We start from the raw sequence: 72089 nt of genomic DNA, 5'->3' as shown, positions 1-72089 counted from the left end.
TTACCCGAAATGTATGGGAATATCAATTCGGTTGTAATTTATTGTGATCTCGTATCACCGTTTTGTAATTTAATAGATTCATTTTTATTTTAATTACAAATGTATAATAGGAAATTATGTAATTTGTTATGTAATTTATTTATTCCGAAGATCCTTGAAGACGATGCCACTTAAGAAGGCGAACCTTTAAAGACGGTGTTACCTCGAGATGCGTGCCAAAACCGAAGTTCAAGGGACCAATGGAGTTGGTTTCCGAATATGTAATAGTTAATTAGATTTTCTTTTTTAGGAAGGCCATACTAGGATTTAATTTATGCTTTGCATTTTATTTATATGTCGCATGCATCGCTAAATCGCCATAACTAAAACATGCATTATCATTAAATTGAGTTTATCGACCGTGTCAATTACAATTATCGTAGTTCACCACTTTAGTTCTCTTAAAACGTGATAGATGATAAATTGACATGACCTCTCGCTAAAATAAACAATTGACACTTAGCCTTACCAAAAAGTAGAAACCATGAAAACCTATTTCGTGAGGGAGTGCACTCGGTCACACCGGAGTACAAACCTTGTTATGTAGGGGAAGTGGGTGATAAATGTCTATCCACCGAATTCATGTTGATAAGGGATGAATCGGCTACACCGTGCCTAAGTTAATGTGGATTTGGATCATGGACACATTTATTCGAAATTTGGGTTGAACTCAACAAAAGTATTGATAAAGGATGAATCGGCTACACCGTGCCCTTGTCGGATGTGTTTTGGGCTAAAGATAAATGTTAATTTTATCGACCAAGAGTTCTAAAAGTAGAATTTGTAATACTACGGTTTTATGAGTCTCTGGGTACTCTATCGAGTATGCCTTACTCTGTCGAGTAAGGGTGAGTTGCAGTTTAAAATAGTTTCTGACCTGTTGGGTACTCGATCGAGTAACGTAGATACTCGATCGAGTAAAGGGGCACTCGATCGAGTACCTTAGCTACTCGATCGAGTAGCCGGTTTACGGGGGATGATTTCTCGGGTTTTGTTAATAATGCGATTAAGTATATAATAACTTCCGTCACTTTTCTTTACACACTTTTAAAACCTAATTACTGTCAAAAAGAGAAATCAAACTACGTTCTTCGCTTCAATCGCATTGTTGGCAAATCCCGGAGTTTGGAAGGTGGATTTCACCTTTCTTTATACCGTTGTGATCCTTGCGTCGAGGGTAAGATCTACGTACCATTTTTATAGTATTTCCTTAAAGTTGGTTAAACCCTAGTATTGGGATTTGGGGGTTTTGTTGTATTTTGTGATTGGTAGTGATTATATGTTTGTATTGTAGGAGGAGGATTTGTAGAAGAAGCATTTTGATATCGGCTGTGAGACCGTCTTATTGTGTTGCTTTCCAGGTAGGGTTTCCCTACTCAGTATTAGTCTCATAATGTGTTGTTGATGTGTTGTGGTTGTTGAATATTATCGTAATTGTATTGTGTAGGTTGTTGATTGTGATTGTTTGTCTCTGGTTCTCGAGATTCGTTCTTGGCTGAGTGGAGTCACTTGCGGGAGTGGCTTCACGCCCTAGTTTCGCCCTTCATGGAACCCGCCATGGAAGGGGATGTGCACATTAATGGGACAGGGTTATCGCTCGGTATGATGAGCGGGGCTTAGGTGGGAACGGCTGCGGTCCCCCACTGGCAGGGCTGGTCCATTGGACAGTCGGTGACGGAGATTGATGGGAGTGGTGTGATTGTGTGTGTGTGTGATTGTATGAGCTGCATGTTTACCGTATTGTTGGTTTATATATATATTGTGAGATTAGTACTGACCCCGTTTAATGTTCTAAAAACTGTGGTGATCCATTCGGGGATGGTGAGCAGTTATTGAGCAGGTATGAGTCGAGTTACTGGGATAGCTGGGAGGTGCCACCGTCTGATGATAGAAGTCTTCCGCTGTAGCTTAGTAGTTTAATAAACTTTTCAGTTAGCTCAGTAGACAGTTGGTTTGAGAACATGTATTCGTATTTTGGTTTTGGTTTGGAGACTGTAACCTTTCGCTAAAGTATTTCTATTTAAATGTTGTTTCATTATTGTCTATTTGATTATCATTGCCTCGGGTAACCGAGATGGTAGCATCCTTATACCTGAGTGGTCCTGGTAAGGCACTTGGAGTATGGGGGTGTTACAAATGGTATCAGAGCGACGATCCTGAAACCTGTAACCAATGAATCTAATGAATATAGGGAGTCAATTAAAATGAACCCGGGGTAAAGGTTGTAGGAGCTAATGCAAAGGCTTAGGATACGTCCTAAAGTTGCGAACTCGCCCTACAATTTTGAACCGGTCACATGGGGGGTGTATGTCAAGGTCGTATGTGTTGTTTGTTAGCTTGTGTGTGGATGTGATGAAGTATGTTGTAATTGTTGGATGTTTGGGAGTAGAAGGTTGAGATTGTGAATGAAAGGATGGTGAAGTATATAGCACTGTTGTTTGAACAAGAAGCATGTTGGATGTTTAGTATGTGGCGTTTGATAACATGATATAATTGTTTTGTTGATCGTATGAAAAGCTTGGTAGAATTGCATGCTTAACTATAGTATAATGTCGGGTTTATAAAGTTGTACAGTATGTTGGGATATGATATAGCATGCGGGTAGCATATTCGAGTTAGCATGACTCGATCGAGTGGGTCTGACGCGATCGAGTGGGTATTTGATGATTTTGCAACCAGAATCGTGTTTTTGGGCACTCGATCGAGTACCTCGGGCACTCGATCGAGTAGGGGGTCACTCGATCGAGTAGCCTGGCTACTCGGTCGAGTATGTTAGAGATCAGAAGGTCTGTTTGGGGTCTGATGTCGAGGCACTCGATCGAGTATGGGGGGCACTCGATCGAGTAGCCTCTTACTCGATCGAGTAGGTTTAGGCACTCGATCGAGTGTGTTCTGGGCAGTCCGCTTTCGTGTTTCCAGGTTTTAGTGCGTATGTTTATGTCTACCCTTTCTTATATAGTTTCAAGATGCCGCCCAAGAGAAACGCTTTTTATGCGAGAGCTGAGACCATGAACATAGATGATATCGTTAAGATGTTGGGCATCAGGATGCTCTTACGGAGGCCTTAAAGAAAGTGGGAAAAGATAAGGATAAGGAGGTTGATCACTCTAAGATCAGCCTATATATAGCGAAGTTTAACCCAAAAGAGTACAAGGGGACCGGGGAACCAAACCTTCTTGACAACTGGCATCGTGAGATGGAGAACATACTAGACCTGGTTCACTGTCCTGATGAGATGAGAGTAGAATAAGCTGCGTTCTACCTGAGGGAAGCAGCTGGCCAGTGGTGGGATAAGGTGAAGGTGAGTGCTAGGGAGATGTATGCGAACCAGGGCTTACCTGCCATACCTTGGGAAGAGTTTCAGAGGGCTATGAGGAAAGAGTTTGTACCGGAACATGTGAGGAGTAAGCTGAGAGAGGAGTTTGATGGGTTTAAGATAACATCCGATATATCGATTCTTTGAGTACTACAAGCGATTTAATGAGAAGTCTAGGTATCTTTGAGGATATGGGTTTGAGTGAGGAGAACCTGGCGTTGAGGTTTGAGAGGGGTTGACCCCTAAGATCATGGATAAGCTACTGTGGGAGTCCTTACGATGTTAAGGAAGCTTATGAGAGAGGCCGGGAGAGCCGAGAGGTTGGTGGAGATGGCTCAGGAGAGAGTGGGTGTTGAGAAAAGAAAGGTTGAGAGTGAGGGTGGTGGCCAATCTAGTCACAAGAAAGGCAACCACAATCAAGCTAGAGGGTTTTCTGTGGGTCGTGGTTCGATCTTTGGGGCTTCCTTTGGGCGTGGCCGTGTGAGTAGCAAAGGTAGTTGGGGGATGACTTGCTTTGGCTGTGTAGGCCACAAGAGACATGAGTGCACGAGTGCACCGGAGCTTTCCGGGGATCGGCTCGGGAGCTATTCTCGGGGACCTCGCACGAGTTATGCGAGCAATAGACCGTCCGGGTCGTGGTCTAACCGGGAAGTCGAGCTATCGGGGTGGAGGTAACCGCAATGGCGGTAATTCTTATCAGAAACCAGCCACGAACAACAACAACAATCAGGGGTCGGGTGCTAAGCCAACCACATCAGCCAGTACTATCCAGGGAGGTGGACAGAAGACCAGTGGAAAGTTGTTCATGATGGACAAGAAAGCAGCTGAGGATGATGCACATATTATCACTGGTACTTTTCTTGTTAACGGTATTCATACCTTTGTTTTGATTGATTCGGGGGCGTCTCAGTCGTTTGTATCTTCGAGTCATGTTAAACGGTTGGGTTTGAGGGTATATGAGTCTGTACGTGAGAAAGTTTTTATACCTTCGGGTGAGTCTGTATCATGTGGGAGGTTGTTTAGAGATATGTCTATGATAGTTGGGCAAGTTGATCTACCTGTAGACTTGCTAGAGTTTCCTTTTGACGGTTTTGAGATGATAGTGGGGATGGATTAGTTGGGAAAGTATAAAGCTAAGATAGTCTGTCATCAAAAGAAAGTGTCTTTGAGAGGGCCTAAGGGTGTTAGTGTGTCTTATCGTGAGTTTCTAGTCAAACCCAAAGTTAAGTTGATTGCAGCTGTCACCTTGAAGTCTTATCTGAGGAAGGGATGCCCTTTGATCTTGTGCCATGTGAGAGATGACCGGATAGAGAGTCCGACAGTTGATCAGATACCAGTGGTGGGAGAGTTTGCAGATGTTTTTCCAGAGGAGATTCCGGGGTTGCCACCGAAGAGGGAGATAGATTTCACAGTTGAGTTGAAACCGGGGACGGGGCCAATCTCTAAGGCACCGTACCGGATGGGTCCTAAAGAGATGGAGGAGCTCAGGAAACAGTTAGATGATCTGATAGAGAAGGGATACATTAGACCTAGTGTATCGCCGTGGGGAGCACCAGTTCTTTTTGTGAAGAAGAAAGATGGGAGTTTGAGGTTGTGCATAGACTACAGGGAGCTGAACCGAGCGACGGTGAAGAACAAGTATCTTTTGCCAAGGATAGATGACCTGTTTGATCAGTTGAGTGGTGCATCAGTCTTTTCTAAGATTGATTTGAGGTCGGGGTACCATCAGGTAAAGATTAGAGAGGTGGACATACCAAAGACAGCTTTCACATCGAGGTATGGCCACTATGAGTATGTGGTGATGTTTGGGTTATCTAATGCACCGACTGTGTTTATGGATTTGATGAACAGAATCTTCAGACAGTTTTTGGATAAGTTTGTGGTGGTGTTTATCGATGACATCCTAGTCTACTCTAAGACTAAGGAGGAGCATGAGGAGCATCTGAGGATTGTGTTGCAGACTTTAAGGGAGCATGAGTTGTATGCTAAGCTGTCCAAGTGTGAGTTCTGGTTAGAGAAAGTTGCTTTTCTGGGGCATGTGATCTCTAAGGAGGGAGTAGCTGTGGATCCGGCAAAGATTGAGGCAGTGACAAAGTGGGAAGCACCAAAGAATGTTGCTGAGATCAGGAGTTTCTTGGGTTTAGCTGGATACTACAGACGATTCGTGAAAGATTTCTCCAAGATAGCTAGACCTATGACAGCTTTGATGAGGAAAGAGAACAGGTTTCGCTGGGATGAGAGTTGTGAGAAAGCGTTCCAAACATTAAAGGAGCGTTTAACCACAGCTCCTATCTTAGCATTGCCTGAAGGGATCGAGAACTTTGAGGTTTATACAGATGCCTCAAAGAATGGGTTGGGATGCGTGTTGATGCAGAACGGTAAGGTGATTGCCTATGCTTCTAGGCAATTGAAGCCATATGAGGAGAACTACCCTACACATGATCTGGAGTTGGGTGCAGTGGTGTTTGCTCTCAAGATATGGAGACATTACCTTTATGGAGCAATCTTTAAGGTATTTTCGAATCACAAGAGTCTCAAGTACATCTTCACTCAAAAGGAGTTGAACATGAGACAAAGGAGGTGGATGGAGCTGATTGGCGATTATGACATGGAAATTATCTACCATGAAGGAAAAGCCAATGTTGTTGCAGATCCTTTGAGTAGAAAGAGTGTACATTCTTTGTGTACAGCTCTATCTTTGATGAGGTTGAGGGATGAGGTAGCAAAGTTTAGGATTCATATGATGCAGAGAGGGGATGCCATGGGAGATTTGACAGTACAGCCTGATCTCTATGATGATATTCGAGGTAAACAGGCGTTGGATCCTAAGATAGTTGAGTGGAGAGCTGGAGTGGAGAAAGGGACAGTGTCTCGATTCTCTATTCATACAGATGGTAGTTTGGGGTTTGACGGTAGGTGGTGTGTCCCTAATGATGAGGAGCTGAAAAAGACTATCATGACAGAGGCACATAGTACACCATATTCAGTACATCCAGGTGGTGACAAGCTGTACAAGGATTTAAAGAACACGTTTTGGTGGCCTGGGATGAAGAAAGAAACAGCTGAGTTTGTGGCCCGTTGTTTGACATGCCAGAGAGTTAAAGGGGAATAGCGACGACCAGAAGGTAAGATTCAGTCTTTAGAGGTACCTGAGTGGAAGTGGGAATCCATTTCTATGGATTTTATCGTGGGTTTGCCAAAGAGTCAACAGGGTAACAACATGATATGGGTTATAGTGGATCGACTGACAAAGTCAACTCACTTTGTGCCAATGAAAGATACATGGACTAAAGCACAATTAGCTATGGCTTATCGAAAGAATGTGCTCAAGTTACATGGAGTCCCTAAGGACATAGTGTCTGACAGAGATGCGAGATTTATATCAAGGTTTTGGAAAAAGTTGCAGGAATCTTTGGGAACAACTTTCAAGATGAGTACAACATTTCATCCTGCGACAGACGGTCAGACTGAGAGGACGATCAAGACTCTTGAGGATATGTTACGAGCTTGTGTGATGGACTTTGGTGGTAGCTGGGAACAGAGGTTGGATTTGATAAAGTTTTCTTACAACAACAGCTATCACATTAGTATTGGCATGGCACCGTTTGAGGCTTTATATGGGATGAGATGTAGGAGTCCGATTTGTTGGGAGGACAGTGCTGAGGCAGTGGTTCTAGGACCGGAGATGGTACATGAGATGGTTGAACAGATTAAGATGATCAGGGAACGGATGAGAGCAGCTCAGGATAGGCAAAAGAGTTACGCAGATCTACATCGCCGGGATATAGAGTTTCAGGTTGGGGATAAGGTTCTTCTGAAAGTGTCTCCTATGCGTGGGGTTATGAGATTTGGGAAGAAAGGCAAGCTAAGTCAGAAGTTCATAGGACCTTATGAGATCTTAGAGCGGGTTGGAGACGTTTCATATCGTCTGGCTTTACCAGCTGCGTTAGAGAGAGTGCATAGTGTGTTTCATGTATCTCAGCTGCGGAAGTATGTGAGTGACCCATCACATGTGTTAGAGGCAGAGAGCTTAGAGCTAGATGAGTCTTTATCATACCTTGAGGTACCTAAGCAGATTCTTGACCGGAAGGTTAGGAAGACTAGGAGTGGTGAGACAGTTTTGCTTAAGATCCTTTGGTCTAACCACGAGACTGAGGAAGCTACATGGGAGGCAGAGGAGGCCATGAGAGAGCGTTACCCTTTCCTTTTTGATCAGGTATGTATGGTTACGGGGACGTAACCTTGTTTCTTTTAGGGGGGTAGGAGATGAGCGCGAAGAGTTTTTAAGAGTTTTTATACCCTTTTGTATGTTGTGTCGGTATGTTTGTCGGGTTGAGTTTGGGTTAGTAACATGTTTTATGTTGAGTTTTGTTTTGGTTGTTGAGTCGGGAGTGTTGTAGTGTGTGTCTTTGTTTTGTTGTGGTTTGAACTTCGGGGACGAAGTTCTTTTCAAGGAGGGAAGACTGTAATACTACGGTTTTATGAGTCTCTGGGTACTCTATCGAGTAGGCCTTACTCTGTCGAGTAAGAGTGAGTTGCAGTTTAAAATAGTTTCTGACCTGTTGGGTACTCGATCGAGTAACGTAGATACTCGATCGAGTAAGGGGGCACTCGATCGAGTACCTTAGCTACTCGATCGAGTAGGCGGTTTACGGGGGATGATTTCTCGGGTTTTGTTAATAATGCGATTAAGTATATAATAACTTCCGTCACTTTTCTTTAAACACTTTTAAAACCTAATTACTGTCAAAAAGAGAAATCAAACTACGTTCTTCGCTTCAATCGCATTGTTGGCAAATCCCGGAGTTTGGAAGGTCGGATTTCACCTTTCTTTATACCGTTGTGATCCTTGCGTCGAGGGTAAGATCTACGTACCGTTTTTATAGTATTTCCTTAAAGTTGGTTAAACCCTAGTATTGGGATTTGGGGGTTTTGTTGTATTTTGTGATTGGTAGTGATTATATGTTTGTATGTTAGGAGGAGGATTTGTAGAAGAAGCATTTTGATATCAGCTGTGAGACCGTCTGATTGTGTTGCTTTCCAGGTAGGGTTTCCCTACTCAGTATTAGTCTCAAAATGTGTTGTTGATGTGTTGTGGTTGTTGAATATTATCGTAATTGTATTGTGACGGTTGTTGATTGTGATTGTTTGTCTCTAGTTCTCGAGATGCGTTCTCGGCTGAGTGGAGTCACTTGCGGGAGTGGCTTCACGCCCTAGTTTCGCCCTTCGTGGAACCTGCCACGGAAGGGGATGTGCACATTAATGGGACAGGGTTATCGCTCGGTATGATGAGCGGGGCTTAGGTGGGAACGGCTGCGGTCCTCCACTGGCAGGGCTGGTCCAGTGGACAGTCGGTGACGGAGATTGATGAGAGTGGTGTGATTGTGTGTGTGTGTGATTGTATGAGCTGCATGTTTACCGTATTGGTGGTTTATATATATATTGTGAGATTAGTACTGACCCCGTTTAATGTTTTAAAAACTGTGGTGATCCATTCGGGGATGGTGAGCAGTTATTGAGCAGGTATGAGTCGAGTTACTGGGATAGCTGGGAGGTGCCACCGTCTGAAGATAGAAGTCTTCCGCTGTAGCTTAGTGGTTTAATAAACTTTTCAGTTAGCTCAGTAGACAGTTGGTTTGAGAACATGTATTCGTATTTTGGTTTTGGTTTGGAGACTGTAACCTTTCGCTAAAGTATTTCTATTTAAATGTTGTTTCATTATTGTCTATTTGATTATCATTGCCTCGGGTAACCGAGATGGTAGCATCCTTATACCTGAGTGGTCCTGGTAAGGCACTTGGAGTATGGGGGTGTTACAGAATCAATTAAAGCGTTAATCCACCGAGTTATATTGATAAGGGATGAATCGGCCACACCGTGCCCAAGTTAATACGAATTTAGATCTTGGAATCATTTATCAAGTTGGGTAGAGGTCACTAGATAAATGCAATAAAACTTGTTTAAATTAATATTTACGAGTATTATTATTTTGATAACGACATATGTTTTATTCCTTCTTTTTCGTTTTGTAGACCACTTTTATTTCTCATAACAATGGCCGCTCCAAACACCAACGCCACACCTCTCACTAATACTTCATGGCTCCGATCCTTCATGGATCGTTGTAAACTTGAAAAGAATGGGTCAAATTTCTCCGATTGGGATGCCCAACTCAAATTAGCCGCCCAAGGTGACGACAAGCTTCGTTACCTCACCGAGGCCTCTCCACCCGAACCTAATGCTAGGTCGAGTGCCGCTACTAGGGAAGCATATGAGGCTTACCACAAGGAGTCCGCCGCAATGAAAAATGTGTTGATCTTTGCGATGGAGGCGGATCTCCAAAGGAGAGCCTTTAAAATGGGCACCGCTAATGAATCTATTCCAAGCTTGTGACAATGTTTTCACAAACTCCGAGGATCGTCCAATATGAGGCGGCCGCGACATTATTTGATCTCGACTTTAAAGAGGGCCAAAAGGTTAGTCCTCACGTGCTCAAATTAATGGAGCTAGTCGAGACTTTGAAGATTCAAAAGGTTGAAATCCCTAAAGAGCTCATTGTAGATAGGATTCTACACTCCTTATCCAAAGTCAAGGCATATGTTCAATTCCGGGTGAATTTTAACATGCAAGACAAGGACGTGTCTCTTGAAGAGTTGCACAAGTTACTTGTGCAAGCCTAAAGAGACATGGGGTTAAATGTTAACCCACCTAAGGATGTGCGTAACATAAGCACCAAGAGAAAGGGGAAATTCAAGAAGAATGGGAAGAAGGGTAAGAAGCAAGCTCCCACTTTCACCAAGGCTAAGATTTTTGAAGCTAGCACTTCCAAGATCAAGAAGGGTCCTCTTGATAAATGCCATTATTGTAATGGTGTTGGACATTGGAAAAGACATTGTTCCAAGTATCTTGGTGACATCAAAGCTGGAAAGATCACTCCAGTAGGTAAATGACTATCCCTTCTTTTATGTTTCTAATTCAACTATGGTATTGTGATACAAAGTTGTGATAATGTATCCCCTTTTTATTGTAAATAGGGCCTCCACCAAGCAAGGACAAGGGAAAGGAAAAGCAAGCTTGATAAATCATCAAGAAGCTAGGAGTAGCTTCCATGAAGCTTGGCTTTTTATTGTTTTATTTTAATTTATGTTTCGGATTTTTAGAACCTTTTGATTTCCGTGTTCGACATGGAAATGTTTGATCCTTTCTAAACAATTGTTGTATTTTGGATTATGGTGGCTTGGTTTGCAACCCAAGTCACCCGTTTTATCGTATTTTTCCGTGTTCTAAAAATTCGTCTTAATATACTTGCTCATAGAAACATATGATCATCCACTTAAAGTGATCTAATAGACAACTATAATGATGGGATTCATTATATTTCCACAAGCTTAAGGCTTGTGTATGATCAATTAAAAAGTGATGATTGAGTTGATGAACTCTCTTAAAGGAATGTCAATCACCAAGTACACTTATCAAATCTAAAACTATTAGTCAACCTATGAGATAGTCCTCCTTATACTTCAAAATCATCATTTGTGTCTCATAAGCTATCTTTGAATCTCTAGTGTATTTATTCTAAAGAAAGAGTGGGAGAAAAATAAAGACACAAAGAACACAAAGCAAATTTTTATACTTGTGTAAATGAGATATACGCAAGAAAGAATGATTTGTATACCTATACAGATAGTATACACGAATAGATGAGATCTATGGTCTCGAATAGATGAAATATACATGACAAAAGAGACCAAGTGAAGTAATCAAAAGAATATGTTCTCAAGATAACTACACGAGGAGACCAAAAGAAAGTTTTGGAAGAAGAATGACTAATGTAAAGTCTTAACAAGAGATTTGGCTAGATTATGAGCGACTTTTGACCAATAGTTTCAATATTGATATTTAATTAAGAGCCTAAATGAAACAAAGTTGCATCCTCAAAAATAAATGTGATTTATGACTAAAAGTTGCAAAGAAAGATATGCCGATATCTACAAAAGCTAAATTAATTGTTAACCACGCTAGTGTCATTACTTAACCTCATTATGAAAATGAAATGGTTAAACCTCCTTCCAGAAAAGGGTATTTTGAGAAGGACGTATATTAAATGAAATTCACATTTAAATAATGACATTGCTACGCATCATTATAAAATGAATGAGTTAGAGATTAAAATCTCTTTCCATAAATTTAAGATTGAAACCTTTTCTAAATAGGTATTTTGAAAGGATATGCTGGGAACATATATGGTTTTATCTTAATAACTTGGCAAAGCAAAATATATTTCAATTCTTGAAATGTTTCGATTGAGTAGTCAATTGCGAAACATGTGGAATTAAGTGGGAGTTGGAAATTATCATGTGAAGACATGGAATTTAGTGGGAGCAATCATCTTGTAAAAATTTATAACTCATTACTCATTGAGAATGACGAGCTAATACTATCTTTCACAAAGAAGTATCTGAGTTTTCAATTTTGGATGAAAATGGACTATGATGAATCCAATCACATCATGAGATGTTGGATAGGTATTGAGATATACACATCGAATCAACGAGAAATGTAGGTTATTCATGTCAATGAAAATGGAATTGCCGTTAGCAGTCATGGTCGTTCATTGAACCTAAGAATGGTTGAACACATGATTATTAGTTACTAATGTTTCCGCCATTAGAATAATCATGCACATGTCCAGTAATGAATCATATGCATAAGAGCATGATGAATCATTGGCAAGCCATAGAAGAATCGGCATGAATTTTCGAGGTGAACTAATGAGCGATTCCAGTGATGGACAGGACACTCTGTTATGTGCCAAGAGGTTGCACATATTGAAGTTCGATCACACGTAAGGATTTATGAAAATCCTAAGCTATTCAAGCTAAAAGGAGAAATAAGAAGCTTTGAAAAATACTTAGTTGAAGTAAGAAGTTACTCAAAACTGATATTTTCTAATATGCTAGGACTTATGAGAAGTGCTAGGCTAATCATCTTGACAATTGTTGCAAGACCCTGCAAAACGTATACCTAGTGCATTGCGAAATGGTAGAACACTTGATCAGTGCAAGTTATATCATCCACCACAAATTCGTTGGTTATGTGATAAACAACAAGAAAGTTCTTTCAAAATAAAGAACCCAAACCAAGGTTGGGAACCTATATGTGTACTTGGTAAGGTTCATGCTATGAGAGATAACATGAATATAAAGGATAATGCAGTATAAGAAGTTTGAACACATGGACACATGGTATGTTAAACTTCTATTGCAATCGACTAGTGTTTACACACTTACGATATACATCACAAGGTTGTAATATGGTATTGACTACCCAGATGTGATGTCGACATTTGTTGTTTGAGTTATTATTAACTCATCTTATACTTTGTTACATCCAAACGGGTTGTAGAGACAATTGAACCCCGTTAAAGTGAACACGGATTAGCATTGTATTCGCCCATAGTTACTTACATGAGGTGACGTCTCGAAGTAACTAGAATGTGATGCGATTGATGGCAAGTTCAAGTGCCATGGAGTCATGTGTGATGACTAGTCGATCACATAGGCAGACTGTTAGGAACACCTTGTCGGGCCTTATGACCGCTTATAGAGTTCTGGCAAATTTATATAGCCTGGTCGTGGCGAGAGCTACTATAGTATTCTAATGAGTCGATTCTTTTACCTAAAGACTGTTCGCCTAAGATGGCACAGTTTCATATTAACTTTGATTTGTGTTACTACGACCTTCGTAAATGGGGTCAAATGGGCATATTTTGGGTTATGATGGTTGTGGCTAGTCGAAGGGAATAAGTACGATAGGAATTGTCCACCCCTAGTCAGGGTTATAAAAATATCTCAGGGCCACTCGAGGAGTAATGAACTGGAAATGCGTGGCCACGCTCGGAAGATATCCATGGTGGATAATTCCGGTCAATCAGTTATTGTCCAGATCGAGGAAACCACTCTCGATATGATCACTTGCAAGTACGACCTGAAAGACACCTTGCATTGAGTAGGAGATAGTAATGGGACAAGAGAATTGGTGACGCACACTTGTCGAGGACAAGTGGGAGATTGTTGGAATATGTGTCCTCCGACAATAATGCGATCACAACTGTCGATCATGATGATCACATGTTTAAATCTCATTTTAAAGAATACATGTGGGAAGTAATATTTTACTGTCAACTGGTCCACACATATCGGTAATGATTGGCTGTCAAGAGTTTGACATTACTGTCGTGCGACGGTGGTGATCAGTTGATCTCCTTAGGTCATACCTAAAGGGTAACACTCTTAATTGATTATTTAATTGATCGTATGACGATACGGGTTAATTAAATTACTTAAAATTGACGGACGATTTTGGAAGTAATATTTACGTATCTCGTTATAATTTGATTAAATAAGATACGGTCTAAGTAATCGAATTGTTTTATTACTTAGATGAAATTATTGTTTACGAAAACAATTAAAACAGAATAAATTGATTATTATAAATACAGAATGTTGTAATTTATGACTCGGGAACTCATTTCGGTACAAGTAATTATGAATTACTAGGTTAACTTTATAAGTGACATATTTTATTAATATGTTGATTTTTAATTGTTAAAAATACATTTTATATACCAAATGTCATGAAACATGTTATATGTGACAAATTGACAAAATAATGTGTAAAATGGATTTTCCATTTTACACCATATGTGCCGAAATGAGGAGGGAGTATTAGGCTTATTTTTGTGTTCATTATGTTTAGTGGAAGGCATAATTATAAGACCTAATGCATAGCCTTACATGCCTATAATTCTTGGGAAGATTTGAAGCTCATGCATTGGCCATTACCCACCCCTCCTACCCGGTTTTCCTTGTAGAAAAGACCAAAGGGTTTTCTCTATAATTTACCTAATATACTACTTCATAAGTTAGTGTATTATTCATTCTAACATCATCTAAAAATATAGAGTTTTAGAGAGATAAAATTACTTCTTCTTCTCCCTTCTCTTAACCGAAAATAAGAGACAAAATTCCATATTTTGGGTCAATTTTATTTTAGATTAATATTGTTCTAGTATTAATAATATTAATCTTATTAAGACGTTATCTTGGGTATTATTCCTTGGGAGAGATTCTACTCTTGAATCTTTGTTCATCCATTTTAGGAGAGCTCAAGAACAAGTGAGTAGGAGAACTCATTTGTGCCCAATAATCCGAATTTTCCAATGTAAGAATGATGATTTCTTCTCTATATTTACTTATGTTTGCATGCATAAGATCTAATTAATTTTATGACAAAATTAAATTGAAACATATATGAATATATTGAGTATAATGAGATATAGATTTCTAACAGCTCCACCATCTCAGGTACCATCTCTGGTCCTAAAACCACTGCCTCAGCACTATCGTCCCAACAAATCGGACTCCTACATCTCCTCCCATATAAAGCCTCAAATGGCGCCATGCCAATACTGGTGTGATAGCTGTTATTGTAAGAAAACTCAATCAGATCTAACCTCTGTTCCCAGCTACCACCAAAATCCATAACACAAGTTCGTAACATATCCTCTAGAGTCTTGATGGTCCTCTCCGTCTGGCCATCTGTTGCAGGATGAAATGTCGTACTCATCTTTAAGGTAGTTCCCAAAGACTCCTGCAACTCTTTCCAAAACCATGAGATAAATCTCGAATCTCTGTCAGACACTATATCTTTAGGCACCTCATGCAATCTAACCACGTTCTTCCGATAAGCCATAGCTAACTGTGCCTTAGTCCATGTATCTTTCATTTGCACAAAATGAGCTGACTTGGTCAGTCGATCCACTATAACCCATATCATGTTGTTACCCAGTTGACTCTTCGGTAAACCCACGATAAAATCCATAGAAATGGACTCCCACTTCCACTCAGGTACCTCAAGAAACTGAATCTTACCTTGTGGTCGTCGCTGCTCCCCTTTCACTCTCTGACATGTCAAACAACGAGCCACGAACTCAACTATTTCTTTCTTCATCCCAGGCCACCAGAAAGTCTTCTTCAAATCTTTGTATAGCTTGTCACCGCCTGGATGTACCGAGTATGGTGTGCAATGAGCCTCTGTCATGATCATCTTTTTCAGCTCCCCATCATTAGGAACACACCACCTCCCATCAAATCTCACACTACCATCTGTATGAATAGAGAATCTAGACACTGTCCATTTCTCTACTCCAGCTCTCCACTCCCCTATCTTGGGATCCAACGCCTGTTTACTGTGAATATCATCATAAAGGTTAGGTTGCACTGTCAAATCTCCCATAGCATCCCCTCTCTGGATCATATTTATCCCGAACTTCCCCACCTCATCTCTGAATCTCATCAAAGATATAGCTGTGCATAAGGAATGCACACTCTTCCTGCTCAAGGCATCTACAACCACATTGGCTTTCCCTTCATGGTAGATGATGTTCATGTCATAATCGCCAATCAACTCCATTCACCTCATCTGTCTCATGTTCAACTCCTTTTGAGTGAAGATGTACTTGAGACTCTTGTGATCTGAAAACACCTTAAAGGTCGCCCCATATAGATAATGCCTCCAAATCTTAAGAGCAAACACAACTGCACCCAACTCCAGATCATGTGTAGGGTAATTCTCCTCATAGGGCTTCAATTGCCTAGAAGCATAAGCAATCACCTTCCCATTCTGCATCAACACACAACCCAATCCTTCTTTGAAGCATCCGTATACATCTCAAAGTTCTCACTCCCGTCACGCAATGTTAAGATTGGAGCTGTGGTCAAACGCTCCTTTAATGTTTGGAACGCCGTCTCACAACTTTCATCCCAACGAAACCTGTTCTCTTTCCTCATCAAAGCTGTCATAGGTCTAGCAATCTTGGAGAAATCTTTCACGAACCGTCGATAATACCCTGCTAAACCCAAGAAACTCCTGATCTCAGCCACATTCTTTGGTGCTTCCCACTTGGTAACTGCTTCAATCTTCGCAGGATCCACAACTACCCATTTCTTTGAAATCACATGCCCCAGAAAAGCTACCTCCTCTACCAGAACTCACACTTGGACAACTTGGCATACAACTGATGATCTCGCAAGGTCTGAAACACAATCCTCAAATGCTCCTCATGCTCCTCTTTAGTCTTAGAAAAGACTAAGATATCATCTATAAAAACCACCACAAACTTATCCAAGAACTGACTGAAGATCCGGTTCATCAAATCCATAAACACAGCAGGTGCATTAGTTAACCCAAACGGCATGACCACATACTCACAATGACCATACCTCGGCGTGAAAGCTGTCTTTGGTATATCCTCTTCCCTAATCTTTACCTGATGGTATCCCGACCTCAAATCAATCTTAGAAAAGACTGCTGCACCACTCAACTGATCAAAAAAATCATCTATCCTTGGCAAAGGATACTTGTTCTTCACCGTTACTCTGGTCAGCTCCCTGTAGTCTATGCATAACCTCAAGCTCCCATCTTTCTTCTTCACAAACAGAACTGGTGCTCCCCACGGTGACATAATAGGTCTAATGTATCCCCTCTCAATCAGATCATCCAGCTGCTTCCTAAGCTCCTCCAACTCCTTAGGACCCATACGGTACGGTGCCTTAGAGATTGGCCCCGTCTCCGGTTTCAGCTCAACGGTGAAATCTATCTCCCTCTTTGGTGGCAACCCCGGAATCTCCTCTGGAAAGACATCTGGAAACTCTCCCACAACTGGTATCTGCTCAACTTCAGACTCTCCACTCTGTGATCCCTCACATGGCACAAGATCAACGGGCACCCCTTCCTCAGATAGGACTTCAAGGTCACTGCTGCAATCAACTTAACTTTGGGTTTGACAACAAACCCACGATAAGACACACTAATCCCCTTAGGACCTCTCAGAGAAACTTTCTTTTGATGGCAATCTATCTTAGCCTTGTACTTTCCCAACCAATCCATCCCGACGATCATCTCAAAACCATCTAAAGGAAACTATAACAAGTCTCTAGGTAGATCAACTTGCCCAACTATCATGGATACACCTCTATACAACCTCCCACAAGATACAGACTCACCCGAAGGAATAAAAACTTCCTCTCTTATAGACTCAAACTCACTCAAACCCAACCGTTTAACATGACTCGATGATACAAACGACTGTGACGCTCCCAAATCAAACAAAACAAAGGTATAAACACCATTAACAAGAAATGTACTAGGGATAATGTGAGCATCGTCCTCAGCTGCTTTCTTCTCCATCATAAACAGCTTGCCACTGGTCTTCTGCCCACCTCCATGAACAGTACTAGATGAGGTAGTCGGTTTAGCACCCGACCCCTGGTTGTTGTTGGTGTTCATAGCTGTTCTCTTATAAGAATTACCGCCATTGCGCTTACCCCCACCGTTGTGGTTCTGACCTCCCCTGTTGTTCCATGACCCAGCCGGCCTGTTACTAGCATAACTCTGTGTAGGACCCTCTGAAAAGCTCCCATGTGATGGTCCACGACCCGCTTAATCCAACCCTAATCCCTTTCCCGTCCTAAATTTTAAGACACTATTCCCGCATTGTTTGTCCCAATAATAATGGTTAGGGTTTGGCGCGCAATAGACTTATCAATGCACGAAGTAGCCTTGTAGATGCATGAAAAAAGTAATATATGTGCATTAAACAACCGCGTACATGCATGAAATAAGATTATATGTGCATTAAATAAGGTTATATGTGCACGAAATAAGTGTTAAATGGGCATGAAATAAGGTTCTATATGCATGAAATAAGGTTCATGAAATAAGGTTCTATGTGCATGAAATAAGGTTCTATGTGCATTAAAAAGTTCTTCAGTTGCATCAGTTGGTTATCTTATGATATTAGTTATTGTTGGTTAAGGACGTTAATTTTATGTGGGCATGAAATAAAATTATATGTGCATGAAATAAGGTTCTATGTGCATGAAATACGATTCTATGTACATGAAATAAGTTCCTATGTGCATTAAACAACCCATAATCAAGATATTAGGATAAAGTATTTTTTTCACAAGGATTATGAAGCTCCTTGCTGTCAAACTCTAATGTACACATACTGTAGCTTGTATCTTTTATTACTTAGCCACTACACTGCCTGAGAATCAAGAAGACTATACATGGATTTGCAGCTTGAAGTTGGGACTTGGGAGACTACAGTTATTCTCATTCTATAATATAATTTGATTTATCTCTTTGGAGCAATTGTGTTGTGTATAACTCTCATTTCATCTTTGTTTGTCCTATTTTAAAGGCTATAAGCTCAATGGTAGAGCGATGTGTAATTTTGCACAATGGTATGGGTTCGAATCCCATATAGCCTATTAAATAACAACTCTCATGATTGCAACTTCTCGAGATGCAAGTGGTACATTGCGAAAAGATTAAATGACCCGTAATCATACTTGGGCAATGACGAGCGGTCGCACGTGCAAAGAAGAGCGTCAAGGAGGCAGTGTAATAGCTTTGTAGTGATCATAAGTTCAAAGACTAGCTTATGCATAGAAACTATGACCATACATTCTGGTCTTTGGTGATCTCAATGTAAAAGAAACACTGGTACTTCCTAGCCAATGTGGGAGTTGAATCCACATCTTGTGCATTGCACAATGCTCTTCCATTTGAGCTAATTGGCTTGAAAGTATATGAATTGAATAATAATCAACATACACCACAACACATTTCTAGCAAAAACAGGATCAAACATAAAAATTAAGATAGGTGGTTAATTAGGAAGACGAAGTGCGACTAGGCTAGCGTATGAAAGCAGAATATCGAATGCTCTATGTCATTTGTACTTATGACCAGACCCCCTATGTTGTAGGCTGCCTTCACTAACCATAAAAACCTATTAATTCACCGTCTAAAATATAACGCCAAAAATTAGTTTTGATACTCACAATGATTAAGCAATTACGCCAGAAATCAGACTCGATTACTCAGTATGTAGTTCCTAACTTCATAAAAGTGCAGTATCTTATGAAATAGAGATACTATTTTAAGCGAGCTATGCTGAATTCCATAGGCTAAATACGCTTTTAGTATACAAGAAACCAACAAGTTCAGAGTTCACGTAAACAAATTTAAGGACAGTCACATTGATAGAAATACGATCCTTACATGCATTATCAGAGAACTATACACATTAATCCAGAATGTAATTTGCGCTTTGGCCTCCATTTGACTCACCTAGTTGCTCGATGAGGGCTCTATTTACACATCAGATTACTTTCAAGGAAACCTTGTGCAGCTCATTATTTACATATCTACTGCCAAAACGGGAAACAATAAAACGCACATGTAGTTGTTGATTGCATAAGCTTGAGAGTATTGGTTTTTGTCTATTGGCATCGACGATATTTATACCATAGACTTGGAAGTATGATTTAGACTGCGACTATGAGGAGATAAATTACCACATTACTGTAAAGGCGGCTTAACTTATGGCTTTGTCGATACTATGCCACAAAGCCAACAGTAGCCTGCAGCCATAGACCTAACCATTTCCTCGGATAATTTGCTGAGGCATTGATGTAGATGATCTTTTAATGTCCCCGCGCCAGTAGGTTTGTCTCTGGAAGGCGATTTTCCATAAACATGTAAAATCTCGTTTCCTAATAGACAGTCTGTATGGTCTGTGTGAGGTTAATAGACAGTCTCCATTGCACAAACTTACTGATCTGGGAGCGCTACCAACTTCTTAACAATAATAACAAAGACTGACAGTTTACATCTTCATCCATTAAATAAAAAAAATAGCAATACTTAAAAGAATGAAGAGAATTGTACCTTGGAATAAGTTCGGAAGTCACAAGTTCAGATTGCAAGTGCAAATATTTCTAGACTGAGATGCATTGACTTCAACAATCACTCCTTGATTTGTAGAGTTGTCATTGCTGATTTGTTGCAACAATAATGAACAATAATGAAGAATAAAAACCAACCTTAATTTGATGATTATACCGACTCTTTTTTCATGAAATTAAGTCCCCAATTTCATTATTTCTCCCAATTTGGGTAATTTCTGAATTCTCCATACCCTAATTTCTCAGTTACCCCAACTTCAATTCACGAAACCCTAATTTGATGCATCTAAACAGAAATTAGATGCAAATAACTAATGCTCTGGCGATAATAAAGACTATGTAATTCACGAAATTCAGTCGCTGATTTTACTATTTCAACCAATTTAGGTAATGTATCAAATTCCGCATCCCTAAATTTCCAGTTTCCACAATCTAATTCATGAAGCCCTAATTTAACAAACATAACTTATTTTTACGACTTTAAACAAATAATCAAATTCTAAATTCAATTAATTTAATCGACGAATCAACAATATCGAAATTTTACCTCGTCGGAGCATCAAGATCCATTGATCGTCAGATATAAGGCTGAGTTAGTGATGTCGAAGGCTGAGTTAGTCGAAGAGAGAGAAAGAAAGGTGTGAGATATAGGAAAAATGGAAAAAGAATGAAATCAGAGTGTTTGGGGGTGCGTCGAAGTATTTGGAGTTTGGTTCAGCCTTCTGTAATATTATTAGATCTAAGGGATGTGAGTGGTTCTCATGGTTCTCATTATATGGGTGGTTCTCACCGGATCTCGACCCTATATATATATATATATAGGCCGGATCCGGTGAGGCCGCTAATTATGGCGAGGCGGCCGGCCTCACCATATTCCTTCATGGACTGATTTTCAATGTTTATTGGGAAAAATCGAGGGTCATTCCTAACTTTTCTTTTGGCCCAAATATTTTCTCACACACAAAAGCCCAAATACTTTACTCTATGTCTCTAAAATATAACAAACAAAATTCTTAAGCTACAGCTTGTGAGACTACTTGATTTATCTAAGCTTGGACCTGATTTTGTGAACCCTATGCATGTTTTTGTGAATCTTGGACCTTATTTTGTGAATCTAAGACTTGAATAGGTGATTTTAGACATACATTGGAAATGGTAATTATTATATAATAATCGTATATTTATATTTGTTCATCTATGTGGGTCTCGAACCCACACCTTGCGCAATAGCACAATGCTCTACCTTTATGGCTAATAGATGATATTGTACCAAAATTAAATTATGCATCAACAAGTAACAAAGACATGAAAACATTAGTAACTTTATGTACATGTGAAACATGACACATTGGCTTATACAAGTATTTCTTACTATGAAATTAACCAATTTAAGTCCTACCTTCACAAAATCAGGTCCAGGTTTCACAAAAACAAGTTCACATAATCATGTCTAGGTTTCACAAAATCAGATCTAGGTTTCACAAAATAAAATCCAGGTTTCACAAAATAAAGTTTCACAAAATCAAGTCGAGATTTCACATAATAAGGTACAAAGTTCACAAATCAGGTCCAGGTTTCACATAAACAAGTTTCACAAAATTAGGTCTAGAGTTCACATACTCATGTCTAGGTTTCACAAAATCAAATCTAGGTTTCACAAAATGAAATCCAGGTTTCACAAAATCATTCTTCACAAATCAAGTCGAGATTTCACATTATCAGGTACTAAGTTCACAAAACTAGCTTCAAGGTTCACAATATTAGCTCCAATATTCACAAACACTGAAAATACAAGGTCTATGATTCACAAAATAAGAAAAAGAGAAAAATAGGTGATTTCGACCATTTTATGACCAAATTTCACAATATTACCTTCTAGTTTCACAAAACAAGCTCTAAGATTCACAAAATAAGGTATAAGATTCACAAAATAAGAAAAAGAGAAAAATAGGGGATTTTGACCATTTATTACCAAGTTTCACAATATAAGGCCTAGGATTCACGAAACAAGGTCTATGATTCACAAAATAATAAAAAGAGCAAAATAGGTGATTTCGACCATTTTGTGACCAAATTTCACAATATTACCTTCTATTTTCACAAAACAAGCTCTAAGATTCACAAAATAAGGTATAGGATTCACAAAATAAGAAAAGGAGCAAAATAGGTGATTTTGACCATTTATGACCAAGTTTCACAATACAAGGCCTAGGATTCACGAAACAAGGTCTATGATTCACAAAATAAGAAAAGGAGCAAAATAGGTGATTTTAACCATTTATGACCAAGTTTCACAATACAAGGCCTAGGATTCACGAAACAAGGTCTATGATTCACAAAATAAGAAAAAGAGCAAAATAGGTGATTTCGACAATTTTATGACCAAATTTCACAATATTACCTTCTAGTTTCACAAAACAAGCTCTAAGATTCACAAAATAAGGTATTTGATTCACAAAATAAGAAAAAGTGGAAAATAGACGATTTTGACCATTTATGACCAAGTTTCACAATATAAGGCCTAGGATTCACGAAACAACGTCTATGATTCACAAAATAAGAAAAAGAGCAAAATAGGTGATTTCGACCATTTTATGACCAAATTTCACAATATTACCTTCTAGTTTCACAAAACAAGCTCTAAGATTCACAAAATAAGGTATATGATTCACAAAATAAGAAAAAGAGGAAAATAGGCGATTTTGACCATTTATGACCAAGTTTCACAATATAATGCCTAGGATTCACGAAACAAGGTCTATGATTGACAAAATAATAAAAAGAGCAAAATAGGTGATTTCGACCATTTTGTGACCAAATTTCACAATATTACCTTCTATTTTCACAAAACAAGCTCTAAGATTCACAAAATAAGGTATAGGATTCACACAATAATAAACCCATTTATGACAAAGTTTCACAATATAAGGCCTAGGATTCACGAAACAAGGTCTATGATTCACAAAATAAGAAAAGGAGCAAAATAGGTGATTTTGACCATTTATGACCAAGTTTCACAATATAAGGCCTAGGATTCACGAAACAAGGTCTATGATTGTTAAAATAAGAAAAAGAGCAAAATAGGTGATTTCGACCATTTTATGACCAAATTTCACAATATTACCTTTTAGTTTCACAAAACAAGCTCTAAGATTCACGAAACAAGGTCTATGATTCACAAAAAAGAAAAAGAGCAAAATAGGTGATTTCGACCATTTTATGACCAAATTTCACAATATTACCTTCTAGTTTCACAAAACAAGCTCTAAGATTCACAAAATAAGGTATATGATTCACAAAATAGAAGAAAGAGGAAAATAGGCGATTTTGACCATTTATGACCAAGTTTCACAATATAAGGCCTAGGATTCACGAAACAAGGTCTATGATTCACAAAATAATAAAAAGAGCAAAATAGGTGATTTCGACCATTTTGTGACCAAATTTCACAATATTACCTTCTATTTTAACAAAAACAAGCTCTAAGATTCACAAAATAAGGTATAGGATTCACAAAATAATAAACCCATTTATGACCAAGTTTCACAATATAAGGCCTAGGATTCACGAAACAAGGTCTATGATTCACAAAATAAGAAAAAGAGCAAAATAGGTGATTTCGAACATTTTATGACCAAATTTCACAATATTACCTTCTAGTTTCACAAAACAAGTTCTAAGAGTCACAAAATAAGGTATATGATTCACAAAATAAAAAAAAAGAGGAAAATAGACGATTTTGACCATTTATGACCAAGTTTCACAATATAAGGCCTAGGATTCACGAAACAAGGTCTATGATTCACAAAATAAGAAAAAGAGCAAAATAGGTGATTTCGACCATTTTGTGACCAAATTTCACAATAATACCTTCTATTTTCACAAAACAAGCTCTATGATTCACAAAATAAGGTATAGGATTCACAAAATAATAAAAGGAGCAAAATAGGTGATTTTGACCATTTATGACCAAGTTTCACAATATAAGGCATAGGATTCACGAAACAAGGTCTATGATTCACAAAATAAGAAAAAGAGTAAAATAGGTGATTTCGACCATTTTATGACCAAATTTCACAATATTACCTTCTAGTTTCACAAAACAAGCTCTAAGATTCACAAAATAAGGTATATGATTCACAAAATAAGAAAAAGAGGAAAATAGGCGATTTTGACCATTTATGACCAAGTTTCACAATATAATGCCTAGGATTCACGAAACAAGGTCTATGATTGACAAAATAATAAAAAGAGCAAAATAGGTGATTTCGACCATTTTGTGACCAAATTTCACAATATTACCTTCTATTTTCACAAAACAAGCTCTAAGATTCACAAAATAAGGTATAGGATTCACAAAATAATAAACCCATTTATGACCAAGTTTCACAATATAAGGCCTAGGATTCACGAAACAAGGTCTATGAGTCACAAAATAAGAAAAGGAGCAAAATAGGTGATTTTGACCATTTATGACCAAGTTTCACAATATAAGGCCTAGGATTCACGAAACAAGGTCTATGATTGTTAAAATAAGAAAAAGAGCAAAATAGGTGATTTCGACCATTTTATGACCAAATTTCACAATATTACCTTCTAGTTTCACAAAACAAGCTCTAAGATTCACGAAACAAGGTCTATGATTCACAAAATAAGAAAAAGAGCAAAATAGGTGATTTCGACCATTTTATGACCAAATTTTACAATATTACCTTCTAGTTTCACAAAACAAGCTCTAAGATTCACAAAATAAGGTATATGATTCACAAAATGAGAGAAAGAGGAAAATAGGCGATTTTGACCATTTATGACCAAGTTTCACAATATAAGGCCTAGGATTCACGAAACAAGGTCTATGATTCACAAAATAATAAAAAGAGCAAAATAGGTGATTTCGACCATTTTGTGACCAAATTTCACAATATTACCTTCTATTTTAACAAAACAAGCTCTAAGATTCACAAAATAAGGTATAGGATTCACAAAATAATAAAAGGAGCAAAATAGGTGATTTTGACCATTTATGACCAAGTTTCACAATATAAGGCATAGGATTCACGAAACAAGGTCTATGATTCACAAAATAAGAAAAAGAGCAAAATAGGTGATTTCGACCATTTTATGACCAAATTTCACAATATTACCTTCTAGTTTCACAAAACAAGCTCTAAGATTCACAAAATAAGGTATATGATTCACAAAATAAGAAAAAGAGGAAAATAGACGATTTTGACCATTTATGACCAAGTTTCACAATATAAGGCCTAGGATTCACGAAACAAGGTTTATGATTCACAAAATAAGAAAAAGAGCAAAATAGGAGATTTCGACCATTTTGTGACCAAATTTCACAATAATACCTTCTATTTTCACAAAACAAGTTCTAAGATTCATAAAATAAGGTATAGGATTCACAAAATAATAAACCCATTTATGACCAAGTTTCACAATATAAGGCCTAGGATTCACGAAACAAGGTCTATGATTCACAAAATAAGAAAAAGAGCAAAATAGGTGATTTCGAACATTTTATGACCAAATTTCACAATATTACCTTCTAGTTTCACAAAACAAGTTCTAAGAGTCACAAAATAAGGTATATGATTCACAAAATAAAAAAAAGAGGAAAATAGACGATTTTGACCATTTATGACCAAGTTTCACAATATAAGGCCTAGGATTCACGAAACAAGGTCTATGATTCACAAAATAAGAAAAAGAGCAAAATAGGTGATTTCGACCATTTTATGACCAAATTTTACAATATTACCTTCTAGTTTCACAATACAAGCTCTAAGATTCACAAAATAAGGTATATGATTCACAAAATAAGAAAAAGAGGAAAATAGGCGATTTTGACCATTTATGACCAAGTTTCACAATATAATGCCTAGGATTCACGAAACAAGGTCTATGATTGACAAAATAATAAAAAGAGCAAAATAGGTGATTTCGACCATTTTGTGACCAAATTTCACAATATTACCTTCTATTTTCACAAAACAAGCTCTAATATTCACAAAATAAGGTATAGGATTCACAAAATAATAAACCCATTTATGACCAAGTTTCACAATATAAGGCCTAGGATTCACGAAACAAGGTCTATGATTCACAAAATAAGAAAAGGAGCAAAATAGGTGATTTTGACCATTTATGACCAAGTTTCACAATATAAGGCCTAGGATTCACGAAACAAGGTCTATGATTGTTAAAATAAGAAAAAGAGCGAAATAGGTGATTTCGACCATTTTATGACCAAATTTCACAATATTACCTTCTAGTTTTACAAAACAAGCTCTAAGATTCACGAAACAAGGTCTATGATTCACAAAATAAGAAAAAGAGCAAAATAGGTGATTTCGACCATTTTATGACCAAATTTCACAATATTACCTTCTAGTTTCACAAAACAAGTTCTAAGATTCACAAAATAAGGTATATGATTCACAAAATAAGAGAAAGAGGAAAATAGGCGATTTTGACCATTTATGACCAAGTTTCACAATATAAGGCCTAGGATTCACGAAACAAAGTCTATGATTCACAAAATAATAAAAAGAGCAAAATAGGTGATTTCGACCATTTTGTGACCAAATTTCACAATATTACCTTCTATTTTAACAAAAACAAGCTCTAAGATTCACAAAATAAGGTATAGGATTCACAAAATAATAAACCCATTTATGACCAAGTTTCACAATATAAGGCCTAGGATTCACGAAACAAGGTCTATGATTCACAAAATAAGAAAAAGAGCAAAATAGGTGATTTCGAACATTTTATGACCAAATTTCACAATATTACCTTCTAGTTTCACAAAACAAGTTCTAAGAGTCACAAAATAAGGTATATGATTCACAAAATAAAAAAAAAGAGGAAAATAGACGATTTTGACCATTTATGACCAAGTTTCACAATATAAGGCCTAGGATTCACGAAACAAGGTCTATGATTTACAAAATAAGAAAAAGAGCAAAATAGGTGATTTCGACCATTTTATGACCAAATTTTACAATATTACCTTCTAGTTTCACAAAACAAGCTCTAAGATTCACAAAATAAGGTATATGATTCACAAAATAAGAAAAAGAGGAAAATAGGCGATTTTGACCATTTATGACCAAGTTTCACAATATAATGCCTAGGATTCACGAAACAAGGTCTATGATTGACAAAATAATAAAAAGAGCAAAATAGGTGATTTCGACCATTTTGTGACCAAATTTCACAATATTACCTTCTATTTTCACAAAACAAGCTCTAAGATTCACAAAATAAGGTATAGGATTCACAAAATAATAAACCCATTTATGACCAAGTTTCACAATATAAGGCCTAGGATTCACGAAACAAGGTCTATGATTCACTGACAGGCTAAAGTCGTATGCCTCAAATTAACAATTTATATCACTTAAATCCAAATACTAAACAGTAGTAAAGCGGAAATAAGGGTCGAACCCAAGGGAATCAGATTAACAATTTATGCAATTTATAATGTAGGAACAGTCGATCTTTAATGTAATTAAAGATCGTAGTAACAAAAAGGGGGGGTTTGAGTTGATTTTCTAACAACCTAAGATTAAAAGCTAATGCAATTTGAGTAATAAAACTAATGACTTTCGGTGTATCAAATGATTTAAAAGGGTCTTAGAGCCAAGCATATATCCACACTCAATAACAATTGATCACTGTAAGACGGTTTCAATTACTAATCTTGATTACTCTATCGTGAATGACAAATTCCAATTCTCCTTAAGAATAGTTAATTAAAACGAATCCCGTTCTTAATCAACCCTAACTGTTAAACAACCTTAACAATCCAGTTCAAGATTTAATTCAACAGCAGCAATATAAAATAGAGAACTCGATAGAGAATAAATAATGCATACAATCCAGTTGCACTTTAGATATTTATGTGAATCGCTTCTAAGTACTAATATCAACGTATCCCGTTCAATATTAATTCCTAGTCACATTACTAGCGTAGAGTTAATCAATAAATCCTATTCAATTAACAATACTAACAATAGAATGAAGAAATCAATCACTAGTTGTACACCTAGCAATAATCAATCGACATTCATAAAATTAATAACTAAGCAATTCACAATAATCAAGACAAGAAATTAAAACATTCAAACTCACAATCGTATTAAGAGTGCTTCAATTGCTCGAATCCAAGAAGAAAGATTAGTTACACATCGTCTGCTAATAACAATAATAGGGTTTTTCTCTTCTCCAAGTTGTGTCCCTCTTTTCTAAAACTAAAATAATAAGTTATATAGTAATAAGGTAAATAATTAAAGTAGGAAATAAAGTACTAGAAATAATAATAATAATAAAATTCATCGGAACAAACCGAGTCAAATAAGGAAATAAAACATGAGACTTTAATATCACGCACAGCCTGACGCGGACACAAGCAGGCGCGCGTCTTGGTCGCGCATAGGTCGCATCTCAGTCGCGCACAGGACGAATGTAGGTTGAACGCAGGTCACGCATAGCTGCTGCCGCTGCCCCTTTTCTTTTGACTTAAGCGCGCTCAATTAGCGCACTTTAAGCGCACACGTCTCATGTATCTCCATAGGTATCCGGGCCTATCTCTCCTCGGACTTGGACTCCGTTTAAAACTTGTAAAACCGGCCCAATAGCTAACCAAAGCTCAGTAACAAATAACCTGCAATTAAACTCCATAACACTACTTCAAACCGTCAAAACCATACTAATTCGCTCCAAATAACTACGACTAAATGAGTCGTATCAAATTCCCCATGCTTGAACTTTTACTCGTCCTCGATGTAAAACCAAAGGACACAATGAAAAAGCATACCAACACTAGCTCAAACCCAGCACATGGTAGAAAAATGACAGACAACAAGAATGCTCACTTCCCTCTCACGCCCTCCAAAGCACCCTCAAAAAGTGTAATCATTTCCACCGCCTAGAAAAGAGTAACACACCCACATCCTCAAAATACAAAAGAGCAAAGTAACAATAATTAGTGACCGTAGTCACCACAATACAGCAATAGAAAACAATGCTACGCCCCTTATTGCTCCATCCTAACCAAAAATTCACATGGCTCACAACAAAAACCAACTAGCCATGTGTATAATCCTAGACACCTCTACTCCACTCACTAACACAAAACCAACAACCGCCATAGCAAGGTGCAACCAACAACAACATAGCACCGCGGTTCTGCTCACCTTAGCCACTAGTCCTACCCAACCAACCTTCTTTAGCACCCTTCTTATGACGCCACACCAAAAACAGGACACAAAAATTAGTGTGAAATGGATTTTTTTTCCTAAATCTCTCATTTTGCCTAGAGCGCCCGCCCTTGCGGGTTTTCACTCTAGCTATTTTCCTCACACTACTCTCGTGGCACGCATCTCAATTCTTCATTTTACCCGGAGCGCCCTTTCGGGTTTTCACTCCGTCCTCGGCCACTTTTCCCATTTTTGCCTAGGCGCCCTTTCGGGTTTTCACCTAGCCGGGTACTTCTTTTTTGTTTTTCCATTTTTTTCATTTTTTTTCGTTTTTTTTTTTTTTTTTTTTTTTTTTTTTTTTTTTTTTTTTTGAAAACAAAGCAAATTAAATTACAAGTGACGGACTAAAATATGTACAATAGTGAATATACCCCTCCCCATGCTTGAACTCAACATTGTCCCCAATGTTGTACGGGAACACAAAGAAAAGGGAAGGGACATACCACTAGCTAGGAAGGAGGAGACCCGAAGCGACGGGTCTGTCGGGCTCTAGCACGAGCCCCTCTGTCAAGACGTCTCTTAGCCAACTCCGCATAGAAAGAGGCCCCAGGGGCTTTGTAAGACCCCGGATACATGGCCTGAAACATGTCACTCATCGCCCGATGAAGTGCCAAACACTCACTGGTCGCATCATGAACACGCTCAATCTCATCCCGCAATTCCTCTAACTCAAGCTCTACATGGTCTCTCCAAGCAGCATCACCAAACGCCTCCCTACCACTACTACCTTCACCATCAGGAGCCTCCTCGTCGTCATCATGCTCAGGTTCCTCCGAACCATCAGCCTCCGCCATCACCAAATCCGTACTAGCAACTCCGGTAGTACTCTTCTTTTTGAGGTGACTAGAACAAGCGACTCCGGAGGGTCCATGGGAATGAATAGATCGTCCGTGACGCGGTCCCACTGGAATCAGCATTCCCTCCGGGCGAGGTAGTCTCAAGTAAGCTGTCTTCTCAACAGTGCCTAACTGTAAAGCATATGCCTCCTCCTCACAAGCAATGCGTCCCAACATCTGCATATGGCGACACATGGACTCAATGTTCATAGAAGAGATCCCGCGGACTTGATCTCTAGGGTCCATCTCATACCCCAAATGAGTAGCAATTAGTGTCACCATTCCTCCCATAGCAATCTTACCGCCTTCGCCCCCGAATATCAATGCACATTTGAACAAATTCCCCCACCCAATCTGGCCGACCCACTCCTTCCGGGCCCATACCCCACAACATTTCAATCTCAGGCCGGGTAATATTGGTAGGTTCCCCTTGGCACAAGAATGTCATGGCAAGGACACGGTGAGTAAAGCGAAAGGCTGGGTGAGGTATCCTGGAACTTTTCTGAGTGTGACCATCATTACACTGATGAGTAAGTGCATACCAAAACTCATTCGTAGCTGCCCAAGAACACCCAGCCCAACTCTCCGTATCAGCTCTTGGGGCTACACCAAATATTTCCCTCAAAGTAGGATAGGATAAAACGGTTTCTTTGTTCATTAACTGAAATTTAATGCTAGGGGGGTCACTCTCAGGCACCCGCTCAACGGTGGATAAGAATTCCAGGGTTAATCTCTTATACGTGTCAGCCTTCTTATTCAAAAATTCAATCAACCCAGCCCGTTCTAACAATACCTCCACCGCCTCAAGGACTCCCAACTGTCTCAATGCCTCTCTGTCAAGAAATTTGGTTACGCGGATGGTTCTTTTGGGAAGTATAAGGGCTCTCCAGTATTTTTGTTGAACCTCAGTCAGAGTACATCCCATATAATCGACAGCTAGACGGTTGGCACTAGCACGTGAGGTACTAGTGCTGGCCTTTGGGGTAGTTTTTGTAGCTTTTCGAGGTGGGTTTTTCCGTTTTGTGGTCATTTTACGGACTTTATCAGAACCCGCAACAACAATACAAAGAACAACAACACACTTCCAACAATTCGAGCACAACCTCCTTCACCAACACCTAGTCACAAAGAAACTCCAAAGAACAACAATGCAAAGAACAAATTCACAACAACTCAATCTAACAAAGACTCACGACAACTCCCTTGTAATTCCGTAAATTCACACCTATCAACAACACAAAGAACCCAAGAAACACACTCAGCGACTCCAACAACAACTCACGACAGCCACTACCTTACTCGCGACAAAACCCGACACCTAAACCTTACGACGTTCAACAACGCTTCAAAGAAAAGGACTCACAATGCTCGACTTAAACAATGAAACCAGAATTTATGCAAAGAGGTAGAGCATGAAATTATGAGGACTTACAGACCAATCAAAGCCGCTTGAAATCGACGCACAAGACCCAACTCAGCACCCCAAAATCGTCAATTGAAGCAGCAATTTTCGAGTTCAAAAATTAGGGTTTGTGAAACCCGATTTCCGCCCCAAATTCAAAGAAGACACGACGAAAATTCAGCAATAATGGATCAAACTTACACGAATTGGGGAAGAATTTGTTGGGTTTGTTTCAATTCCAGAATTAGGGTTAGAAAACCCCAAATTTTCGGACAAATTGCGCAAGTAAGGATGAAATCTCGGCAAAAAATAGGAGTGAACAATCACGTTTTGGGAAGAATTGCAGTAAGAATCCCCAATTGTTTCAGAAATTAGGGTTATAAACCCCAATTTTTTTCGCACCAAATTTAAGTAGTATAGAGATGAATTTGGAATTTGAACAATGAATGAACACGAAGCAACGATATTGTGCGGATTATATTTTTTTTTTTGATTTATTGAGCATCAATTTGTGGGAGAGATTTGGAAATAAGAAGGATTTTTGTTTGAGTAATTTGAGTTTTAGGAAACAGGAAGAAGAAAGGAAGGGGATTTGTCGAAGGAAAGGGTTAATACCTGATATGAATGTAAAGTGTGTCTTGAGTGGGAGTCGAGCGCGCGTCAGATGCGCATAGGGTGAATGCAGAGCGCGCAATAGAGACTGCCTCGTGTGTTTTTACTGCGTATGCGCGACCAATTAATGCGACTGAGGCACACTTTACATTCACGACTTGTATGTCTTTCTTTCTCCGTCTCGAAGCATTGTTCGTCATTCCTATTACATATAATAACCCGTCAAAATAAAATTAATTAAAACAAGTAATAAAAAGAAACATAATAAAATTTCTAACTACTAATTAAACCAAATAAATTAACTAATTATAAAAACTAAAGAAATATTACAAAGAAAAAGGATACAAAACCCCGGGTTGCCTCCCGTTAGCGCTTTTGTTTATAGTCGTTTGCTCGACTTAGTGGTGAAATTAATCTTCATAAATGGGGTCGTAGAGATCCAGTGACTCTACCACCTCAATCTCGACACTATCATGATAGGGCTTCAGTCTTTGCCCATTTACTTTTAGCACTTTATCCGTCGTCGGATCTCGTACCTCAACTGCACCATGAGGATAAACATTAGTAATTATAAGTGGACCGATCCAACGGGATTTCAACTTACCTGGAAATAGACGAAAGCGGGATTGGAATAAAAGGACTTTTTGACCAACTTTAAAGTCCCGTCTCAATATCATCTTGTCATGCCAAGCTTTCGTTCTTTCTTTGTAAGTAGCTGCATTCTCATATGATTCAAGTCGAAGCTCTTCCAACTCTTGCAATTGCAATTTCCGATGCAACCCCGCGTCATCCAAGCTCATATTAAAGCTTTTTATTGCCCAATATGCTTTATGCTCCAATTCTACAGGTAAATGACACGCTTTCCCAAACACAAGTCGATAAGGTGACATACCAATTGGGGTTTTATAGGCCGTTCGATATGCCCATAACGCATCATCTAATCTCAAGCTCCAATCCTTCCGGTTAGGATTCACCGTCTTCTCAAGGATAGACTTGACTTCTCTATTGGACACTTCAGCTTGTCCATTAGTCTGCGGATGATATGCCGTGGAAACTTTATGAGTAACACAATACTTTTTGAGCAAAGCACTAATTGTCTTGTTGACAAAATGAGTTCCACGGTCACTAATCAAGGCCTTTGGAATTCCAAATCGAGCAAATATGTTAGCCTTGATAAAATCCGCCACCACCTTGGAGTCATCGGTCTTAGTGGGAATAGCCTCCACCCACTTAGACACATAATCTACCGCCAACAATATGTAAAGATTTCCATATGAGCTTGGAAAAGGACCCATGAAATCGATCCCCCAAACATCAAAAATCTCACAGTTAAGCATGTAACTTTGCGGCATCTCATTCTTTCGGGAAATATTGCCTACTCTTTGGCAATTGTCACAAGTTTGACAAAATCCATGGGCATCTCTAAACAAAGAAGGCCAATAAAACCCACAATCTAGCACTTTTCTCGCAGTTCTTCTTGCACCAAAGTGGCCACCGCAAGCATGTGAGTGGCAAAATGTAAGGATAGAGGCCATCTCATTCTCCGGTATACACCTCCTTATGATTTGGTCGGAACAATGCTTCCACAAATAAGGCTCATCCCACACATAATATTTCGCATCACTACGAAGCTTGTCTTTTTGAGATTTAGAAAAACCTTGTGGAAATTTACAAGAGCAAAGAAAATTTACAAGATTGGCATACCATGGCTCTACGGATCGAATAGCGAACAAGCTCTCATCAGGAAATAATCCTTTCACCGGATTTTTCTCATGTGGATTTGCATCAACATCCACTAACCTGCTCAAATGGTCCGCTACAACATTTTCTGCTCCCTTCTTATCTTTCACCTCCAAATCAAATTCACTAAGCAATAGAATCCATCTTATCAATCTCGGCTTAGATTCTTTCTTCGCCATCAAGTGGCGTAGCGCTGCATGATCAGAAAACACCACCACTTTTGTACCAAGTAAATAGGACCGGAATTTTTCCAAAGCAAAAACAATTGCTAGAAGTTCCTTCTCAGTTGTGGTGTAATTTCGTTGTGCTTCATTTAGGGTCATGGATGCATAATGAATAACATGGGAAGCCCTCCCATTCTTTTGACCCAACACCGCTCCCAAAGCATAATCACTCGCGTCACACATGATCTCAAAGGGAAGAGACCAATCCGGTGCTTGAATAATTGGAGCGGAAGTAAGCCTACCTTTCAACTCATCAAAAGCCTCCTTACAAGCCTTGTCAAAGATGAAATCTGTCTCCTTTTGCAGCAGCTTGCATAAGGGTGAAGCGATCTTAGAAAAATCTTTAATGAACCTGCGGTAAAAACCTGCATGACCAAGAAAAGATCGAACTTCGCGAACATTAGTAGGGTAAGGTAGAGAAGAAATAGTATCAATCTTAGCTTTATCTACCTCAATACCTCTCGAAGACACAACATGTCCAAGTACTATACCTTGTTCCACCATAAAGTGACACTTCTCAGAATTCAAAACAAGGTTAGTATCAATACAACGCTTAAGAACAAGAGATAAATGATGTAAACAAGTATCAAAAGAATCACCATGCACCGTAAAATCATCCATAAATACCTCAATGAAGCGTTCAACATACTCGGAAAATATGCTAACCATACATCGCCGAAAGGTAGCAGTGCATTACAAAGACCAAAAGGCATACGTCGATACGCAAAGGTACCAAAAGGACAAGTAAATGTGGTTTTCTCTTGATCCTCAGGGGCAATAGCTACTTGAAAATACCCCGAATACCCATCTAGAAAGCAATAATAAGCCTTACCCGCTAGTCTTTCGAGCATTTGGTCAATAAAGGGAAGAGGAAAGTGGTCTTTTCTAGTTACCGCATTCAACCTACGATAATCTATACAAACCCTCCACCCGTTTTGGATCCTAGTAGGTACAAGCTCACCATCTTTGTTCTCAACTACGGTCACCCCAGACTTTTTAGGGACTACTTGGGTAGGACTCACCCATTTACTATCAGAAATAGGATAAATCATACCTACTTGAAGCAATTTGAGAACTTCTTTCTTCACTACCTCCATCATAGGAGGATTCAATCGACGTTGTGGTTGCCTTACCGGTTTAGCATCATCCTCTAGCAAAATCCGGTGCATACAAGTACTTGGACTAATGCCCTTGATGTCGGCAATAGTCCAACCAATAGCTAATTTGTTCTCCACAAGTACATCTTTCAACCTTGCTTCTTGTTCCTCGGTGAGCTTACTAGAGATGATAACAGGAAGTGTTTCTCCCTCACCAAGGAAGATATACTTCAAATGCTCGGGTAGAGCCTTAAGTTCTACCACAGGTGCCTGCAAAACAGATGGCAACAATTTCTCCGAAGGAACAGTTAATGGCAATTTAGTATTAAAATCCAAAGGAAGCTCCTCCAACTTATGTAAATCGGCCACAACCTCCTTCAAGTTAGCAGAAAAAACATATTCTATCTCTTGACCATCCATACTATTTTCCAAAGCTACCTGCAACTCATCATCACCATTAAAACCAAAGAAATCTTGGGCCAAAGGGTCAATAATGTCAATAAAATTCAAAGAGTGGTAATCATCAGGATATTTCATAGCATCATAGATGTTAAACTGCACCACTTGACCACTAGACTCCATAGTCATAGACCCACTAGATACATCAATCTTAGTGCTAGCAGTTTTCAAGAATGGCCTACCTAACAGAATAGGAGCCGCATGTTTATCATGTTCCATGTCTAGCACATAAAAATCAGCAGGAAAGATAAGATTACCGATTAATTGCAGTAGCCAGCTGACTAACCTGATTTTCAAGATTCTTAAAATTTTGCTTATTATCTGCTCTATCTTGAGTAACACTGAGAGTAAGAGCCCGAATCATATCCTCCGTGGACATTGATGAACTCGGTGGTGCTTGTTCAGCTGCTTGTTGGGGCACTTGTTGATTAAATTGTTGTCCTTGTGGTCTTTGGAGAAACTGACCTCTAGGAGGGCCAGACGATGAACCGGCTTGAGAGTTTCCCCAACGAAAGTTAGGGTGAGCCTTCCATCCTTCATTATAGGTCTTGGAATATGGATCCCATTTTCTGTTATTTGTAGTACTCTCCCAAACACCATTCACTTCTTCTTGGCCATTTTCTCGCAAGTAAGGACACAAATCATTAGGGTGACCCTCAGTAGCGCATATGCCACACACAGTAGCCATTTGTCTCCCAGATAACATGTCACGGAGAGTGGAAACAATATTATCAACCTTTTCCTCTAAGCCAGGACTAACACCCACAGCATTCACTCCTCTTCGTGATGGTTTCCTCTCAAATTGTCTAGAGGTCTCAGCTAGCTCTGAAATAACCTCCCAAGCTTCATCTGGATTTTTGTTGGCTATATTTCCTCCACAAGCAGAGTGAATCATACGACGGTCATCTTGGTTCAGTCCACCACAAAAATACATAATAAGATCCTGATCAGAGTAACCATGGTAAGGGCAACTAGCACATAGCTTCTTAAATTTCTCAAGATACTCATACATAGTTTCCCCGTCTTGCTGTTCAACATTACTGATGGCTCTTTTCAGCTGAGATGATCGAGAAGGAGGAAAATATTTCTCCAAGAACGCCTTCTTCATACCTACCCAAGTAGTGATACTTCCCGGTGGGAGATAGTTTAACCAGTCTCTCGCATTGTCCTTCAAGGTGAAAGGAAATGCTCTCAATTTCAACTGCTCGTCGGTAATAGCGGTGGCTTCATACCAATGCACACAATATGAAAGTCCGAAAGATGCTTATTCGGATCCTCAATGCTCATACCACTGAAACTTGGTAATTGATGTATCAAACCAGATTTCAGTTCAAAAGTAACTACATCATCCAATGTTGGAAAAGTGATGCACAATGGTTGAACGTTAAGATTTGGAGTCGTGAGCTCCCTTAGAGTGCGGGTCTCTCTAGCCATATTCAAAGGTTCGGGTTGTTCAAATTTGAGAATATTCGAGAATCAATGTAGATCGTCGAACTCACCGCCTTCAGAATGTACAGCCACTATTGCACCCCGTTTGTTCTTTCGTAACCTGAAAAGAGTATGCTCAATCTCTTGATCGAAAGGCTCGAGGTTCAGGTTAGAAATACGAGTATTATGCATAAACCTACACTAAAACACAAAAATAATTAATGCCAATTCCCCGGCAACGGCGCCAAAATTTGACAGGCTAAAGTCGTATGCCTCAAATTAACAATTTATATCACTTAAATCCAAATACTAAACAGTAGTAAAGCGGAAATAAGGGTCGAACCCAAGGGAATCAGATTAACAATTTATGCAATTTATAATGTAGGAACAGTCGATCTTTAATGTAATTAAAGATCGTAGTAACAAAAAGGGGGGGTTTGAGTTGATTTTCTAACAACCTAAGATTAAAAGCTAATGCAATTTGAGTAATAAAACTAATGACTTTCGGTGTATCAAATGATTTAAAAGGGTCTTAGAGCCAAGCATATATCCACACTCAATAACAATTGATCACTGTAAGACGGTTTCAATTACTAATCTTGATTACTCTATCGTGAATGACAAATTCCAATTCTCCTTAAGAATAGTTAATTAAAACGAATCCCGTTCTTAATCAACCCTAACTGTTAAACAACCTTAACAATCCAGTTCAAGATTTAATTCAACAAAGAAAGAAATATAAAATAGAGAACTCGATAGAGAATAAATAATGCATACAATCCAATTGCACTTTAGATATTTATGTGAATCGCTTCTAAGTACTAATATCAACGTATCCCGTTCAATATTAATTCCTAGACATACTAGCGTAGAGTTAATCAATAAATCCTATTCAATTAACAATACTAACAATAGAATGAAGAAATCAATCACTAGTTGTACACCTAGCAATAATCAATCGACATTCATAAAATTAATAACTAAGCAATTCACAATAATCAAGACAAGAAATTAAAACATTCAAACTCACAATCGTATTAAGAGTGCTTCAATTGCTCGAATCCAAGAAGAAAGATTAGTTACACATCGTCTGCTAATAACAATAATAGGGTTTTTCTCTTCTCCAAGTTGTGTCCCTCTTTTCTAAAACTAAAATAATAAGTTATATAGTAATAAGGTAAATAATTAAAGTAGGAAATAAAGTACTAGAAATAATAATAATAATAAAATTCATCGGAACAAACCGAGTCAAATAAGGAAATAAAACATGAGACTTTAATATCACGCACAGCCTGACGCGGACACAAGCAGGCGCGCGTCTTGGTCGCGCATAGGTCGCATCTCAGTCGCGCACAGGACGAATGTAGGTTGAACGCAGGTCACGCATAGCTGCTGCCGCTGCCCCTTTTCTTTTGACTTAAGCGCGCTCAATTAGCGCACTTTAAGCGCACACGTCTCATGTATCTCCATAGGTATCCGGGCCTATCTCTCCTCGGACTTGGACTCCGTTTAAAACTTGTAAAACCGGCCCAATAGCTAACCAAAGCTCAGTAACAAATAACCTGCAATTAAACTCCATAACACTACTTCAAACCGTCAAAACCATACTAATTCGCTCCAAATAACTACGACTAAATGAGTCGTATCATTCACAAAATAAGAAAAGGAGCAAAATAGGTGATTTTGACCATTTATGACCAAGTTTCACAATATAAGGCCTAGGATTCACGAAACAAGGTCTATGATTGTTAAAATAAGAAAAGAGCAAAATAGGTGATTTCGACCATTTTATGACCAAATTTCACAATATTACCTTTTAGTTTCACAAAACAAGCTCTAAGATTCACGAAACAAGGTCTATGATTCACAAAAAAGAAAAAGAGCAAAATAGGTGATTTCGACCATTTTATGACCAAATTTCACAATATTACCTTCTAGTTTCACAAAACAAGCTCTAAGATTCACAAAATAAGGTATATGATTCACAAAATAAGAGAAAGAGGAAAATAGGCGATTTTGACCATTTATGACCAAGTTTCACAATATAAGGCCTAGGATTCACGAAACAAGGTCTATGATTCACAAAATAATAAAAAGAGCAAAATAGGTGATTTCGACCATTTTGTGACCAAATTTCACAATATTACCTTCTATTTTAACAAAAACAAGCTCTAAGATTCACAAAATAAGGTATAGGATTCACAAAATAATAAACCCATTTATGACCAAGTTTCACAATATAAGGCCTAGGATTCACGAAACAAGGTCTATGATTCACAAAATAAGAAAAAGAGCAAAATAGGTGATTTCGAACATTTTATGACCAAATTTCACAATATTACCTTCTAATTTCACAAAACAAGTTCTAAGAGTCACAAAATAAGGTATATGATTCACAAAATAAAAAAAAAGAGGAAAATAGACGATTTTGACCATTTATGACCAAGTTTCACAATATAAGGCCTAGGATTCACGAAACAAGGTCTATGATTCACAAAATAAGAAAAAGAGCAAAATAGGTGATTTCGACCATTTTGTGACCAAATTTCACAATAATACCTTCTATTTTCACAAAACAAGCTCTATGATTCACAAAATAAGGTATAGGATTCACAAAATAATAAAAGGAGCAAAATAGGTGATTTTGACCATTTATGACCAAGTTTCACAATATAAGGCATAGGATTCACGAAACAAGGTCTATGATTCACAAAATAAGAAAAAGAGCAAAATAGGTGATTTCGACCATTTTATGACCAAATTTCACAATATTACCTTCTAGTTTCACAAAACAAGCTCTAAGATTCACAAAATAAGGTATATGATTCACAAAATAAGAAAAAGAGGAAAATAGGCGATTTTGACCATTTATGACCAAGTTTCACAATATAATGCCTAGGATTCACGAAACAAGGTCTATGATTGACAAAATAATAAAAAGAGCAAAATAGGTGATTTCGACCATTTTGTGACCAAATTTCACAATATTACCTTCTATTTTCACAAAACAAGCTCTAAGATTCACAAAATAAGGTATAGGATTCACAAAATAATAAACCCATTTATGACCAAGTTTCACAATATAAGGCCTAGGATTCACGAAACAAGGTCTATGATTCACAAAATAAGAAAAGGAGCAAAATAGGTGATTTTGACCATTTATGACCAAGTTTCACAATATAAGGCCTAGGATTCACGAAACAAGGTCTATGATTGTTAAAATAAGAAAAAGAGCAAAATAGGTGATTTCGACCATTTTATGACCAAATTTTACAATATTACCTTCTAGTTTCACAAAACAAGCTCTAAGATTCACAAAATAAGGTATATGATTCACAAAATGAGAGAAAGAGGAAAATAGGCGATTTTGACCATTTATGACCAAGTTTCACAATATAAGGCCTAGGATTCACGAAACAAGGTCTATGATTCACAAAATAATAAAAAGAGCAAAATAGGTGATTTCGACCATTTTGTGACCAAATTTCACAATATTACCTTCTATTTTAACAAAACAAGCTCTAAGATTCACAAAATAAGGTATAGGATTCACAAAATAATAAAAGGAGCAAAATAGGTGATTTTGACCATTTATGACCAAGTTTCACAATATAAGGCATAGGATTCACGAAACAAGGTCTATGATTCACAAAATAAGAAAAAGAGCAAAATAGGTGATTTCGACCATTTTATGACCAAATTTCACAATATTACCTTCTAGTTTCACAAAACAAGCTCTAAGATTCACAAAATAAGGTATATGATTCACAAAATAAGAAAAAGAGGAAAATAGACGATTTTGACCATTTATGACCAAGTTTCACAATATAAGGCCTAGGATTCACGAAACAAGGTTTATGATTCACAAAATAAGAAAAAGAGCAAAATAGGTGATTTCGACCATTTTGTGACCAAATTTCACAATAATACCTTCTATTTTCACAAAACAAGTTCTAAGATTCATAAAATAAGGTATAGGATTCACAAAATAATAAAAGGAGCAAAATAGGTGATTTTGACCATTTATGACCAAGTTTCACAATAAAAGGCATAGGATTCACGAAACAAGGTCTATGATTCACAAAATAAGAAAAAGAGCAAAATTGGTGATTTCGACCATTTTATGACCAAATTTCACAATATTACCTTCTAGTTTCACAAAACAAGCTCTAAGATTCACAAAATAAGGTATATGATTCACAAAATAAGAAAAAGAGGAAAATAGGCGATTTTGACCATTTATGACCAAGTTTCACAATATAAGGCCTAGGATTCACGAAACAAGGTCTATCATTCACAAAATAAGAAAAAGAGCAAAATAGGTGATTTCGAACATTTTATGACCAAATTTCACAATATTACCTTCTAGTTTCACAAAACAAGTTCTAAGAGTCACAAAATAAGGTATATGATTCACAAAATAAAAAAAGAGGAAAATAGACGATTTTGACCATTTATGACCAAGTTTCACAATATAAGGCCTAGGATTCACGAAACAAGGTCTATGATTCACAAAATAAGAAAAAGAGCAAAATAGGTGATTTCGACCATTTTGTGACCAAATTTCACAATAATACCTTCTATTTTCACAAAACAAGCTCTATGATTCACAAAATAAGGTATAGGATTCACAAAATAATAAAAGGAGCAAAATATGTGATTTTGACCATTTATGACCAAGTTTCACAATATAAGGCATAGGATTCACGAAACAAGGTCTATGATTCACAAAATAAGAAAAAGATCAAAATAGGTGATTTCGACCATTTTATGACCAAATTTCACAATATTACCTTCTAGTTTCACAAAACAAGCTCTAAGATTCACAAAATAAGGTATATGATTCACAAAATAAGAAAAAGAGGAAAATAGACGATTTTGACCATTTATGACCAAGTTTCACAATATAAGGCCTAGGATTCACGAAACAAGGTTTATGATTCACAAAATAAGAAAAAGAGCAAAATAGGTGATTTCGACCATTTTGTGACCAAATTTCACAATAATACCTTCTATTTTCACAAAACAAGTTCTAAGATTCATAAAATAAGGTATAGGATTCACAAAATAATAAAAGGAGCAAAATAGGTGATTTTGACCATTTATGACCAAGTTTCACAATATAAGGCATAGGATTCACGAAACAAGGTCTATGATTCACAAAATAAGAAAAAGAGCAAAATTGGTGATTTCGACCATTTTATGACCAAATTTCACAATATTACCTTCTAGTTTCACAAAACAAGCTCTAAGATTCACAAAATAAGGTATATGATTCACAAAATAAGAAAAAGAGGAAAATAGGCGATTTTGACCATTTATGACCAAGTTTCACAATATAAGGCCTAGGATTCACGAAACAAGGTCTATCATTCACAAAATAAGAAAAAGAGCAAAATAGGTGATTTCGAACATTTTATGACCAAATTTCACAATATTACCTTCTAGTTTCACAAAACAAGTTCTAAGAGTCACAAAATAAGGTATATGATTCACAAAATAAAAAAAGAGGAAAATAGACGATTTTGACCATTTATGACCAAGTTTCACAATATAAGGCCTAGGATTCACGAAACAAGGTCTATGATTCACAAAATAAGAAAAAGAGCAAAATAGGTGATTTCGACCATTTTGTGACCAAATTTCACAATAATACCTTCTATTTTCACAAAACAAGCTCTATGATTCACAAAATAAGGTATAGGATTCACAAAATAATAAAAGGAGCAAAATATGTGATTTTGACCATTTATGACCAAGTTTCACAATATAAGGCATAGGATTCACGAAACAAGGTCTATGATTCACAAAATAAGAAAAAGAGCAAAATAGGTGATTTCGACCATTTTATGACCAAATTTCACAATATTACCTTCTAGTTTCACAAAACAAGCTCTAAGATTCACAAAATAAGGTATATGATTCACAAAATAAGAAAAAGAGGAAAATAGGCGATTTTGACCATTTATGACCAAGTTTCACAATATAATGCCTAGGATTCACGAAACAAGGTCTATGATTGACAAAATAATAAAAAGAGCAAAATAGGTGATTTCGACCATTTTGTGACCAAATTTCACAATATTACCTTCTATTTTCACAAAACAAGCTCTAAGATTCACAAAATAAGGTATAGGATTCACAAAATAATAAGCCCATTTATGACCAAGTTTCACAATATAAGGCCTAGGATTCACGAAACAAGGTCTATGATTTACAAAATAAGAAAAGGAGCAAAATAGGTGATTTTGACCATTTATGACCAAGTTTCACAATATAAGGCCTAGGATTCACGAAACAAGGTCTATGATTGTTAAAATAAGAAAAAGAGCAAAATAGGTGATTTCGACCATTTTATGACCAAATTTCACAATATTACCTTCTAGTTTCACAAAACAAGCTCTAAGATTCACGAAACAAGGTCTATGATTCACAAAATAAGAAAAAGAGCAAAATAGGTGATTTCGACCATTTTATGACCAAATTTCACAATATTACCTTCTAGTTTCACAAAACAAGTTCTAAGATTCACAAAATAAGGTATATGATTCACAAAATAAAAGAAAGAGGAAAATAGGCGATTTTGACCATTTATGACCAAGTTTCACAATATAAGGCCTAGGATTCACGAAACAAGGTCTATGATTCACAAAATAATAAAAAGAGCAAAATAGGTGATTTCGACCATTTTGTGACCAAATTTCACAATATTATCTTCTATTTTCACAAAACAAGCTCTAAGATTCACAAAATAAGGTATAGGATTCACAAAATAATAAACCCATTTATGACCAAGTTTCACAATATAAGGCCTAGGATTCACGAAACAAGGTCTATGATTCACAAAATAAGAAAAGGAGCAAAATAGGTGATTTTGACCATTTATGACCAAGTTTCACAATATAAGGCCTAGGATTCACGAAACAAGGTCTCTGATTGTTAAAATAAGAAAAAGAGCAAAATAGGTGATTTCGACCATTTTATGACCAAATTTCACAATATTACCTTCTAGTTTCACAAAACAAGCTCTAAGATTCACGAAACAAGGTCTATGATTCACAAAATAAGAAAAAGAGCAAAATAGGTGATTTCGACCATTTTGTGACCAAATTTCACAATAATACCTTCTATTTTCACAAAACAAGCTCTATGATTCACAAAATAAGCTATATGATTCACAAAATAATAAAAGAAGCAAAATAGGTGCTTTTGACCATTTATGACCAAGTTTCACAATATAAGGCATAGGATTCACGAAACAAGGTCTATGATTCACAAAATAAGAAAAAGAGCAAAATAGGTGATTTCGACCATTTTATGACCAAATTTTACAATATTACCTTCTAGTTTCACAAAACAAGCTCTAAGATTCACAAAATAAGGTATATGATTCACAAAATAAGAAAAAGAGGAAAATAGGCGATTTTGACCATTTATGACCAAGTTTCACAATATAATGCCTAGGATTCACGAAACAAGGTCTATGATTGACAAAATAATAAAAAGAGCAAAATAGGTGATTTCGACCACTTTGTGACCAAATTTCACAATATTACCTTCTATTTTCACAAAACAAGCTCTAAGATTCACAAAATAAGGTATAGGATTCACAAAATAATAAACCCATTTATGACCAAGTTTCACAATATAAGGCCTAGGATTCACGAAACAAGGTCTATGATTCACAAAATAAGAAAAGGAGCAAAATAGGTGATTTTGACCATTTATGACCAAGTTTCACAATATAAGGCCTAGGATTCACGAAACAAGGTCTATGATTGTTAAAATAAGAAAAAGAGCGAAATAGGTGATTTCGACCATTTTATGACCAAATTTCACAATATTACCTTCTAGTTTTACAAAACAAGCTCTAAGATTCACAAAACAAGGTCTATGATTCACAAAATAAGAAAAAGAGCAAAATAGGTGATTTCGACCATTTTATGACCAAATTTCACAATATTACCTTCTAGTTTCACAAAACAAGTTCTAAGATTCACAAAATAAGGTATATGATTCACAAAATAAGAGAAAGAGGAAAATAGGCGATTTTGACCATTTATGACCAAGTTTCACAATATAAGGCCTAGGATTCACGAAACAAGGTCTATGATTCACAAAATAATAAAAAGAGCAAAATAGGTGATTTCGACCATTTTGTGACCAAATTTCACAATATTACCTTTTATTTTAACAAAACAAGCTCTAAGATTCACAAAATACGGTATAGGATTCACAAAATAATAAAAGGAGCAAAATAGGTGATTTTGACCATTTATGACCAAGTTTCACAATATAAGGCATAGGATTCACGAAACAAGGTCTATGATTCACAAAATAAGAAAAAGAGCAAAATAGGTGATTTCGACCATTTTATGACCAAATTTTACAATATTACCTTCTAGTTTCACAAAACAAGCTCTAAGATTCACAAAATAAGGTATATGATTCACAAAATAAGAAAAAGAGGAAAATAGGCGATTTTGACCATTTATGACCAAGTTTCACAATATAATGCCTAGGATTCACGAAACAAGGTCTATGATTGACAAAATAATAAAAAGAGCAAAATAGGTGATTTCGACCATTTTGTGACCAAATTTCACAATATTACCTTCTATTTCCACAAAACAAGCTCTAAGATTCACAAAATAAGGTATAGGATTTACAAAATAATAAACCCATTTATGACAAAGTTTCACAATATAAGGCCTAGGATTCACGAAACAAGGTTTATGATTCACAAAATAAGAAAAGGAGCAAAATAGGTGATTTTGACCATTTATGACCAAGTTTCACAATATAAGGCCTAGGATTCACGAAACAAGGTCTATGATTGTTAAAATAAGAAAAAGAGCAAAATAGGTGATTTCGACCATTTTATGACCAAATTTCACAATATTACCTTTTAGTTTCACAAAACAAGCTCTAAGATTCACGAAACAAGGTTTATGATTCACAAAAAAGAAAAAGAGCAAAATAGGTGATTTCGACCATTTTATGACCAAATTTCACAATATTACCTTCTAGTTTCACAAAACAAGTTCTAAGATTCACAAAATAAGGTATATGATTCACAAAATAAGAGAAAGAGGAAAATAGGCGATTTTGACCATTTATGACCAAGTTTCACAATATAAGGCCTAGGATTCACGAAACAAGGTCTATGATTCACAAAATAATAAAAAGAGCAAAATAGGTGATTTCGACCATTTTGTGACCAAATTTCACAATATTACCTTTTATTTTAACAAAACAAGCTCTAAGATTCACAAAATACGGTATAGGATTCACAAAATAATAAAAGGAGCAAAATAGGTGATTTTGACCATTTATGACCAAGTTTCACAATATAAGGCATAGGATTCACGAAACAAGGTCTATGATTCACAAAATAAGAAAAAGAGCAAAATAGGTGATTTCGACCATTTTATGACCAAATTTTACAATATTACCTTCTAGTTTCACAAAACAAGCTCTAAGATTCACAAAATAAGGTATATGATTCACAAAATAAGAAAAAGAGGAAAATAGGCGATTTTGACCATTTATGACCAAGTTTCACAATATAATGCCTAGGATTCACGAAACAAGGTCTATGATTGACAAAATAATAAAAAGAGCAAAATAGGTGATTTCGACCATTTTGTGACCAAATTTCACAATATTACCTTCTATTTCCACAAAACAAGCTCTAAAATTCACAAAATAAGGTATAGGATTCACAAAATAATAAACCCATTTATGACCAAGTTTCACAATATAAGGCCTAGGATTCACGAAACAAGGTTTATGATTCACAAAATAAGAAAAGGAGCAAAATAGGTGATTTTGACCATTTATGACCAAGTTTCACAATATAAGGCCTAGGATTCACGAAACAAGGTCTATGATTGTTAAAATAAGAAAAAGAGCAAAATAGGTGATTTCGACCATTTTGTGACCAAATTTCACAATATTACCTTCTATTTCCACAAAACAAGCTCTAAGATTCACAAAATAAGGTATAGGATTCACAAAATAATAAACCCATTTATGACAAAGTTTCACAATATAAGGCCTAGGATTCACGAAACAAGGTTTATGATTCACAAAATAAGAAAAGGAGCAAAATAGGTGATTTTGACCATTTATGACCAAGTTTCACAATATAAGGCCTAGGATTCACGAAACAAGGTCTATGATTGTTAAAATAAGAAAAAGAGCAAAATAGGTGATTTCGACCATTTTATGACCAAATTTCACAATATTACCTTTTAGTTTCACAAAACAAGCTCTAAGATTCACGAAACAAGGTTTATGATTCACAAAAAAGAAAAAGAGCAAAATAGGTGATTTCGACCATTTTATGACCAAATTTCACAATATTAACTTCTAGTTTCACAAAACAAGCTCTAAGATTCACCAAATAAGGTATATGATTCACAAAATAAGAGAAAGAGGAAAATAGGCGATTTTGACCATTTATGACCAAGTTTCACAATATAAGGCCTAGGATTCACGAAACAAGGTCTATGATTCACAAAATAATAAAAAGAGCAAAATAGGTGATTTCGACCATTTTGTGACCAAATTTCACAATATTACCTTCTATTTTAACAAAAACAAGCTCTAAGATTCACAAAATAAGGTATAGGATTCACAAAATAATAAACCCATTTATGACCAAGTTTCACAATATAAGGCCTAGGATTCACGAAACAAGGTCTATGATTCACAAAATAAGAAAAAGAGCAAAATCGGTGATTTCGAACATTTTATGACCAAATTTCACAATATTACCTTCTAGTTTCACAAAACAAGTTCTAAGAGTCACAAAATAAGGTATATGATTCACAAAATAAAAAAAAAAGAGGAAAATAGACGATTTTGACCATTTATGACCAAGTTTCACAATATAAGGCCTAGGATTCACGAAACAAGGTCTATGATTCACAAAATAAGAAAAAGAGCAAAATAGGTGGTTTCGACCATTTTGTGACCAAATTTCACAATAATACCTTCTATTTTCACAAAACAAGCTCTATGATTCACAAAATAAGGTATAGGATTCACAAAATAATAAAAGGAGCAAAATAGGTGATTTTGACCATTTATGACCAAGTTTCACAATATAAGGCATAGGATTCACGAAACAAGGTCTATGATTCACAAAATAAGAAAAAGAGCAAAATAGGTGATTTCGACCATTTTATGACCAAATTTTCACAATATTACCTTCTAGTTTCACAAAACAAGCTCTAAGATTCACAAAATAAGGTATATGATTCACAAAATAAGAAAAAGAGGAAAATAGGCGATTTTGACCATTTATGACCAAGTTTCACAATATAATGCCTAGGATTCACGAAACAAGGTCTATGATTGACAAAATAATAAAAAGAGCAAAATAGGTGATTTCGACCATTTTGTGACCAAATTTCACAATATTACCTTCTATTTTCACAAAACAATCTCTAAGATTCACAAAATAAGGTATAGGATTCACAAAATAATAAACCCATTTATGACCAAGTTTCACAATATAAGGCCTAGGATTCACGAAACAAGGTCTATGATTCACAAAATAAGAAAAGGAGCAAAATAGGTGATTTTGACCATTTATGACCAAGTTTCACAATATAAGGCCTAGGATTCACGAAACAAGGTCTATGATTGTTAAAATAAGAAAAAGAGCAAAATAGGTGATTTCGACCATTTTATGACCAAATTTCACAATATTACCTTCTAGTTTCACAAAACAAGCTCTAAGATTCACGAAACAAGGTCTATGATTCACAAAATAAGAAAACGAGCAAAATAGGTGATTTCGACCATTTTATGACCAAATTTCACAATATTACCTTCTAGTTTCACAAAACAAGTTCTAAGATTCACAAAATAAGGTATATGATTCACAAAATAAAAGAAAGAGGAAAATAGGCGATTTTGACCATTTATGACCAAGTTTCACAATATAAGGCCTAGGATTCACGAAACAAGGTCTATGATTCACAAAATAATAAAAAGAGCAAAATAGGTGATTTCGACCATTTTGTGACCAAATTTCACAATATTACCTTCTATTTTCACAAAACAAGCTCTAAGATTCACAAAATAAGGTATAGGATTCACAAAATAATAAACCCATTTATGACCAAGTTTCACAATATAAGGCCTAGGATTCACGAAACAAGGTCTATGATTCACAAAATAAGAAAAGGAGCAAAATAGGTGATTTTGACCATTTATGACCAAGTTTCACAATATCAGGCCTAGGATTCACGAAACAAGGTCTATGATTGTTAAAATAAGAAAAAGAGCAAAATAGGTGATTTCGACCATTTTATGACCAAATTTCACAATATTACCTTCTAGTTTCACAAAACAAGTTCTAAGATTCACGAAATAAGGTCTATGATTCACAAAGTAAGAAAAAGAGCAAAATAGGTGATTTCGACCATTTTATGACCAAATTTCACAATATTACCTTCTAGTTTCACAAAACAAGCTCTAAGATTCACAAAATAAGGTATATGATTCACAAAATAAGAAAAAGAGGAAAATTGGCGATTTTGACCATTTATGACCAAGTTTCACAATATAATGCCTAGGATTCACGAAACAAGGTCTATGATTGACAAAATAATAAAAAGAGCAAAATAGGTGATTTCGACCATTTTGTGACCAAATTTCACAATATTACCTTCTATTTTCACAAAACAAGCTCTAAGATTCACAAAATAAGGTATAGGATTCACAAAATAATAAACCCATTTATGACCAAGTTTCACAATATAAGGCCTAGGATTCACGAAACAAGGTCTATGATTCACAAAATAAGAAAAGGAGCAAAATAGGTGATTTTGACCATTTATGACCAAGTTTCACAATATAAGGCCTAGGATTCACGAAACAAGGTCTATGATTGTTAAAATAAGAAAAAGAGCGAAATAGGTGATTTCGACCATTTTATGACCAAATTTCACAATATTACCTTCTAGTTTTACAAAACAAGCTCTAAGATTCACGAAACAAGGTCTATGATTCACAAAATAAGAAAAAGAGCAAAATAGGTGATTTCGACCATTTTATGACCAAATTTCACAATATTACCTTCTAGTTTCACAAAACAAGTTCTAAGATTCACAAAATAAGGTATATGATTCACAAAATAAGAGAAAGAGGAAAATAGGCGATTTTGACCATTTATGACCAAGTTTCACAATATAAGGCCTAGGATTAACGAAACAAGGTCTATGATTCACAAAATAATAAAAAGAGCAAAATACGTGATTTCGACCATTTTGTGACCAAATTTCACAATATTACCTTCTATTTTCACAAAACAAGCTCTAAGATTCACAAAATAAGGTATAGGATTCACAAAATAATAAACCCATTTATGACCAAGTTTCACAATATAAGGCCTAGGATTCACGAAACAAGGTCTATGATTCACAAAATAAGAAAAGGAGCAAAATAGGTGATTTTGACCATTTATGACCAAGTTTCACAATATAAGGCCTAGGATTCACGAAACAAGGTCTATGATTGTTAAAATAAGAAAAAGAGCAAAATAAGTGATTTCGACCATTTTATGACCAAATTTCACAATATTACCTTCTAGTTTCACAAAACAAGCTCTAAGATTCACGAAACAAGGTCTATGATTCACAAAATAAGAAAAAGAGCAAAATAGGTGATTTCGACCATTTTATGACCAAATTTTACAATATTACGTTCTAGTTTCACAAAACAAGCTCTAAGATTCACAAAATAAGGTATATGATTCACAAAATAAGAGAAAGAGGAAAATAGGCGATTTTGACCATTTATGACCAAGTTTCACAATATAAGGCCTAGGATTCACGAAACAAGGTCTATGATTCACAAAATAATAAAAAGAGCAAAATAGGTGATTTCGACCATTTTGTGACCAAATTTCACAATATTACCTTCTATTTTAACAAAACAAGCTCTAAGATTCACAAAATAAGGTATAGGATTCACAAAATAATAAAAGGAGCAAAATAGGTGATTTTGACCATTTATGACCAAGTTTCACAATATAAGGCATAGGATTCACGAAACAAGGTCTATGATTCACAAAATAAGAAAAAGAGCAAAATAGGTGATTTCGACCATTTTATGACCAAATTTCACAATATTACCTTCTAGTTTCACAAAACAAGCTCTAAGATTCACAAAATAAGGTATATGATTCACAAAATAAGAAAAAGAGGAAAATAGACGATTTTGACCATTTATGACCAAGTTTCACAATATAAGGCCTAGGATTCACGAAACAAGGTTTATGATTCACAAAATAAGAAAAAGAGCAAAATAGGTGATTTCGACCATTTTGTGACCAAATTTCACAATAATACCTTCTATTTTCACAAAACAAGTTCTAAGATTCATAAAATAAGGTATAGGATTCACAAAATAATAAAAGGAGCAAAATAGGTGATTTTGACCATTTATGACCAAGTTTCACAATATAAGGCATAGGATTCACGAAACAAGGTCTATGATTCACAAAATAAGAAAAAGAGCAAAATTGGTGATTTCGACCATTTTATGACCAAATTTCACAATATTTACCTTCTAGTTTCACAAAACAAGCTCTAAGATTCACAAAATAAGGTATATGATTCACAAAATAAGAAAAAGAGGAAAATAGGCGATTTTGACCATTTATGACCAAGTTTCACAATATAAGGCCTAGGATTCACGAAACAAGGTCTATCATTCACAAAATAAGAAAAAGAGCAAAATAGGTGATTTCGAACATTTTATGACCAAATTTCACAATATTACCTTCTAGTTTCACAAAACAAGTTCTAAGAGTCACAAAATAAGGTATATGATTCACAAAATAAAAAAAAGAGGAAAATAGACGATGTTGACCATTTATGACCAAGTTTCACAATATAAGGCCTAGGATTCACGAAACAAGGTCTATGATTCACAAAATAAGAAAAAGAGCAAAATAGGTGATTTCGACCATTTTGTGACCAAATTTCACAATAATACCTTCTATTTTCACAAAACAAGCTCTATGATTCACAAAATAAGGTATAGGATTCACAAAATAATAAAAGGAGCAAAATATGTGATTTTGACCATTTATGACCAAGTTTCACAATATAAGGCATAGGATTCACGAAACAAGGTCTATGATTCACAAAATAAGAAAAAGAGCAAAATAGGTGATTTCGACCATTTTATGACCAAATTTCACAATATTACCTTCTACTTTCACAAAACAAGCTCTAAGATTCACAAAATAAGGTATATGATTCACAAAATAAGAAAAAGAGGAAAATAGGCGATTTTGACCATTTATGACCAAGTTTCACAATATAATGCCTAGGATTCACGAAACAAGGTCTATGATTGACAAAATAATAAAAAGAGCAAAATAGGTGATTTCGACCATTTTGTGACCAAATTTCACAATATTACCTTCTATTTTCACAAAACAAGCTCTAAGATTTACAAAATAAGGTATAGGATTCACAAAATAATAAACCCATTTATGACCAAGTTTCACAATATAAGGCCTAGGATTCACGAAACAAGGTCTATGATTGTTAAAATAAGAAAAAGAGCAAAATAGGTGATTTCGACCATTTTATGACCAAATTTCACAATATTACCTTCTAGTTTCACAAAACAAGCTCTAAGATTCACGAAACAAGGTCTATGATTCACAAAATAAGAAAAAGAGCAAAATAGGTGATTTCGACCATTTTATGACCAAATTTCACAATATTACCTTCTAGTTTCACAAAACAAGTTCTAAGATTCACAAAATAAGGTATATGATTCACAAAATAAAAGAAAGAGGAAAATAGGCGATTTTGACCATTTATGACCAAGTTTCACAATATAAGGCCTAGGATTCACGAAACAAGGTCTATGATTCACAAAATAATAAAAAGAGCAAAATAGGTGATTTCGACCATTTTGTGACCAAATTTCACAATATTACCTTCTATTTTCACAAAACAAGCTCTAAGATTCACAAAATAAGGTATAGGATTCACAAAATAATAAACCCATTTATGACCAAGTTTCACAATATAAGGCCTAGAATTCACGAAAAAAGGTCTATGATTCACAAAATAAGAAAAGGAGCAAAATAGGTGATTTTGACCATTTATGACCAAGTTTCACAATATAAGGCCTAGGATTCACGAAACAAGGTCTATGATTGTTAAAATAAGAAAAAGAGCAAAATAGGTGATTTCGACCATTTTATGACCAAATTTCACAATATTACCTTCTAGTTTCACAAAACAAGCTCTAAGATTCACGAAACAAGGTCTATGATTCACAAAATAAGAAAAAGAGCAAAATAGGTGATTTCGACCATTTTATGACCAAATTTCACAATATTACATTCTAGTTTCACAAAACAAGCTCTAAGATTCACAAAATAAGGTATATGATTCACAAAATAAGAAAAAGAGGAAAATAGGCGATTTTGACCATTTATGACCAAGTTTCACAATATAATGCCTAGGATTCACGAAACAAGGTCTATGATTGACAAAATAATAAAAAGAGCAAAATAGGTGATTTCGACCATTTTGTGACCAAATTTCACAATATTACCTTCTATTTTCACAAAACAAGCTCTAAGATTCACAAAATAAGGTATAGGATTCACAAAATAATAAACCCATTTATGACCAAGTTTCACAATATAAGGCCTAGGATTCACGAAACAAGGTCTATGATTCACAAAATAAGAAAAGGAGCAAAATAGGTGATTTTGACTATTTATGACCAAGTTTCACAATATAAGGCCTAGGATTCACGAAACAAGGTCTATGATTGTTAAAATAAGAAAAAGAGAAAAATAGGTGATTTCGACCATTTTATGACCAAATTTCACAATATTACCTTCTAGTTTCACAAAACAAGCTCTAAGATTCACGAAACAAGGTATAGGATTCACAAAATAATAAACCTATTTATGACCAAGTTTCACAATATAAGGCCTAGGATTCACGAAACAAGGTCTATGATTCACAAAATAAGAAAAGGAGCAAAATAGGTGATTTTGACCATTTATGACCAAGTTTCACAATATAAGGCATAGGATTCACGAAACAAGGTCTATGATTCACAAAATAAGAAAAAGAGCAAAATAGGTGATTTCGACCATTTTATGACCAAATTTCACAATATTACCTTCTAGTTTCACAAAACAAGCTCTAAGATTCACAAAATAAGGTATATGATTCACAACATAAGAAAAAGAGGAAAATAGACGATTTTGACCATTTATGACCAAGTTTCACAATATAAGGCCTAGGATTCACGAAACAAGGTTTATGATTCACAAAACAAAAAAAAGAGCAAAATAGGTGATTTCGACCATTTTGTGACCAAATTTCACAATAATACCTTCTATTTTCACAAAACAAGTTCTAAGATTCATAAAATAAGGTATAGGATTCACAAAATAATAAGAGGAGCAAAATAGGTGATTTTGACCATTTATGACCAAGTTTCACAATATAAGGCATAGGATTCACGAAACAAGGTCTATGATTCACAAAATAAGAAAAAGAGCAAAATAGGTGATTTCGACCATTTTATGACCAAATTTCACAATATTACCTTCTATTTTCACAAAACAAGCTCTAAGATTCACAAAATAAGGTATAGGATTCACAAAATAATAAACCCATTTATGACCAAGTTTCACAATATAAGGCCTAGGATTCACGAAACAAGGTCTATGATTCACAAAATAAGAAAAGGAGCAAAATAGGTGATTTTGACCATTTATGACCAAGTTTCACAATATAAGGCTTAGGATTCACGAAACAAGGTTTATGATTGTTAAAATAAGAAAAAGAGCAAAATAGGTGATTTCGACCATTTTATGACCAAATTTCACAATATTACCTTCTAGTTTCACAAAACAAGTTCTAAGATTCACGAAACAAGGTCTATGATTCACAAAATAAGAAAAAGAGCAAAATAGGTGATTTCGACCATTTTATGACCAAATTTCACAATATTACCTTCTAGTTTCACAAAACAAGCTCTAAGATTCACAAAATAAGGTATATGATTCACAAAATAAGAGAAAGAGGAAAATAGGCGATTTTGACCATTTATGACCAAGTTTCACAATATAAGGCCTAGGATTCACGAAACAAGGTCTATGATTCACAAAATAATAAAAAGAGCAAAATAGGTGATTTCGACCATTTTGTGACCAAATTTCACAATATTACCTTCTATTTTAACAAAACAAGCTCTAAGATTCACAAAATACGGTATATGATTCACAAAATAATAAAAGGAGCAAAATAGGTGATTTTGACCATTTATGACCAAGTTTCACAATATAAGGCATAGGATTCACGAAACAAGGTCTATGATTCACAAAATAAGAAAAAGAGCAAAATAGGTGATTTCGACCATTTTATGACCAAATTTCACAATATTACCTTCTACTTTCACAAAACAAGCTCTAAGATTCACAAAATAAGGTATATGATTCACAAAATAAGAAAAAGAGGAAAATAGGCGATTTTGACCATTTATGACCAAGTTTCACAATATAATGCCTAGGATTCACGAAACAAGGTCTATGATTGACAAAATAATAAAAAGAGCAAAATAGGTGATTTCGACCATTTTGTGACCAAATTTCACAATATTACCTTCTATTTTCACAAAACAAGCTCTAAGATTCACGAAACAAGGTCTATGATTCACAAAATAAGAAAAAGAGCAAAATAGGTGATTTCGACCATTTTATGACCAAATTTCACAATATTACCTTCTAGTTTCACAAAACAAGCTCTAAGATTCACAAAATAAGGTATATGATTCACAAAATAAGAAAAAGAGGAAAATAGACGATTTTGACCATTTATGACCAAGTTTCACAATATAAGGCCTAGGATTCACGAAACAAGGTTTATGATTCACAAAATAAGAAAAAGAGCAAAATAGGTGATTTCGACCATTTTGTGACCAAATTTCACAATAATACCTTCTATTTTCACAAAACAAGTTCTAAGATTCATAAAATAAGGTATAGGATTCACAAAATAATAAAAGGAGCAAAATAGGTGATTTTGACCATTTATGACCAAGTTTCACAATATAAGGCATAGGATTCACGAAACAAGGTCTATGATTCACAAAATAAGAAAAAGAGCAAAATTGGTGATTTCGACCATTTTATGACCAAATTTCACAATATTTACCTTCTAGTTTCACAAAACAAGCTCTAAGATTCACAAAATAAGGTATATGATTCACAAAATAAGAAAAAGAGGAAAATAGGCGATTTTGACCATTTATGACCAAGTTTCACAATATAAGGCCTAGGATTCACGAAACAAGGTCTATCATTCACAAAATAAGAAAAAGAGCAAAATAGGTGATTTCGAACATTTTATGACCAAATTTCACAATATTACCTTCTAGTTTCACAAAACAAGTTCTAAGAGTCACAAAATAAGGTATATGATTCACAAAATAAAAAAAAGAGGAAAATAGACGATGTTGACCATTTATGACCAAGTTTCACAATATAAGGCCTAGGATTCACGAAACAAGGTCTATGATTCACAAAATAAGAAAAAGAGCAAAATAGGTGATTTCGACCATTTTGTGACCAAATTTCACAATAATACCTTCTATTTTCACAAAACAAGCTCTATGATTCACAAAATAAGGTATAGGATTCACAAAATAATAAAAGGAGCAAAATATGTGATTTTGACCATTTATGACCAAGTTTCACAATATAAGGCATAGGATTCACGAAACAAGGTCTATGATTCACAAAATAAGAAAAAGAGCAAAATAGGTGATTTCGACCATTTTATGACCAAATTTCACAATATTACCTTCTACTTTCACAAAACAAGCTCTAAGATTCACAAAATAAGGTATATGATTCACAAAATAAGAAAAAGAGGAAAATAGGCGATTTTGACCATTTATGACCAAGTTTCACAATATAATGCCTAGGATTCACGAAACAAGGTCTATGATTGACAAAATAATAAAAAGAGCAAAATAGGTGATTTCGACCATTTTGTGACCAAATTTCACAATATTACCTTCTATTTTCACAAAACAAGCTCTAAGATTTACAAAATAAGGTATAGGATTCACAAAATAATAAACCCATTTATGACCAAGTTTCACAATATAAGGCCTAGGATTCACGAAACAAGGTCTATGATTGTTAAAATAAGAAAAAGAGCAAAATAGGTGATTTCGACCATTTTATGACCAAATTTCACAATATTACCTTCTAGTTTCACAAAACAAGCTCTAAGATTCACGAAACAAGGTCTATGATTCACAAAATAAGAAAAAAGAGCAAAATAGGTGATTTCGACCATTTTATGACCAAATTTCACAATATTACCTTCTAGTTTCACAAAACAAGTTCTAAGATTCACAAAATAAGGTATATGATTCACAAAATAAAAGAAAGAGGAAAATAGGCGATTTTGACCATTTATGACCAAGTTTCACAATATAAGGCCTAGGATTCACGAAACAAGGTCTATGATTCACAAAATAATAAAAAGAGCAAAATAGGTGATTTCGACCATTTTGTGACCAAATTTCACAATATTACCTTCTATTTTCACAAAACAAGCTCTAAGATTCACAAAATAAGGTATAGGATTCACAAAATAATAAACCCATTTATGACCAAGTTTCACAATATAAGGCCTAGAATTCACGAAAAAAGGTCTATGATTCACAAAATAAGAAAAGGAGCAAAATAGGTGATTTTGACCATTTATGACCAAGTTTCACAATATAAGGCCTAGGATTCACGAAACAAGGTCTATGATTGTTAAAATAAGAAAAAGAGCAAAATAGGTGATTTCGACCATTTTATGACCAAATTTCACAATATTACCTTCTAGTTTCACAAAACAAGCTCTAAGATTCACGAAACAAGGTCTATGATTCACAAAATAAGAAAAAGAGCAAAATAGGTGATTTCGACCATTTTATGACCAAATTTCACAATATTACATTCTAGTTTCACAAAACAAGCTCTAAGATTCACAAAATAAGGTATATGATTCACAAAATAAGAAAAAGAGGAAAATAGGCGATTTTGACCATTTATGACCAAGTTTCACAATATAATGCCTAGGATTCACGAAACAAGGTCTATGATTGACAAAATAATAAAAAGAGCAAAATAGGTGATTTCGACCATTTTGTGACCAAATTTCACAATATTACCTTCTATTTTCACAAAACAAGCTCTAAGATTCACAAAATAAGGTATAGGATTCACAAAATAATAAACCCATTTATGACCAAGTTTCACAATATAAGGCCTAGGATTCACGAAACAAGGTCTATGATTCACAAAATAAGAAAAGGAGCAAAATAGGTGATTTTGACTATTTATGACCAAGTTTCACAATATAAGGCCTAGGATTCACGAAACAAGGTCTATGATTGTTAAAATAAGAAAAAGAGCAAAATAGGTGATTTCGACCATTTTATGACCAAATTTCACAATATTACCTTCTAGTTTCACAAAACAAGCTCTAAGATTCACGAAACAAGGTATAGGATTCACAAAATAATAAACCTATTTATGACCAAGTTTCACAATATAAGGCCTAGGATTCACGAAACAAGGTCTATGATTCACAAAATAAGAAAAGGAGCAAAATAGGTGATTTTGACCATTTATGACCAAGTTTCACAATATAAGGCATAGGATTCACGAAACAAGGTCTATGATTCACAAAATAAGAAAAAGAGCAAAATAGGTGATTTCGACCATTTTATGACCAAATTTCACAATATTACCTTCTAGTTTCACAAAACAAGCTCTAAGATTCACAAAATAAGGTATATGATTCACAACATAAGAAAAAGAGGAAAATAGACGATTTTGACCATTTATGACCAAGTTTCACAATATAAGGCCTAGGATTCACGAAACAAGGTTTATGATTCACAAAACAAAAAAAAGAGCAAAATAGGTGATTTCGACCATTTTGTGACCAAATTTCACAATAATACCTTCTATTTTCACAAAACAAGTTCTAAGATTCATAAAATAAGGTATAGGATTCACAAAATAATAAGAGGAGCAAAATAGGTGATTTTGACCATTTATGACCAAGTTTCACAATATAAGGCATAGGATTCACGAAACAAGGTCTATGATTCACAAAATAAGAAAAAGAGCAAAATAGGTGATTTCGACCATTTTATGACCAAATTTCACAATATTACCTTCTATTTTCACAAAACAAGCTCTAAGATTCACAAAATAAGGTATAGGATTCACAAAATAATAAACCCATTTATGACCAAGTTTCACAATATAAGGCCTAGGATTCACGAAACAAGGTCTATGATTCACAAAATAAGAAAAGGAGCAAAATAGGTGATTTTGACCATTTATGACCAAGTTTCACAATATAAGGCTTAGGATTCACGAAACAAGGTTTATGATTGTTAAAATAAGAAAAAGAGCAAAATAGGTGATTTCGACCATTTTATGACCAAATTTCACAATATTACCTTCTAGTTTCACAAAACAAGTTCTAAGATTCACGAAACAAGGTCTATGATTCACAAAATAAGAAAAAGAGCAAAATAGGTGATTTCGACCATTTTATGACCAAATTTCACAATATTACCTTCTAGTTTCACAAAACAAGCTCTAAGATTCACAAAATAAGGTATATGATTCACAAAATAAGAGAAAGAGGAAAATAGGCGATTTTGACCATTTATGACCAAGTTTCACAATATAAGGCCTAGGATTCACGAAACAAGGTCTATGATTCACAAAATAATAAAAAGAGCAAAATAGGTGATTTCGACCATTTTGTGACCAAATTTCACAATATTACCTTCTATTTTAACAAAACAAGCTCTAAGATTCACAAAATACGGTATATGATTCACAAAATAATAAAAGGAGCAAAATAGGTGATTTTGACCATTTATGACCAAGTTTCACAATATAAGGCATAGGATTCACGAAACAAGGTCTATGATTCACAAAATAAGAAAAAGAGCAAAATAGGTGATTTCGACCATTTTATGACCAAATTTCACAATATTACCTTCTACTTTCACAAAACAAGCTCTAAGATTCACAAAATAAGGTATATGATTCACAAAATAAGAAAAAGAGGAAAATAGGCGATTTTGACCATTTATGACCAAGTTTCACAATATAATGCCTAGGATTCACGAAACAAGGTCTATGATTGACAAAATAATAAAAAGAGCAAAATAGGTGATTTCGACCATTTTGTGACCAAATTTCACAATATTACCTTCTATTTTCACAAAACAAGCTCTAAGATTCACAAAATAAGGTATAGGATTCACAAAATAATAAACCCATTTATGACCAAGTTTCACAATATAAGGCCTAGGATTCACGAAACAAGGTCTATGATTGTTAAAATAAGAAAAAGAGCAAAATAGGTGATTTCGACCATTTTATGACCAAATTTCACAATATTACCTTCTAGTTTCACAAAACAAGCTCTAAGATTCACGAAACAAGGTCTATGATTCACAAAATAAGAAAAAGAGCAAAATAGGTGATTTCGACCATTTTATGACCAAATTTCACAATATTACCTTCTAGTTTCACAAAACAAGTTCTAAGATTCACAAAATAAGGTATATGATTCACAAAATAAAAGAAAGAGGAAAATAGGCGATTTTGACCATTTATGACCAAGTTTCACAATATAAGGCCTAGGATTCACGAAACAAGGTCTATGATTCACAAAATAATAAAAAGAGCAAAATAGGTGATTTCGACCATTTTGTGACCAAATTTCACAATATTACCTTCTATTTTCACAAAACAAGCTCTAAGATTCACAAAATAAGGTATAGGATTCACAAAATAATAAACCCATTTATGACCAAGTTTCACAATATAAGGCCTAGAATTCACGAAAAAAGGTCTATGATTCACAAAATAAGAAAAGGAGCAAAATAGGTGATTTTGACCATTTATGACCAAGTTTCACAATATAAGGCCTAGGATTCACGAAACAAGGTCTATGATTGTTAAAATAAGAAAAAGAGCAAAATAGGTGATTTCGACCATTTTATGACCAAATTTCACAATATTACCTTCTAGTTTCACAAAACAAGCTCTAAGATTCACGAAACAAGGTCTATGATTCACAAAATAAGAAAAAGAGCAAAATAGGTGATTTCGACCATTTTATGACCAAATTTCACAATATTACATTCTAGTTTCACAAAACAAGCTCTAAGATTCACAAAATAAGGTATATGATTCACAAAATAAGAAAAAGAGGAAAATAGGCGATTTTGACCATTTATGACCAAGTTTCACAATATAATGCCTAGGATTCACGAAACAAGGTCTATGATTGACAAAATAATAAAAAGAGCAAAATAGGTGATTTCGACCATTTTGTGACCAAATTTCACAATATTACCTTCTATTTTCACAAAACAAGCTCTAAGATTCACAAAATAAGGTATAGGATTCACAAAATAATAAACCCATTTATGACCAAGTTTCACAATATAAGGCCTAGGATTCACGAAACAAGGTCTATGATTCACAAAATAAGAAAAGGAGCAAAATAGGTGATTTTGACTATTTATGACCAAGTTTCACAATATAAGGCCTAGGATTCACGAAACAAGGTCTATGATTGTTAAAATAAGAAAAAGAGCAAAATAGGTGATTTCGACCATTTTATGACCAAATTTCACAATATTACCTTCTAGTTTCACAAAACAAGCTCTAAGATTCACGAAACAAGGTATAGGATTCACAAAATAATAAACCTATTTATGACCAAGTTTCACAATATAAGGCCTAGGATTCACGAAACAAGGTCTATGATTCACAAAATAAGAAAAGGAGCAAAATAGGTGATTTTGACCATTTATGACCAAGTTTCACAATATAAGGCATAGGATTCACGAAACAAGGTCTATGATTCACAAAATAAGAAAAAGAGCAAAATAGGTGATTTCGACCATTTTATGACCAAATTTCACAATATTACCTTCTAGTTTCACAAAACAAGCTCTAAGATTCACAAAATAAGGTATATGATTCACAACATAAGAAAAAGAGGAAAATAGACGATTTTGACCATTTATGACCAAGTTTCACAATATAAGGCCTAGGATTCACGAAACAAGGTTTATGATTCACAAAACAAAAAAAAGAGCAAAATAGGTGATTTCGACCATTTTGTGACCAAATTTCACAATAATACCTTCTATTTTCACAAAACAAGTTCTAAGATTCATAAAATAAGGTATAGGATTCACAAAATAATAAAAGGAGCAAAATAGGTGATTTTGACCATTTATGACCAAGTTTCACAATATAAGGCATAGGATTCACGAAACAAGGTCTATGATTCACAAAATAAGAAAAAGAGCAAAATAGGTGATTTCGACCATTTTATGACCAAATTTCACAATATTACCTTCTATTTTCACAAAACAAGCTCTAAGATTCACAAAATAAGGTATAGGATTCACAAAATAATAAACCCATTTATGACCAAGTTTCACAATATAAGGCCTAGGATTCACGAAACAAGGTCTATGATTCACAAAATAAGAAAAGGAGCAAAATAGGTGATTTTGACCATTTATGACCAAGTTTCACAATATAAGGCTTAGGATTCACGAAACAAGGTTTATGATTGTTAAAATAAGAAAAAGAGCAAAATAGGTGATTTCGACCATTTTATGACCAAATTTCACAATATTACCTTCTAGTTTCACAAAACAAGTTCTAAGATTCACGAAACAAGGTCTATGATTCACAAAATAAGAAAAAGAGCAAAATAGGTGATTTCGACCATTTTATGACCAAATTTCACAATATTACCTTCTAGTTTCACAAAACAAGCTCTAAGATTCACAAAATAAGGTATATGATTCACAAAATAAGAGAAAGAGGAAAATAGGCGATTTTGACCATTTATGACCAAGTTTCACAATATAAGGCCTAGGATTCACGAAACAAGGTCTATGATTCACAAAATAATAAAAAGAGCAAAATAGGTGATTTCGACCATTTTGTGACCAAATTTCACAATATTACCTTCTATTTTAACAAAACAAGCTCTAAGATTCACAAAATACGGTATATGATTCACAAAATAATAAAAGGAGCAAAATAGGTGATTTTGACCATTTATGACCAAGTTTCACAATATAAGGCATAGGATTCACGAAACAAGGTCTATGATTCACAAAATAAGAAAAAGAGCAAAATAGGTGATTTCGACCATTTTATGACCAAATTTCACAATATTACCTTCTAGTTTCACAAAACAAGCTCTAAGATTCACAAAATAAGGTATATGATTCACAACATAAGAAAAAGAGGAAAATAGACGATTTTGACCATTTATGACCAAGTTTCACAATATAAGGCCTAGGATTCACGAAACAAGGTTTATGATTCACAAAACAAGAAAAAGAGCAAATTAGGTGATTTCGACCATTTTGTGACCAAATTTCACAATAATACCTTCTATTTTCACAAAACAAGTTCTAAGATTCATAAAATAAGGTATAGGATTCACAAAATAATAAAAGGAGCAAAATAGGTGATTTTGACCATTTATGACCAAGTTTCACAATATAAGGCATAGGATTCACGAAACAAGGTCTATGATTCACAAAATAAGAAAAAGAGCAAAATAGGTGATTTCGACCATTTTATGACCAAATTTCACAATATTACCTTCTATTTTCACAAAACAAGCTCTAAGATTCACAAAATAAGGTATAGGATTCACAAAATAATAAACCCATTTATGACCAAGTTTCACAATATAAGGCCTAGGATTCACGAAACAAGGTCTATGATTCACAAAATAAGAAAAGGAGCAAAATAGGTGATTTTGACCATTTATGACCAAGTTTCACAATATAAGGCTTAGGATTCACGAAACAAGGTTTATGATTGTTAAAATAAGAAAAAGAGCAAAATAGGTGATTTCGACCATTTTATGACCAAATTTCACAATATTACCTTCTAGTTTCACAAAACAAGTTCTAAGATTCAAGAAACAAGGTCTATGATTCACAAAATAAGAAAAAGAGCAAAATAGGTGATTTCGACCATTTTATGACCAAATTTCACAATATTACCTTCTAGTTTCACAAAACAAGCTCTAAGATTCACAAAATAAGGTATATGATTCACAAAATAAGAGAAAGAGGAAAATAGGCGATTTTGACCATTTATGACCAAGTTTCACAATATAAGGCCTAGGATTCACGAAACAAGGTCTATGATTCAGAAAATAATAAAAAGAGCAAAATAGGTGATTTCGACCATTTTGTGACCAAATTTCACAATATTACCTTCTATTTTAACAAAACAAGCTCTAAGATTCACTAAATAAGGTATAGGATTCACAAAATAATATACCCATTTATGACCAAGTTTCATAATATAAGGCATAGGATTCACGAAATAAGGTCTATGATTCACAAAATAAGAAAAAGAGCAAAATAGGTGATTTCGACCATTTTATGACCAAATTTCACAATATTACCTTCTATTTTCACAAAACAAGCTCTAAGATTCATAAAATAAGGTATAGGATTCACAAAATAATAAAAGGAGCAAAATAGGTGATTTTGAACATTTATAACCAAGTTTCACAATATAAGGCATAGGATTCACAAACCAAGGTCTATGATTCACAAAATAAGAAAAAGAGCAAAATAGGTGATTTCGACCATTTTATGATTAAATTTCACAATATTACCTTCTAGTTTCACAAAACAAGTTCTAAGATTCACGAAACAAGGTCTATGATTCACAAATAAGAAAAAGAGCAAAATAGGTGATTTCGACCATTTTATGACCAAATTTCACAATATTACCTTCTAGTTTCACAAAACAAGCTCTAAGATTCACAAAATAAGGTATATGATTCACAAAATAAGAGAAAGAGGAAAATAGGCGATTTTGACCATTTATGACCAAGTTTCACAATATAAGGCCTAGGATTCACGAAACAAGGTCTATGATTCAGAAAATAATAAAAAGAGCAAAATAGGTGATTTCGACCATTTTGTGACCAAATTTCACAATATTACCTTCTATTTTAACAAAACAAGCTCTAAGATTCACTAAATAAGGTATAGGATTCACAAAATAATATACCCATTTATGACCAAGTTTCATAATATAAGGCCTAGGATTCACGAAATAAGGTCTATGATTCACAAAATAAGAAAAAGAGCAAAATAGGTGATTTCGACCATTTTATGACCAAATTTCACAATATTACCTTCTATTTTCACAAAACAAGCTCTAAGATTCATAAAATAAGGTATAGGATTCACAAAATAATAAAAGGAGCAAAATAGGTGATTTTGACCATTTATAACCAAGTTTCACAATATAAGGCATAGGATTCACAAACCAAGGTCTATGATTCACAAAATAAGAAAAAGAGCAAAATAGGTGATTTCGACCATTTTATGACCAAATTTCACAATATTACCTTCTATTTTCACAAAACAAGCTCTAAGATTCACAAAATAAGGTATAGGATTCACAAAATAATAAACCCATTTATGACCAAGTTTCACAATATAAGGCCTAGGATTCACGAAACAAGGTCTATGATTCACAAAATAAGAAAAAGAGCAAAATAGGTGATTTTGACCATTTATGACCAAGTTTCACAATATAAGGCCTAGGATTCACGAAACAAGGTCTATGATTGTTAAAATAAGAAAAAGAGCAAAATAGGTGATTTCGACCATTTTATGACCAAATTTCACAATATTACCTTCTAGTTTCACAAAACAAGTTCTAAGATTCACGAAACAAGGTCTATGATTCACAAAATAAGAAAAAGAGCAAAATAGGTGATTTCGACCATTTTATGACCAAATTTCACAATATTACCTTCTAGTTTCACAAAACAAGCTCTAAGATTCACAAAATAAGGTATATGATTCACAAAATAAGAGAAAGAGGAAAATAGGCGATTTTGACCATTTATGACCAAGTTTCACAATATAAGGCCTAGAATTCACGAAACAAGGTCTATGATTCACAAAATAAGAAAAGGAGCAAAATAGGTGATTTTGACCATTTATGACCAAGTTTCACAATATAAGGCCTAGGATTCACGAAACAAGGTCTATGATTGTTAAAATAAGAAAAAGAGCAAAATAGGTGATTTCGACCATTTTATGACCAAATTTCACAATATTACCTTCTAGTTTCACAAAACAAGTTCTAAGATTCACGAAACAAGGTATATGATTCACAAAATAAGAAAAAGAGCAAAATAGGTGATTTCGACCATTTTATGACCAAATTTCACAATATTACCTTCTAGTTTCACAAAACAAGGTCTAAGATTCACAAAATAAGGTATATGATTCACAAAATAAGAGAAAGAGGAAAATAGGCGATTTTGACCATTTATGACCAAGTTTCACAATATAAGGCCTAGAATTCACGAAACAAGGTCTATGATTCACAAAATAATAAAAAGAGCAAAATAGGTGATTTCGACCATTTTGTGACCAAATTTCACAATATTACCTTCTATTTTAACAAAACAAGCTCTAAGATTCACAAAATACGGTATATGATTCACAAAATAATAAAAGGAGCAAAATAGGTGATTTTGACCATTTATGACCAAGTTTCACAATATAAGGCATAGGATTCACGAAACAAGGTCTATGATTCACAAAATAAGAAAAAGAGCAAAATAGGTGATTTCGACCATTTTATGACCAAATTTCACAATATTACCTTCTAGTTTCACAAAACAAGCTCTAAGATTCACAAAATAAGGTATATGATTCACAACATAAGAAAAAGAGGAAAATAGACGATTTTGACCATTTATGACCAAGTTTCACAATATAAGGCCTAGGATTCACGAAACAAGGTTTATGATTCACAAAACAAGAAAAAGAGCAAATTAGGTGATTTCGACCATTTTGTGACCAAATTTCACAATAATACCTTCTATTTTCACAAAACAAGTTCTAAGATTCATAAAATAAGGTATAGGATTCACAAAATAATAAAAGGAGCAAAATAGGTGATTTTGACCATTTATGACCAAGTTTCACAATATAAGGCATAGGATTCACGAAACAAGGTCTATGATTCACAAAATAAGAAAAAGAGCAAAATAGGTGATTTCGACCATTTTATGACCAAATTTCACAATATTACCTTCTATTTTCACAAAACAAGCTCTAAGATTCACAAAATAAGGTATAGGATTCACAAAATAATAAACCCATTTATGACCAAGTTTCACAATATAAGGCCTAGGATTCACGAAACAAGGTCTATGATTCACAAAATAAGAAAAGGAGCAAAATAGGTGATTTTGACCATTTATGACCAAGTTTCACAATATAAGGCTTAGGATTCACGAAACAAGGTTTATGATTGTTAAAATAAGAAAAAGAGCAAAATAGGTGATTTCGACCATTTTATGACCAAATTTCACAATATTACCTTCTAGTTTCACAAAACAAGTTCTAAGATTCAAGAAACAAGGTCTATGATTCACAAAATAAGAAAAAGAGCAAAATAGGTGATTTCGACCATTTTATGACCAAATTTCACAATATTACCTTCTAGTTTCACAAAACAAGCTCTAAGATTCACAAAATAAGGTATATGATTCACAAAATAAGAGAAAGAGGAAAATAGGCGATTTTGACCATTTATGACCAAGTTTCACAATATAAGGCCTAGGATTCACGAAACAAGGTCTATGATTCAGAAAATAATAAAAAGAGCAAAATAGGTGATTTCGACCATTTTGTGACCAAATTTCACAATATTACCTTCTATTTTAACAAAACAAGCTCTAAGATTCACTAAATAAGGTATAGGATTCACAAAATAATATACCCATTTATGACCAAGTTTCATAATATAAGGCCTAGGATTCACGAAATAAGGTCTATGATTCACAAAATAAGAAAAAGAGCAAAATAGGTGATTTCGACCATTTTATGACCAAATTTCACAATATTACCTTCTATTTTCACAAAACAAGCTCTAAGATTCATAAAATAAGGTATAGGATTCACAAAATAATAAAAGGAGCAAAATAGGTGATTTTGAACATTTATAACCAAGTTTCACAATATAAGGCATAGGATTCACAAACCAAGGTCTATGATTCACAAAATAAGAAAAAGAGCAAAATAGGTGATTTCGACCATTTTATGATTAAATTTCACAATATTACCTTCTAGTTTCACAAAACAAGTTCTAAGATTCACGAAACAAGGTCTATGATTCACAAAATAAGAAAAAGAGCAAAATAGGTGATTTCGACCATTTTATGACCAAATTTCACAATATTACCTTCTAGTTTCACAAAACAAGCTCTAAGATTCACAAAATAAGGTATATGATTCACAAAATAAGAGAAAGAGGAAAATAGGCGATTTTGACCATTTATGACCAAGTTTCACAATATAAGGCCTAGGATTCACGAAACAAGGTCTATGATTCAGAAAATAATAAAAAGAGCAAAATAGGTGATTTCGACCATTTTGTGACCAAATTTCACAATATTACCTTCTATTTTAACAAAACAAGCTCTAAGATTCACTAAATAAGGTATAGGATTCACAAAATAATATACCCATTTATGACCAAGTTTCATAATATAAGGCCTAGGATTCACGAAATAAGGTCTATGATTCACAAAATAAGAAAAAGAGCAAAATAGGTGATTTCGACCATTTTATGACCAAATTTCACAATATTACCTTCTATTTTCACAAAACAAGCTCTAAGATTCATAAAATAAGGTATAGGATTCACAAAATAATAAAAGGAGCAAAATAGGTGATTTTGACCATTTATAACCAAGTTTCACAATATAAGGCATAGGATTCACAAACCAAGGTCTATGATTCACAAAATAAGAAAAAGAGCAAAATAGGTGATTTCGACCATTTTATGACCAAATTTCACAATATTACCTTCTATTTTCACAAAACAAGCTCTAAGATTCACAAAATAAGGTATAGGATTCACAAAATAATAAACCCATTTATGACCAAGTTTCACAATATAAGGCCTAGGATTCACGAAACAAGGTCTATGATTCACAAAATAAGAAAAAGAGCAAAATAGGTGATTTTGACCATTTATGACCAAGTTTCACAATATAAGGCCTAGGATTCACGAAACAAGGTCTATGATTGTTAAAATAAGAAAAAGAGCAAAATAGGTGATTTCGACCATTTTATGACCAAATTTCACAATATTACCTTCTAGTTTCACAAAACAAGTTCTAAGATTCACGAAACAAGGTCTATGATTCACAAAATAAGAAAAAGAGCAAAATAGGTGATTTCGACCATTTTATGACCAAATTTCACAATATTACCTTCTAGTTTCACAAAACAAGCTCTAAGATTCACAAAATAAGGTATATGATTCACAAAATAAGAGAAAGAGGAAAATAGGCGATTTTGACCATTTATGACCAAGTTTCACAATATAAGGCCTAGAATTCACGAAACAAGGTCTATGATTCACAAAATAAGAAAAGGAGCAAAATAGGTGATTTTGACCATTTATGACCAAGTTTCACAATATAAGGCCTAGGATTCACGAAACAAGGTCTATGATTGTTAAAATAAGAAAAAGAGCAAAATAGGTGATTTCGACCATTTTATGACCAAATTTCACAATATTACCTTCTAGTTTCACAAAACAAGTTCTAAGATTCACGAAACAAGGTATATGATTCACAAAATAAGAAAAAGAGCAAAATAGGTGATTTCGACCATTTTATGACCAAATTTCACAATATTACCTTCTAGTTTCACAAAACAAGGTCTAAGATTCACAAAATAAGGTATATGATTCACAAAATAAGAGAAAGAGGAAAATAGGCGATTTTGACCATTTATGACCAAGTTTCACAATATAAGGCCTAGAATTCACGAAACAAGGTCTATGATTCACAAAATAATAAAAAGAGCAAAATAGGTGATTTCGACCATTTTGTGACCAAATTTCACAATATTACCTTCTATTTTAACAAAACAAGCTCTAAGATTCACAAAATAAGGTATAGGATTCATAAAATAATATACCCATTTATGACCAAGTTTCATAATATAAGGCCTAGGATTCACGAAACAAGGTCTATGATTCACAAAATAAGAAAAAGAGCAAAATAGGTGATTTCGACCATTTTATGACCAAATTTCACAATATTACCTTCTAGTTTCACAAAACAAGCTCTAAGATTCACAAAATAAGGTATATGATTCACAAAATAAGAAAAAGAGGAAAATAGACGATTTTGACCATTTATGACCAAGTTTCACAATATAAGGTCTAGGATTCACGAAACAAGGTTTATGATTCACAAAATAAGAAAAAGAGCAAAATAGGTGATTTCGACCATTTTGTGACCAAATTTCACAATAATATCTTCTATTTTCACAAAACAAGCTCTAAGATTCATAAAATAAGGTATAGGATTCACAAAATAAGAAAAAGAGGAAAATAGACGATTTTGACCATTTATGACCAAGTTTCACAATATAAGGTCTAGGATTCACGAAACAAGGTTTATGATTCACAAAATAATAAAAGGAGCAAAATAGGTGATTTTGACCATTTATGACTAAATTTCACAATATAAGGCATAGGATTCACGAAACAAGGTCTATGATTCACAAAATAAGAAAAAGAGCAAAATAGGTGATTTCGACCATTTTATGACCAAATTTCACAATATTACCTTCTATTTTCACAAAACAAGCTCTAAGATTCACAAAATAAGGTATAGGATTCACAAAATAGTAAACCCATTTATGACCAAGTTTCACAATATAAGGCCTAGGATTCACGAAACAAGGTCTATGATTCACAAAATAAGAAAAGGAGCAAAATAGGTGATTTTGACCATTTATGACCAAGTTTCACAATATAAGGCCTAGGATTCACGAAACAAGGTCTATGATTGTTAAAATAAGAAAAAGAGCAAAATAGGTGATTTCGACCATTTTATGACCAAATTTCACAATATTACCTTATAGTTTCACAAAACAAGTTCTAAGATTCACGAAACAAGGTCTATGATTCACAAAATAAGAAAAAGAGCAAAATAGGTGATTTCGACCATTTTATGACCAAATTTCACAATATTACCTTCTAGTTTCACAAAACAAGCTCTAAGATTCACAAAATAAGGTATATGATTCACAAAATAAGAGAAAGAGGAAAATAGGCGATTTTGACCATTTATGACCAAGTTTCACAATATAAGGCCTAGGATTCACGAAACAAGGTCTATGATTCACAAAATAATAAAAAGAGCAAAATAGGTGATTTCGACCATTTTGTGACCAAATTTCACAATATTACCTTCTATTTTAACAAAACAAGCTCTAAGATTCACAAAATAAGGTATAGGATTCACAAAATAATAAACCCATTTATGACCAAGTTTCACAATATAAGGCCTAGGATTCACGAAACAAGGTCTATGATTCACAAAATAAGAAAAAGAGCAAAATAGGTGATTTCGACCATTTTATGACCAAATTTCACAATATTACTTTCTAGTTTCACAAAACAAGCTCTAAGATTCACAAAATAAGGTATATGATTCACAAAATAAGAGAAAGAGGAAAATAGGCGATTTTGACCATTTATGACCAAGTTTCACAATATAAGGCCTAGGATTCACGAAACAAGGTCTATGATTCACAAAATAATAAAAAGAGCAAAATAGGTGATTTCGACCATTTTGTGACCAAATTTCACA

Source organism: Silene latifolia, chromosome 9 (assembly GCF_048544455.1).
Source record: "Silene latifolia isolate original U9 population chromosome 9, ASM4854445v1, whole genome shotgun sequence".
NCBI classification, from domain to species: Eukaryota; Viridiplantae; Streptophyta; class Magnoliopsida; order Caryophyllales; family Caryophyllaceae; genus Silene; species Silene latifolia.
The sequence above is the reverse complement of the archived record's forward strand: the minus strand, read 5'-3'. Positions refer to the sequence as shown.